The sequence below is a fragment of the Xenopus laevis genome, chromosome 8S (genome assembly GCF_017654675.1).
Source record: "Xenopus laevis strain J_2021 chromosome 8S, Xenopus_laevis_v10.1, whole genome shotgun sequence".
Taxonomy (NCBI): Eukaryota; Metazoa; Chordata; class Amphibia; order Anura; family Pipidae; genus Xenopus; species Xenopus laevis.
In genome coordinates, this window is record NC_054386.1 from 48,120,575 (window position 1) to 48,192,663 (window position 72,089).

At 41.5% G+C, this 72,089-nt stretch overlaps 1 pseudogene; it reads left to right on the top strand.

The window, feature by feature from the left end:
* The first annotated feature begins 8,809 nt into the window (after window positions 1-8,809).
* On the top strand, window positions 8,810-48,542 carry LOC108700054 (annotated as a pseudogene).
* The last annotated feature ends 23,547 nt before the right edge of the window (window positions 48,543-72,089 follow it).

A 72,089-nucleotide genomic window follows, 5' to 3' on the forward strand; every position in this document is an offset into this window, starting at 1 on the left:
TCTAAGAGAGCTTAGTTCAGTTTTAGACCAGCCCTTATTTCTGATTTTCTCAGATTCACTGTCATCTGGTATGGTGCCTATGGATTGGAGAAAAGCTGATGTTATTCCAATATTTAAAAAGGGATTACGATCTCAGCCTGGCAATTATAGGCCAGTAAGCTTGACATCTGTGGTGGGCAAATTATTTGAAGGCTTGTTAAGGGATCACATTCAAAATTTTGTCCTAATGAATGGCATTATGAGCAACAATCAGCATGGCTTTATGAAGGATAGGTCATGTCAGACGAATTTGATTGCATTTTATTATGTGGTAAGTAAGATTCTGGAGAGTGGGGGGCAGTAGATGTGATCTATTTGGATTTTGCCAAAGCGTTTGATACTGTGCCCCACAAACGACTGCTTTCTAAACTAAGGTCTGTTGGGCTTAATGAAGTCGTTTGCAAGTGGATAGGAAACTGGCTACAGGATCGGGTACAGAGGGTGGTTGTTAATGGGACATTCTCTACTTGGAGTAAGGTTCTTAGTGGGGTCCCTCAGGGCTCAGTATTGGGTCCACTTTTATTTAACTTGTTCATTAATGACTTAGGGGAGGGTGTTGTAAGTAATGTATCAGTGTTTGCAGATGACACAAAATTATCCAGCCCAATTAATTCCATCCAGGATGTGGCATCCTTGCAACATGATCTTGACAAACTGGCAATCTGGGCAGCAAATGAGATTCAATGTTGATAAATGTAAAGTCATGCACCTGGGATGTAAAAATATCCAAGCCACTTATACCCTTAATGGGACTGCACTAGGCAAATCCATTATGGAAAAGGACCTTGGAGTCCTTGTAGATGATAAACTTGGCTGTAGCAAGCAATGCCAGTCAGCAGCATCAAGGGCAAATAAGGTCTTGAGCTGTATTAAAAGGGGCATAGAGTCAAGGGAGGAGGGGGTCATTCTTCCACTGTATAGAGCACTTGTAAGGCCCCATCTAGAATATGCCGTACAGTTTTTGTCTCCATCACTCAAACAGGACATTATTGTATTAGAGAGGGTACAGAGAAGGGCAACTAAGCTGGTAAAAGGTATTGAAAATCTTAGCTATGAGGAAAGACTGGCCAAATTGGAGATGTTCACGCTGGAGAAGAGGCGCTTAAGGGGTGATATGATGACTATGTATAAATATATAAGGGGATCATATAATAATCTCTCTAATGCTTTATTTACCAGTATGTCTTTCCAGCTGACACGAGGTCACCCATTCCGATTAGAAGAAAAGAGGTTCCGCCTAAATATTCAGAAGGGGTTTTTTACAGTGAGAGCTGTGAAGATGTGGAATTCTCTCCCTGAATCAGTTGTACAGGCTGATACATTAGATAGCTTTAAGAAGGGGTTGGATGGCTTTTTAGCAAGTAAGGGAATACAGGGTTATGGGAAATAGCTCATAGTCCAAGTTGATCCAGGGACTAGTCCGATTGCCATTTTGGAGTCAGGAAGGAATTTTTCCCCCTCTAAGGCAAATTGGAGAGGCTTCAGATGGGTTTTTTGCCTTCCTCTGGATCAACTGGCAGATAGGTAGTTAATTAAAAAAAAAAAAGGTTGGATGGACATGTGTCTTTTTTCAACCTTACTTACTATGTTACATTTTCCTCTCTCCTCTTACTGTCATTACCCACCTTACATCCTCTGCTCCTCTCACATTTTCTGGTGCTCTCTACTTTGATTCTTCTCTCTACCTGTTTAACTGTATTATTACCTATAATATGGCCTTAGCCCTTTTTTTTATTGTTCCTCTTGCCCCCATTTGTTTTTTTCTATTCTATTCTGACTTGTCAGTGAAAACAGAGAAAATAACAGGTCAGGGTGATTAGAGTGCATAACTGTTTATTCATAAGAGGAAGATTTTAGAGGGAAGGGAGGGGGAGAAAGCCAGACACACAAATTCCTGAGTGATAGGGCAGCCTGCCCCTGTGCCCAGTGATAGAAGATGTCTCTACAGCTGAGATTGTGTGTTCTGTGAAATGCAGGGTTAAACAGTGTGGCTGAATCGGAAAGTTAGAATTTACATCCCCGGCACGGCTCAACCCAGGACACAATCCCAGGTGTGGTGATGTTTGCCATTACTGGGCACCAAGGGCAGGCTGCCGATCGCTCAGGAAAAATGTATTATGAGCCCTGCTTTCCCCACCCCCTCCTCTCAAGTATCTTTGTATCCTGAAGAAAGCTTTACCTTTCCTGGTCCTTGACATGGCAGTGGGTTGACCCCCTCGTCATGTGAAGGAAATTACCTCATCAATAAAGACTACCTTGCCCCTGATACGTCCTCTTAATTTTTTCCTGTCCTCATCGTGTGACTCAACCCCGAAGCCGGTGGATCCTGGGCTCTATCCACTGAAGCTGTGGGACCATGCGTAATGCCTTTGTGGGTCCTTGCAGAGCCCCCACTCCGGGGCCATAGACTTTCGTTGCCTTTTTCCAAACCACCAGAAGACAGGGAAGCTCTTTCCTTCAACATTGACCTTGTAGAACCCCTAATCATAGCCATGAGGGAAACATTAAAGCTGGATACATCAACACAGATGGCTGAAGACAAAGATTTATTGTTTCCTACAGCCTCAAAAAAATCAGTTGTATTCCCAGTTCACAAAGTGATAGATGAAATGATAAAGAAAGAATGGAACGCTCCAGACAAAAATTTTTACCTTAACAAAAGGATAAAGAAAATGTACCCATTCAAAGATGAAGAAGTGAAAGACTGGAACACGGCCCCAAAAGTCGATGCAGCAATAACAAGGGTTGCTAGGAAAACCACTCTCCCGGTAGATGAAGGCGTTTTGCTACGTGACGCAATGGAAAGAAGACAGGATTACAAAAAGAAAGGCTTACTTGGTTGCAGGCGCGTCCTGTAAGCCTTCCATTGCTATTACATCTCTGGCTAGAGCCGATAATATATGGATTTGAGAGATAGAAGAAGCCTTAAAAGATAAAAGCAGCAGAGAAGAAATCTTAAAAATGTTGGACAAAGTCAAAGCAGTAAACAACTTTGTTTCCAAGGCCTCTTTAGATGGAGTTATGCTGGCAGCAAGGGGTATGAGCCTGGCAGTTGCTGCTAGAAGGTTCTTGGGGTTAAGACATTGGATAGCAGACTCACCATCAAAACATCCTTTGCTCTCTCCCCTTTGAAGGAAATCTTTTGTTCGGACAAAAGCTAGACAGCATAATTTCAAAAGCCTCGGCAGGGAAATCCTCTTTCTTACCACAGGATAGAAGAGGACTGGGAGACAAAAGACAATCATCAAGGCCATCAAGAGGGGCATTCAAACAAGCAAGAACATATAGACCAGGAAGAAATTTCTCCGGGCAGAATTACTGGAAAGGGAAAAGTTCCGTTTTTTCAGCGTAAAGAAGGAAAGCAGGAAAAAACTAAGAACTTATGATGGTTTGCGAGCCCTACAGTGCCAGGTTGGCAGAAGACTCCTCAACTTCCATACTGTCTGGGCTCACACAATTTCAGACGAATGGGTAATGCAAATCATTTTGAATGGTTACTGCCTAGAGTTCATAAATATCCCTCCTTCAAAATTCAAAAATTCAAGAGAACCAAAAGATCAAGAGGCAAAAATAGCCATGAAATCGAGCATTCTCCAATTACTGGAAGAAAAGGCAATTGTTCCAGTTCCAAAACAAGAAAAGGGACAAGGCATTTATTCACCAATTTTCCTCACGAAAAAAATATCAGGAGACTTCAGAATCATACTGAATTTAAAAGAACAAATTCCTACAAGTAAAGAAATTCCGCATGGAGACGACTTCTTCAATATCTCAGATGTTAAAACCAAAAGATTGGATTGTAAGGATAGACCTAAAGGATGCTTACTTACACATACCAGTGTTTCCAGCTCATCAGAAATTCCTCAGGTTCTGTATACTGGGAAAACATTACCAATATGCAGCACTCCCATTCGTACTAGCCACCGCGCCAAGGACTTTTACAACAATTCTTGCCCCACTATTGGCACACATCAGAACATTGGGAATAGAGATTTTCGCCTACTTAGACGACATCATGATCAAGGCTTCATGCCCTCAAATTCTAAGTCATCACACAAAAAATCTTAACAAAGATCCTTCAAGATCATGGATGGATCCTGAACACTGGGAAATCCTGCCTAATCCCAATTCAAAAATCTAGGCTTTTATCTAGATACAGTGAGCTTCAAGATTTTTCTTCCTGCAGAGAAAGCAGACCACAGATGCAAGCAAGATGGGATGGGGAGCTCACATAGAACACAAGTCAATCTGGGGAAGATGGAAATATCATCGAATTAGAAAGAGCTTATGGCAGTCCGACTAGCTCTCCAGAAGTTCGAAAAAGAAATCAAAGACAAGGCGGTAATGGTAATTCTGACAACATGACCACAGTAAGGTACCTGATGAAATAGGGAGGCATAAGAAGCAGATCCTTACTTCAAATTGCACAATTGATCTTCCAGTGGGCAGAAGCAAACATAAATGATTTGGCAGCCCTTCATGTACCAGGGAAAATGAATGTATGGGCGGATTGGCTCCGTCGGAATCCTCATCCAGGAGAATGTGAACTAGAGCAAAAAACTTTCACCCAAATAGTGGAGGTCCTGGGTCAGCCGGAAATCGACCTGATGGCCACATCAAAGAACAAAAAGGTAACCCTTTTCTGCTCCAGGTTCAAAGACAATCAAGCCTGGACCCAAGACTGCTTCAGAACCCCATGGAACTTCAAGATGGCTTTTGCATTCCCTCAGATTCCCTTGATTCCCAAGTTTCTCAGGAAAATCAAGGAGAGAAAGCAGAAGTTACCTTGGTGGCCCAGAAGGATCTGGTTCCCACAACTATTCAACATGGCTCAAGCTCCCCCATTCAATATCCCAGTTCATCAGAATTTGTTGAAACAAGGGCCTCTCCTTCATCCCAATCCGGGAAGTTGGAAATTGACGGCATGGCGACTAAAAGGTTAGATATGGAAAACCTAGGTCACATAGGACTATAGCCAGGAAGTCATCCACTTCCTAAAAATACTATAAAATATGGGAAGTATACATAAATTGGTGTGTCAAGAATAACAAATACAGTGAATCTGTATCTCTGAATATATCGTAGAATTCCTGCAAACCGGCTTAGACAAAGTTTGAGCGTCTCCTCACTAAAAGGGCAAATTTCAGCCTTATCAGCCCTATACGGAGAATCTTGGACATCAAAACCACTAGTAGCTCGTTTTTTTCAGGCTCTAAGAAGAATAAAACCCAAATTGAAAGAAAGAGTTCATCCTTATGATTTGTCACTAGTCCTGCAAGCATTAACTTTGGAACCATTTGAACCTTTTGATTCAGTTCAGCTGAAATACATAACATGGAAAATGGCTTTTCTATTAGCGATCACTTCGGCTAGAAGAGTAGGAGAAATTCAGGCTCTGATAGCATCGGACAGCCACCTCAAATTCATGGATGATTGTGTAACCATGAAAACTCCAGAAAATTTTTATCACAAAAGTTGTGTAAGAATTTCACATGAATCAAGACATTGTACTACCAGTATTTTTTCCTTCCCCCTTGACAGAGGAAGAAACTTGATGGCATACATTGGATGTCGTTAGATGCCTGTGACTCGGATTCCCCCATTGAGAGGTTCTGCACGTGCGCGCACATGCGCAAAAACTAATTTTTAATATTATGCTATGGTAAATTAAATAGAGCAAGAGTCTGGGGGCCCACCAACTCTAGGGTCCACAGGTTATTTCCCGGGGCCACGGCAGGCCAGTCCGACACTGAAGCAGTTCTAAATCCACTTTAAAGCACACTTCTGGGTGCTCTGAAAGCATAGGCAAAGAACATAGGGTCCTTCCATTCCATCATTTGAGCATGTGTGATCCACTGGGCCAAAGGGCCAATCACATCACTTATTGTGCAACACCAGAAAATTTTTTATGCTTACGTTACATCTGAATGTGGCTTAAGCTGGCCACAGATGCAAAGATCCAATCTTACGAATCAACGTACAATCGGACTTTCCCATCTCCCGACCTGCCACTAACCATTAAGATCAAAGTCTTACCATTCAGATCAAATAAAGTAGTTAAAGAACAGATCAGCCGATGTTCTGCCCCTGACACCAATCATACGATAGTTATGTAAACCAAGTGACAGTCTACCACTGAAAATCGTACGATCGCCAATACACGCAGACAGTGTCGGACTGGCCCACAGGGATACCAGGAAAAGTCCCAGTGGGCCAAGGTGTCAGTGGGCCCTTATGCTGCTAAACATTTGGCCTATTTCATGGCCATTCCACAAAGTGGAAATGGAATAATAGATTATAGTATGGAAAGAAAAGGAGAATAAATGAGTGACGAAAGAATGAATAATAGTACAAAGAGTGGGCCCCTGGTCTAAGATTAATTGGTGGGCCCCTAGTCAAAGGTTTTTGGATGAGCCCCTAGTGTCCCAGTCCGACACTGCATGCAGAGATATTATCGACAGCCGACAGAAATTTTCTAACCTGTCCGATCGACCAAACGACCTATCCCCACCAGACGAAAAATGTTGTGATTCTCCACACACGGTCTGATCTTTGCGTCTATGGCCAACTTAACAGGTAAAAAAGGTTGGGGGACCCCTGCTTAGAGGGTAGCTTTGCACAACACTTTGTAATTACCAGTCGACATGTGGATCCTGGGCTTTGGTAGATGAAATATAGCATTCATGAGTCAAACTGTGGTTGTTGGACTCCTGCATATTTATTTGCATAAGTGCCCTAGCACAGTAAATACTCTGTACTTTCGGCAATATTAGCTGCACATCAATGAAATTCTTAGAACATTCTAAACTGAAGCACGCAAACCTTGTCTGGAACAAGTGAACAAATGGAAGGTAAACTAAGCTCACAAACAATTTACGTTTCCACTTTCATAAAAGAAAGCAATTATTCTACTATGTTCGCAACTTGCTTGGCTGTGATTCCGAGGCTATCAATAATAGGGGGGGGGGGTGGAGTTGTTGAGGAAACACTGCTTTAGTGGCTCTGTTTAAAAGAACTTCTTCCAGCTACTTTTCTACCATGTGTCAATGCTCAGCTCTGTGAAGGTCATGGAATCAATGGATTTATTAGGTGACAATTTTGGCAAACCAAAAACATCTGTATAGGTTTTATCTATGGACGTCCACATGTGACGCCTGCCTGCTCTGTTACATGGGACATTTGGTTTAGAATGGGTCAGATTAATGTAGTAAATGCAGTATATTAACGGTTATGCTGTTCAGGCAGTAGTACATTTACAGGTAAAAGTCAACTTTCAAAATGGAGCAGAGGTTTGTCCACTGGGCCTACACTGACTACACAGCTCCCACCTCAAATGGGGAGTGGAAGGTTTTGACTTCCAGTTCCCCTAAAGACTACCTCTCTACTTTATGGGGGGTCACATGCACATTCAATTCTGTCCAGCCAAAGTCTCAGCATGGTTTAGAAAGTGTTTACTGTAATATGACCGAACCACTGACTACTTCCTCACCAAGGTTCTTACTGGGCTAACCAGCTGGCTACATGTTGTAGAACAAGCAAGTAACTTTCTGTGTGGCACACACTTACATACAGTTGGCAGGTACGCTCCCTCTATTACATTATTTGAATTAACATTATTTGTAGATGCACACACTAACAGTTCCCTGTTTGCATACATGTTTATTTACATGTGTGCATGTTTGGCCTGCTAGCCATATATACATCTGTTTACTGATCATTTGTTTGTAGTTTTACAGGTTGTTTATGCTCCATCATCTAAGCTTGAATTGCCTTTACTCTCCATTAATAGGCTTTTTTTAATTACCACCCTGTTGATACTGTCATCTCCATTAACAGTTGCTTTTTTTCCAGCCAAATGTTAAATCTCCATTCTATACTTCTTACCATAGGTCTACTTACCATATATAAGATTTAAAATGTATCATTACCGAGATCCTTGTACAAAAAGCAGGGCCTTCACTCAAACAGATCCACAGGACCAGGAAAGATTAGTTAAAAAATAATTTTCTTCCAACTACAGAGATCCTGCATTGTTTAAACCTCAAATTCAGACTGTAATCTCCTGGATTATTCACACATTTAATCCCTCCTGCATTGTTCACATTTGTAACACCTCTATTGTTCACACCCTTAAAGCCCTGTACTGTTCACACCTGAGACCCAGGCTGAAATTGCCCACATTGTTCACCTGTTCACACTCATACAAACTGCTGGAGGGGCACCAGCATTGTGTATTTGTTCTTCACCTCCCCCTGTAGTTCAGGAAGTTGCTGTGGCCCTTAACTCCTCTCCCCTCTTCAACAGTTTCCAGTGTTCAGTTAGCAGCCATTTTAGGTGCTCTTTTACTTACTATCCAACCTTGGTTAAGAAAATATTCTCTGACCTACTGGTCTGATCTATGTTTGGAGATTTTCCAAACATCAGTTTTGGAATAAACTACAGCAAATCTGTCTAATCATGTTAGTCTGGTTGAGTTCAACTGTCTGTGGAGATCTGCTAATAACAGTGAGTTGTGTCCTGTAAAAGTCCTGGCTCAGATCTAAGACAACTATCACTAAGGACACTGGGTTGAAACAGAACAAGTAGTAAACTGCAAAGCTAAGAGCTGTTCATCTTCTATAGTATGATATGCATTACCGTAAGGGCACCCCCACCCAAACAAGGCCAACACGCCACACATTCTTGTAAATAGCAGATCATCAATAATGTACTATAATGTACAGAACTGGGAGATTTCAGGTATACCCTTGTATACTGCACAGAACATTGTTTATTTATATTGTGCTGGCAAGTTACACAGCAGTTATAAAGTAATTGTTGGTATTGTATGCATAATTACTATACTACAGTATAACTATACTGTATTATACAAAATTAGAAATATGCAAAACCTGCAGAGAATCCAGCAACTACACTGCTGAGCATTCAGCTGACAGAATAGTGTTTTAGGTGCAGAGCAAGTTCTCTGTCCTCAGACAGGTATAACTGCCTTATAAATACCTGAAGCAGATCTTACTCTGATTGGTTAGAGATAACCAAATGCCTTACTTTTACTGGTCCTGCACACCTGTCACTAAATCCCCATCCTCCCTCCTAAATCAGCTCCACGCCCTCCAGGTATAGGATAGACTCTACAGGATATATTAATCCTACAATCCCTAGCCAAGGTCCCACTGACTCTATACAGCTTTATTCAGATATCCATCAGAAGGGAGCAGGCAGGGGACAGGGGTCTAGGCATGCCCCTACAAACCAGCCCAAGTGAAAGTGCTGTGAATTCCCAGTTAAAATCAGTAAACATGTCTGTGGAGGGTGTGGAACACAGCGGCGTGTTTGAGGATATCAAACCTGCTATAAGGATCCTGGCCAGTCAGCAGGAGCTCAGCGATAGGGATGTAGCGAACGTCGGAAAAAAAGTTCGCGAACATATTCGCGAACTTGCGCAAAAATGCGAGCGGTTCGCGAACGGTTCGCGAACCCCATAGACTTCAATGGGAAGGCGAACTTTAACATCTAGAAAAGACATTTCTGGCCAGAAAAATGATTTTAAAGTTGTTTAAAGGGTGCAACGACCTGGACAGTGGCATGCCAGAGGGGGATCAAGGGCAAAAATGTATCTGAAAAATCTGCCTGTGTGTGCTTGGAAGAGATAGTGTAGGGGGAGAGCTGTTAGTGATTTCAGGGACAGATGATAGTAAGTTTGCTGGCTAGTAATCTGCTTGATACTGCTCTGTATTGGAGGGACAGAAGTCTGCAGGGATTTGAGGGACATTTTAGCTTAGGTAGCTTTGCTGGCTAGTAATCTACTGTTCTCTTTAAACAACTGCCATACGTTGACCTTGTAGGCATTGTTTGCCCAGTTTTTTTGGACGCAGCCACTGAAGCACAGTTGCCAGAAAAAATATGCCATATAAATGCTGAAAATAGTCATTTTTCGCCATACGTTGACCTTGTAGACATTGTTTGCCCAGTTTTTTTGGTTGCAGCCACTGAAGCACAGTTGCCAGAAAAAATATGCCATATAAATGCTGAAAATAGTCATTTTTTGCCATACGTTGACCTTGTAGGCATTGTTTGCCCTGTTTTTTTGGTCGCAGCCACTGAAGCACAGTTGCCAGAAAAAATATGCCATATAAATGCTGAAAATAGTCATTTTTTGCCATACGTTGACCTTGTAGGCATTGTTTGCCCAGTTTTTTTGGTCGCAGCCACTGAAGCACAGTTGCCAGAAAAAATATGCCATATAAATGCTGAAAATAGTCATTTTTTGCCATATACGTTGAGTCAACGTATGGCAAAAAATGACTATTTTCAGCATTTATATGGCATATTTTTCTGGCCTCTGTGCTTCAGTGGCTGCGGCCAAAAAAACTGGGCAAACAATGCCTACAAGGTCAACGTATACACTACTACAGCGGTGGATACGGATTACGTAAAATATATGAATGCTGCTTGAAAAAAGTGACTCCGGTGTTTTTTCTGGAGACGGTAATATTATGGATATTTAGACAGAATGGGAACAAGGTCACACAGCTCGATGGCGGGTTGAAGAAAACAGTGTGCAAATAATGCCTACAGGGCAAATAATGCCTAAAAGGTCAACTTATACACTACTACAGCGGTAGTAAAATAAAAAAAAGTAAAATAAAAAAAAATGAATATTAAAAAAAAAAATTAAAGTTGGTGCTGCTGAACTACTAGGAGCAGCAGATTAGCACACCAGTCCCACTCCCCAACACTGCTAGACTAATAGCACTGGGCTCTTATAGTAGTAGTAGTAGTAGTAGTAAAACAACAAAAAAATAAATAAAAGCAGTCCTTACAAGGACTACTGTTATTGCAGCAGTCAGCAGATGAGATCAGAAGCAGGACAGCTGCCCACTGCAGCTACATACAGAGCACTGCAGTAGAAGGTAGATTACTAGCCAGCAAAGCTACCTAAGCTAAAATGTCCCTCAAACCCCTGCAGACTTCTGTCCCTCCAATAACAGAGCAGTATCAAAACGATTACTAGCCAGCAAACTTTCAACTGTCCCTGAAATCACTAACAGGCAGCAGCTCTCTCCCTACACTATCTCTTCAGCACACACAGGCAGAGTGAAAAAACGCTGCAGGGCTTCGGTTTTTATAGGGAAGGGGAGTGGTCCAGGGGAGAGCTTCCTGATTGGCTGCCATGTACCTGCTGGTCTGGGGTGAGAGGGCAAAAAAAAGCGCCAACAATGGCGAACCCAAAATGGCGAACGTCGCGCGACGTTCGCGAACTTCCGGCGAGCGCGAACACCCGATGTTCGCGCGAACAAGTTCGCCGGCGAACAGTTCGCGACATCTCTACTCAGCGAGGTAAGAAAAGAATGATTTCCTTTACTTTGCCCACTTCTGCATTCTTCTTTATTCCTATTCATTTCACATAGTAGCACATTGTAGCTTCTTTGTATTGAAAACGTTTTACTTTTGCCATATTAAATAATAGAACAAGTACATAAACTGTGGTGAACTACATGCGAAAGAGACCACTTGTGATATTTGCCTTTAAATTGCGTGCATTCTAACAAAGGTATTTACCAAAAGCCCTAAAAGAAAACATGTAACATGCAATTAATGTGTTAAACACTGAATGGGCGCTATTATATTGTAAATATATGTGTGTGTGTATGTATGTATATATATATATATATATATATATATATATATATATATATATATATATATATATATATATATATATGCATAGAATGGACCAGCACACCGTTTTCTTCAATCAAACGTGTTTATTCAATACACACTGTGCATCCAACGTTTCGGCCCGCATCCGGGCCTTTATCAAGGATAAAGTGACAGTGATAGTGATCAACCTTTTATACCCATAATCCCCCTCGTTAGTCATGTCATGATGACCTCATCACAATGCTCAATTTACACTCCAATTACACATGTGTTAAAAATGTCGCACAGGAAAAACATCTTTTCAAGTTATAATGTGCTTGTAATTACCACCTAACTGTTATATATTTAATAAGTGCCACAATTTCTCAAAAATAAAATCTTTCATTTCTAATTGCAATGCGTCCTCATTATTTGCAATAAACCTCTTTGTGTAAAAGTGAATATAAAACATTAAGTGTACCTTTACATTACTGCCAGTAGATGTCACCATTGTGCTGAAAAATGAATATGTGCTTTGATCCACTGAAGTGAATTAAAATTGTTACAAGTTATTTTCTTTAACTCCAGAAACGGCAAACACACAGATACAGCACCTGCAAATTAAGATAAACGTTATCTCAACCAGTTGAAACATATGTGTATATGAAGGGAACAACTCCTATGTATCCTTCCAATAGAAACAAATCTTTGTTCATTTATTCTGGTCTCTCTTCTAAATCTGATCTCTAGGCACTAATAAAAAAGGGAAATTTACATGCTGCTACGTTAGAAAGCAACCCAATGACTGCTGCCCATTTAATCCCCTTGGCGCTACACAGCCCAGTTCATAAATCCAGTATGCCTCCCTTTTTAAGAGCATATTATCATAGTCCCCTCCTCTTGCTCTCTTGGGGATCTGCTCTATGGGCATGCACCTAAATGCTGCTGGACTATGCCTGGCCTCCGCCCAGTGTTTAGCTACTGGCTGCTGTGAAATGTCTTGTTTTCTGCCTTTTTCTCTTTTGCTTTTCTCAGGATCCAGGGCTGCTCTAATGCTGGACCTGTGCATCGACATTCTCTCCTTGAATGGTCTGATCGTTTTACCACAGTAAATGAGCCCACAGGGACATTTTACAATGTAGACCACCATAGCGGTATCGCAGGTCATTCGTTGCCTGATCTTATACCGCTTCCCTGTGTGTGGATGGGTAAAATATGTGCCCTGTATTAAAGAACTACACAGTATGCAGCCCATGCATTTATATACACCCGGACGTTGTGTAAGAAAATGTTGGGTATTGGATCTTTGGTATTTATTCACAGGGTCAGAGAAAAAGGCAGAAAACAAGACATTTCACAGCAGCCAGTAGCTAAACACTGGGCGGAGGCCAGGCATAGTCCAGCAGCATTTAGGTGCATGCCCATAGAGCAGATCCCCAAGAGAGCAAGAGGAGGGGACTATGATAATATGCTCTTAAAAAGGGAGGCATACTGGATTTATGAACTGGGCTGTGTAGCGCCAAGGGGATTAAATGGGCAGCAGTCATTGGGTTGCTTTCTAACGTAGCAGCATGTAAATTTCCCTTTTTTATTAGTGCCTAGAGATCAGATTTAGAAGAGAGACCAGAATAAATGAACAAAGATTTGTTTCTATTGGAAGGATACATAGGAGTTGTTCCCTTCATATACACATATGTTTCAACTGGTTGAGATAACGTTTATCTTAATTTGCAGGTGCTGTATCTGTGTGTTTGCCGTTTCTGGAGTTAAAGAAAATAACTTGTAACAATTTTAATTCACTTCAGTGGATCAAAGCACATATTCATTTTTCAGCACAATGGTGACATCTACTGGCAGTAATGTAAAGGTACACTTAATGTTTTATATTCACTTTTACACAAAGAGGTTTATTGCAAATAATGAGGACGCATTGCAATTAGAAATGAAAGATTTTATTTTTGAGAAATTGTGGCACTTATTAAATATATAACAGTTAGGTGGTAATTACAAGCACATTATAACTTGAAAAGATGTTTTTCCTGTGCGACATTTTTAACACATGTGTAATTGGAGTGTAAATTGAGCATTGTGATGAGGTCATCATGACATGACTAACGAGGGGGATTATGGGTATAAAAGGTTGATCACTATCACTGTCACTTTATCCTTGATAAAGGCCCGGATGCGGGCCGAAACGTTGGATGCACAGTGTGTATTGAATAAACACGTTTGATTGAAGAAAACGGTGTGCTGGTCCATTCTATGCATATATAAAGACTTTGACCGAGCACCCGGCTTGGAGAAAAAAGAGGACAGAGTGCAGGTGTTTGTACTATATATATATATATATATATGTGTGTGTGTGTGCATAGATATGGAAAGTATATTTATTGGAACGTACAGTACTGTAAGTGGAGAGGTAAAGCTTGTCTGTAATCAGACTAAGGTAGCTGTTGGAACAAGCCAGGAACCCGAGGCACCTTTGATTGTGCCTAAACTTGTCTACTGTGTGCATTTGTGTGTGTTTTAGGATATATCAACATCAATAAGACAATATGTATATAAAACAGAAATATGTATATGAAAAAATCCATTATAGATGGTGATCCTTGGGTATGTACATATTTCTCTAATTGTGCACATATTTATATACTTAATACCTGAATGCAAGGAGGTCTTATAACCTCTTGTACATAATCCAGTAATATTGTTTTTTTTTAATAGCTAGCGTTATATATTCTGCGTCTGCCTATATACCAACACAAATGCACAAGGGCTTGCCATTATGGGACAATAACGATTACATAAAGTACAGGAATCTGGCATTTCTTTTATATTTACTGACCTGTGAATTTGTAGTTTATTTTCTTATGTAGAGTTCAGTTGGAGCATTCAGTGACAAGCAGGGTGCAATAGAAAGGCTTATATCTTTGAGCGTAAGCAGGCTGTTCCATGCATGTATGTGTGTATGTATGCATATTCTTAATTAAGGTGGCCATAGACATTAAGATTTTAAAAGATTGTTTAAATGTACGATTTGTCCATCAACTAAAAAGAACATTTCAAGCTATATCATCTAGTTGAAGCTGTGAAAACTGTGGGTAGCTGCCTACTTGGCCCTGCAAACAAAAAATTGTCCTATGACAATGGATAATTTCACTGTGAACAAAGAAAATTTTGTAACCTGTCCGATCGATTTTCGGACCGATAGATGGAAAATCGCTAGATGCATGATCGTTCAGTGCTCACTAAATTCACAATGATTTGACGGATCCGCTGCATCGCACTAAAATTGGCCGTTAGGGAAAGAAAAATCTTAACGTCTATGGCCTCTTTTAGACAAAAGGGAAATATCATGTCGAAAAAGGGGTGTCATATTCCATTATTCATAAACCTTGGCTTTCCAGCTTTAGTTCCCCAAACTACAACTCCCAGCATCCTAACCATATCCAATGGCTGTTTATGATTACTGGCAATGGGTGGGCATTGCTTCTATAACAATTATACTGTACTGTGTATGTACTGTGTATGTGTATATGTATATATATATATATGTATATATATATAACAAACAAGGGAAAGTTGTGCTCACCACTATTTTTTAAAACCATTAGGCGGGGGTGCAATGAGGCTGTGACCACAAAATACATATAGTCAAATACAAGAGTCCTCTGCACTCAACCCATTATCAATATATTTAAGACAGCGACATTTTGTGCATACTGCTACTGAAAAATGCCTTACCCTTTAAACAAAACAGGGATTGTTTGTCCATATATTGCAATATATTTAAGCTGGCCAACTACGTCAAAGTCATCCCATATCTGGCCAGTCCTATGCTCAATTTTATCTGATTCATTAAGAACTCTATTGCTTCATTATACATTTTACAAAGGGACTAGGTTTTACCTGCAACTTACTTGCTGCTTTCAAAGTAAACCCCCATACTTGGCTGCCCTTTTATTAGACACCAGTGGGATCACCTGACTATAGCTGGGAAGGGTGGGAGCTACAACATGGAGCTGGTCACTGCTCCTGTATAACTATAACAAACAAGGGAAAGTTGTGCTCACCACTATTTTTTAAAACCATTAGGCGGGGGTGCAATGAGGCTGTGACCACAAAATACATATAGTCAAATACAAGGATGCTCTGCACTCAACCCATTATCAATATATTTAAGACAGCGACATTTTGTGCATACTGCTACTGAAAAATGCCTTACCCTTTAAACAAAACAGGGATTGTTTGTCCATATATTGCAATATATTTAAGCTGGCCAACTACGTCAAAGTCATCCCATATCTGGCCAGTCCTATGCTCAATTTTATCTGATTCATTAAGAACTCTATTGCTTCATTATACATTTTACAAAGGGACTAGGTTTTACCTGCAACTTACTTGCTGCTTTCAAAGTAAACCCCCATACTTGGCTGCCCTTTTATTAGACACCAGTGGGATCACCTGACTATAGCTGGGAAGGGTGGGAGCTACAACATGGAGCTGGTCACTGCTCCTGTATAACTATAACAAACAAGGGAAAGTTGTGCTCACCACTATTTTTTAAAACCATTAGGCGGGGGTGCAATGAGGCTGTGACCACAAAATACATATAGTCAAATACAAGGATGCTCTGCACTCAACCCATTATCAATATATTTAAGACAGCGACATTTTGTGCATACTGCTACTGAAAAATGCCTTACCCTTTAAACAAAACAGGGATTGTTTGTCCATATATTGCAATATATTTAAGCTGGCCAACTACGTCAAAGTCATCCCATATCTGGCCAGTCCTATGCTCAATTTTATCTGATTCATTAAGAACTCTATTGCTTCATTATACATTTTACAAAGGGACTAGGTTTTACCTGCAACTTACTTGCTGCTTTCAAAGTAAACCAGCTCCATGTTGTAGCTCCCACCCTTCCCAGCTATAGTCAGGTGATCCCACTGGTGTCTAATAAAAGGGCAGCCAAGTATGGGGGTTTACTTTGAAAGCAGCAAGTAAGTTGCAGGTAAATCCTAGTCCCTTTGTAAAATGTATAATGAAGCAATAGAGTTCTTAATGAATCAGATAAAATTGAGCATAGGACTGGCCAGATATGGGATGACTTTGACGTAGTTGGCCAGCTTAAATATATTGCAATATATGGACAAACAATCCCTGTTTTGTTTAAAGGGTAAGGCATTTTTCAGTAGCAGTATGCACAAAATGTCGCTGTCTTAAATATATTGATAATGGATAATGATAATGAATATCTATATCTATATATATATATATATATATATATATCTATATCTATATCTATATATATATATATATAGGATCAAACGGCACTCACCATTCATTGGGTTTCTTGCCGGGTGCTAACCAATAAATCAATAGAAGTCCAGAGAAAGCACTCAGGGCATTGACCATCAGATATATTTCAAAGTATATTTATTCCTGCATCAACGCATTTCGGCTCACATAGAGCCGACGTCAGGATGAAAACAGGAAGTGAGACAATTCACTAAATAACCCTAGAGTCCAATTCGCATATCAATATGTAAAACACATAAGTGAGTAAAAGGTAACACCCATCCACATGTGTGATGGTGAATAGATCTGCTCACACGCCTTAAGGTGGCCATACACGGACCTATAAAAGATGCCGACAGACCGTGTCGGCAGCTTATTGGCCCGTGTATGGGGCACCCCGACGGGCTTCACCGATCAAGATCTGGCCGAAAGTCGGCCAGATCTCGATCGGATGGGACAAAAAATCCTGTTGGATCGCGGGCGCATCTATTCGTTGATGCGGTCCCGCAATCCGACCGCCCGTTAGGATCCGATCGTTGGGCCCTAGGGCCCACGATCGGATCAGCCCGATATTGCCCACCTCAAGCTGGGCATATCGGAGGGAGATCCGCTCGTTTGGCAACATCGCCAAACGAGCGGATCTCTCCATGTATGGCCACCTTTAGGTGTCTAAAAACTTGTATCATGTGACAATATCTCTGTTTGTAGAAAAAATCATGTGTCATGATTAAAAATTTCTAAAACCTACAAAATGTGTACAGTGTGTTAAAAATTGTAACAACTTGTTATAACAAATGTAACCATTTAAAAGACTAAAACCATTGCGATAGGGAAACAGTGTATCAAAATAACAACAATTATAGGCATCTTCATGTCATACTACGCTATCTCAAAGCTTCAAAGGCTATATATTTCTACTCCGGTAAAGCAATATCAGTCAAAAAAGCAACTAGCTATTATATTCTACTAACTTTAAAGGCAGCTAATGTTACTCAATTCAAGTTACAAATAGCTGGCTAAGGAATACATTTCATTCAGCCCTCTAGGAGCTACTGTGTCCAAGATCCACATCCACTTGGCTTCTCGCTGTAATACACACACGGCAGACACACACACGCACGCAGCAGACTCACTAGAAGATCATTTCTAATGTAAACAGGTATTTGTTAGTGTACAACACAGAATATGCAAACATACATTATATGGTCTCTGCAATCTGCCCCCGAGCAGGGACAAAACAGAGAAGATTCCTCCTGTATAAAAACAGACTCAGGACAAAACATTTAATTAACAGAGGCTAAGGGGTATCTGCACTCAACTAGTTTTGTGCCCCACTGTACTGTACCTGTCCTACTGGATTCTCAACAACTACTCTGATAATAAGGCAGATAACATCCCCCTGCAAATACGACACACAGTCATAGACTACATATACTCTGCTGAGCTATACAGCTACATACTGTTTAGTCACTGAATATACTGTATACAGTATGTACTGTATTATACATGGCTACCTACATTCTTTCCCTCTGCTCTACATGTACTGTATACACTGGTACTGTACTGTGCATACTGCTCGCTACTGTACGTGTGCTTTTTTATACAATGACACCAACAAGTATGTATGCATTGAAATATATATATATATACATACACTGTACACTTACAGAGACCCCGTGACATACATTCATTATACAGCGAAACTATTGCACTGGGTGACACTTGATTACTGTGAGCGCAATTGCCTCAGGCGGCTCCTTCGACAGGATTGGCGCTGTTTCCAACTGTCCCTTTTTCAGAGGGACAATCCCTCTTTTGACAGCTCAACCTGCAGTCCCTCATTTGTACTGGAAAGTTTCTAACTTAATTGGCTTTTGGCAGAGATCCCAGAACAGCTAACAGGTGCAAATAAGATACTTTGTAACAATTTTGAGATCAGAAAATAAGTAATTGTAAACAGTTAAGATAAGGAGAAATATTTTCAAACTTTCATAACCTGCCAAATTTTGTAAAATGAACATGGTAATTAGGCGGTGTGGCCACTAAAAACGGGTGTGGTCCAAAAAATTTGCCTGGCTACACGCGCCAGTTTTTTTTGTCCCTCTTTTACTTCCAAAATGTTGAGAGGTATGTTGTTAACCCTTCAGTATGCTACAGTATATTTACAGTAAAGCACATGAACAAGAGCAGGTAGTAGATGTGGGTATTAGACAATATGTAGTGTAGCAGCTAACAATTTCAAGTGTGCAGGAGGGCACGCACATGGACGAGGCCTGTTAATCATTAACCTCTATTGTATTATCACAAAGTAACCTCATTTCATAAACCTGTATATAGTAGATAAGGACCTTAAAAGTCATGTGTGCATACAGTGTAGGCAGCATATAAACACCAACACACACTGGAAATCATGTCATTGTGCACAGTGTCGGACTGGCCCACTGGGATACCAGGAAATCTACCGGTGGGCCCAGGTGTCTGACATTTGGCCTATTTCATGGCCATTCCCTATTTCTATGTGAGCAAAGAGGCAAAATAGATGGAATAATAGATTACAGTATGTAAAGAAAATACACTAGGAGAATAGAGGTTGTGAGGAGAGGAAGAATAATAGTACTGAGGATGGGCCCCTGGGCTAAGGTTTGGGCCCCTGTTGTCCCAGTCCGACACTGATTGTGCACATCCCTTTGCACATATATATTATGTCAGTTTGTGTTCACCTGTTATTTGGGAAAAAGGTTCCAGGTATTTGGTGAGATGACAAAAACAGAAACAAACACAGTACACTGAGGAATAGACTTCTCTCAATGGCAATAGTAGTAGTGGTTGTGGAACCAGTAAATGTGCATTAGGCCTGTACTGAGTACATATAGGAGCATATTTATAACGCTTGCATTGGTTACACCAGATCTTACATGGTGTAAAATGTAAGTATAAAATCTCAGCATTCCAGGGGTGTAAAAAAAGATTCCTAGCAGTTGCTTTAAGCAATGCTGATGAAAAGTGTAAAATCATGTGAAAGCATTCATACACAGCTTGATTAATATGTTGTTTATGTTTTGCTACCCTGCACTGTATGAGCAAAATCACAATAATAATGCAGAAGAAAAAAATGTGTCAGGAAAGGCACCCTAAATCCAGAACCCAAGCTAAGCTCCTTGATCTCGGCACTCACCTCTGCCTATAACCGCCGCCTTTCACCTCAGGAGGAGCCCTCGGCTAATTGGATGCCGCCAGGTCTTATTTGAGAGAGGAGCAAAGATAGCGGTTCTGGACGAGCAATCGTCTCACCAGGATACTGGAAGGAAGAACACCACTTGGAAACAGGCAGGCCGGGCCAGCACAAGCAGAGAATAGTCAGACAGGCTGAAATCAGGATTGGAGAGTGAAGGATAATCAGTGGACAGGCAAATGATGGATTGGAGAGGTCAGAGTAGTCACAGGCAGGCTAGGATCAAGATTGGAGAGATCAGAGTAGTAACAGGCAGACAAGCGCCTGAAATAACTATCAGGATTCACAAAGACAAGCACCCAGGAACTAAACGAATAGAACCTAACAACGGGCAATTACTAATAGCACTGAATCCCCTTTTATACAGTTTGAATCTTGCGGCATTCCATGATGACGTCATCATGCATGCGCATAAACCCGGAAGTGCGCCGGCGCGCGCGCCATAGGAGAACCGGGCACTGAAGGAGAAGGAAGAAATGCGGCCGGCGTCCACGCCGAAGGAGTAGCGGTGGACCCTACTGCTCACTAGACCACCAGGGTGAGTCCTTACAGTGTCGGACTGGCCCACCGGGATACCAGGAAAACTCCCGGTGGGCCCAGGTGTCAGTGGGCCCTCATGCTGCTAAACACTTGACCTAATTCATGGCTATTCCCTATTTCTATGAGAACAAAGAGGTTAAATACATATAGATGTATAGATTATAGTATGTAAAGAAAAGAGACTGGGAGAATAGAGGTCCAGTGAGGAGAGGAAGAAAATTGTACTGACGGTCAGGGCCTGGTCTAAAGTTTTTTGGTGGGCCCCTTGTCTAAGGTTTTTTGGTGGGCCCTTGGTGTCCCAGTCTGATACTGAGTCCTTACAATATTTATCTTGATAAGATGAAAGCCATGAATATGCCAGAGAGATGGCTTGCCATTTTCTGGAGTCCACTATCAAAATCAAAATTGCAATTACATGGTAAGCCATGAAAACAGGTAGCCACAAGGGGAAATCATTTCCACACCAAGCTGGAAATAGACCAGGTGACATAATGTTCAGAGCCCATGTAATTAGATGCCAGCTTACATTTACAAGAATGAACCACCTGGCAAGCAAATAATAAGCATTTTGGCCTTCACTATGGGGTCAGAAACAATGACAATGTTCTGGAACTCACCCTATGTGCCAAACCCTAGGATTGGCTGACATTTTTGGTGAAGAATATTTTGTATAAAGATGTGTTCTTTGACTCCATATCTAAAGTATACATCATTAGATGTATATTAGATATACAGAATAATTAATCTCCCTCAACAGCTAAAGGGATGTTACAGCTTTGTCATGTTCCACTAAAGGCTATACTCCCTCCCAGCTGGCTGCTTGTAAGAACACTTTAACACTGCACAAGGACATGATAAAAAAAGGCTGTGGCCATCCTGAGACTAATGGAGGCTTAGGAAAGACTATGGGCTAATAAAAAAATGCAAAAATTGGAAGAATGGATCTGTATCTCCTTGTGAGGACTCATCCTGGTGGTCTAGCGGGCCAGCGGGGACACCCACCGTGTTGATCTCTCCCCCCTTCGCTGCCGGTTGCTCTATGGCGCGCGGGCGCACTTCTGGGTTTATGACACGTTGTGAGCATCATGACGTCATCGGTGTGTTGAATTTTGAATATTTAAAGGTGCTTTCTGCTCAAACTCATTACCCGTTGTAGGTTCTACTTGCTAGTTTCCTGGGTGTGATTTTTTTGTGTTTAATTTCTGTTTTTTGATCCCTGCCTTTCTGATTACACTAAACTCTGCCAATTTTGACCCTTGCCTGCCTGACTATTCTGAACTCTGATTATCATGACCCCTGCCTGACTATCCTTAAACGCTGCCTGTACTGACCCCGGCCTGATTGACGTTGCTTGAACTCCACCTGAACCGACCACTGCCTGTCTGACCTTGTTTGAACTCTGCCTGCACCGAACCCGGCCTGTCTAACTACGCTTTGTCTATTCCTAGAACTGTGCCTTCCGTCCAAAGACTTTTATAGTGATCATGCCTCTTTGCTCGTCATGCTTGTGCTATTCCCCACCTCCTTTTACTTCTAAATGTTGCTCACGGGTTATAAAGGTTGGGGCAGTGCCGGGCCACGCTGGGCAGGCGCCCTAGGCAGGCCCGCCAGTCGCGGCACCTGCTTAGTGTGAGCGTGCGCATGCGCAAATTTGCGCTCGCATGCGTGAATAGAAGTTTGTGCGCATATGCAGAAGCGCACAAAGTGTGAAAAATGCATAGTTGGGCAGAGAAGGGAACTGGACTTGGGGTAGGCGACAGAGGAGGTACGTGCCTGGCACCCTCCCAGCTTTGTGCCCTAGGCACGTGCCTAGTCTGCCTACCCCTAGTTCCGGCCCTGGGTTGGGGATCCCTGTGCTAGGAGAAACTATGAACTTTTGCCAGCCTGGTCTAGGTGGTAAATCCAGGGGCCCCAGAGGTTGTTGCATCTATGGATGTCATTGGCTTGTGCCAAACAAATAAGATGAAAATACTAGTATTGACACAGAAGTGTCACAATTGCAATTTATGAAGCAGTGCTCCCCAACTTGACCACAATTCATTTTGTGAAAGTTGCAGCAGGTAGCTACTTTGAAGGCAGTGGCAATTCCATTGGAATTCTGAGGAAACTACTGAATTATGGGTACAAACATGGTAATGACTTGTACTTGCTTTGCAAATGAGTCTTATAATCTTCTGAACTGGGATAAACCAAGCAAAAGGTAATTAAACATTCACCTCTCAATATTTCCATTAGACAAACACAAAGGGAAAATAAAAAAGTAAAACCATAAACAATGTAAAAAATGCTTTCTGAGGAAGCCCTAGTCACCACCTACAAAAATAAATGGAAGAAAAAAAACTGAGGGGCAGTTCATCTTTAAATTAACATTATATTACAAGCTTTACAACACCAATAGTTCCCTATATCAGCCCTCCTATTCTGTTTCTTTCTGGCTTGCAGCTGAAAAATTGTCTTAGAATACTGCTTTCTACACAAGGCAAACCAACCCTTTAAAAACAGCACAGCATAAAGAAATAATAAATACATCCACATTCTCAGCAATAAATGATGAGTATATTTGCAATTGTACTATTTTCTCTTTAACACCATTAAAGAGGAAAAGTACACAACATGGCAGTTTACAGCTACCCTTGAAAGAAGGAAGTCTCATTTCGTGCACGTGTAAAGTGACACAATGTCAGGTAGCTGACTTTACTTGCAAAAATGTGATGTAATGACACATGATTAAAGGTTTAGATTCATTAATTATTGAATTGGTTAATGCAGGTAAAGATGACGGCAATGCTAGGTAGGCACCTGTCTCCTGATGCTAGGAGGAGTGTTATCAGCCACATTACTGGAATTACTAGTGCAGGTGGGGGCACAAGGGTCCGAAATAGTGGAAAGCGGCAGAAGTGGTACCGGGCCTGGCGCCCCTCCAACTGTGCGCCCTAGGCACGTGACTCTTCTTCCTACCCATAGTTCCGGCCCTGATGATAAACTGCAACCCTACATACAATTAATTTAAAAGCAGCATTACAGTCATAAGAAAGTTTGGGAACCCCTTTTAGCCTACATAATAATTTCTCTCCACTTTCAACAAAAAAGAAAACAGTGGTATGTCTTTCATTTCCCAGGAACATTTGAGTACTGGGGTGTTTTCTGAACAAATATTTTTAGTGAAGCTGTATTCAGCTGTGATTAAATCAAATGTGAACAACTGGCTGTGCAAAAAATTGTGTACCCTTGTAATTTTGCTAATTTGAATGCATGTAACTGCTCAATACTGATTACTGGCAACACCAGATTGGTTGGATTAGCTTGTTAGCCTTGAACTTCATAGGCAGGTGTGTCCAATCATGAATAAAAATGTATTTAAGGTGGCAAATGGAATGTGCTTCTGTTTGACTATCCTTTGAATAGTGACAGCATGGGATCCTCAAAGCAACTCTCAAAAGATCTGAAAAAAAAGATTGTTCAGTATCAGGGTTTAGGGGAAGGCTACAAAAATCTGTCAGTTTCAACTGTAAGGAATGCAATCAGGAAATGGAAGGCCCCAGGCGCAGTTGCTGTAAAAGCTAGGCCTAGCAGGTCAAGAAAAATAAAGGAGAGGCATATTGTCACGGTCGGCACCCAAAACCAGAACTAGTTCCAAGCTCCCCGGGCTCAGCTTCACCAGTATTGTGACCGCCTTTGGCTTTGGGAGGAGCCCTCATCGTACTCAGATGCCACCTGGACTTTTCGAGAGGAGCAAGGTGAGGAGTTCTGGCAGGCAAAGGAGTGCGACAGCTGTTAAAGTCAGTTAGGCTGAAGGTCGCGGTACAACAGGATTAGGCAGAATCGTAGTTAGGCAGGCTGGGTCGAGGCAGGCAGATAGCAAGGATCGTCAAACAGGCAAAGGGTCAAAACCGGGTGATCAAACAGAAGAGTTGTCGTAGGTAGGCAAAGGTCAGGACAAAGTTGTGCAGGGGTTGGATATTCCAACAAGGCAATGACCCTAAACACACTTCGAAATCTACCACAGCATTTATGCAGAGGGAAAGTACAATATTCTGGAACAGTCCCTTGACTTGAATATCATCGAAAATCTATGGGATTTGAAGCAGACTGTCCATGCTTGGAAGCCATCAAATTTAACTGAACTGGAGAGATTTGTTATGGACATATGGTCAAAAATACCGCCATCCAGAATGCGACACTCATCAAAGGCTATAGCAGGCATCTAGAGGCTGTTACATTTGCGAAAGGAGTCTCAACTAATTACCGTATATACTCGAGTATAAGCCGACCCGAGTATAAGCCGAGGTACCTAATTTTACCTACGAAAACTGGGAAAACTTATTGACTCTAGTATAAGCCTAGACACAACTACAGCCCTGTCTCCCAGCAGCGCACATTCTGCCAAAGCGACCCCCCCAGCGATCAACCGGACTTCTTTGCAAAGTTGATGGTGACAGAGAATTGCCAAACGGATTACTGTGTGCATTGTCCCACTGTCCCACTACCATGTGCAGAGGGTGCTGTTTGATATTGCCATCACTGTTAATCTTTCGTATAACCAACAGAGGGCGCTGTGTGATATTGCAGTCACTGTTATTCTTTCATATAACCAACAGAGGGCGCTGTGTGATATTGCAGTCACTGTTAATCTTTCATATAACCAACAGAGGGCACTGTCTGATATTGCAGTCACTGTTATTCTTCCATATAACCAACAGATGGCGCTGTGTGATATTGCAGTCACTGTTATTCTTTCATATAACCAACAGATGGCGCTGTGTGATATTGCAGTCACTGTTATTCTTTCATATAACCAACAGAGGGCGCAGTGTTATTCTTTCATATAACCAACAGAGGGCATTGTGGGATATTGCAGTCTCTCCCCAAGTGCACTGTTGGTATAGGAATGATTAAAAGTGACTGCAATCTTAGCTACTCGGGTCGGATACCGCTGACCCGAGTATCAGCCGAGGTAGACTTTTTCAGCACATTTTGGATGCTGAAAAACTCGGCTTATACTCGGGTATATACGGTATTAATGTAATATCTCTGTTGGGGTGCCCACATTTATGCACCTGTCTAATTTTGTTATGATGCATATTTTCTGTTAATTCAATAAACTTTGTCACTGCTGAAATACTTCCGGTTCCATAATGCATGTTATATATTAACCCTTTAAGTGCCAGCAGAATTTCACATTTTGGTTACGAGAAATGCCAGCCGTTTTTGAAACATTTTGTGCTCTCTCACTTTAGGGGCATTTTCTGAGGGGAAACCTACAGTTTACCTAGGAAAACTATACATTGTTTTTTTCGGTAGAAACTGAGCTTTCTAAATCGAGTTTTCATGTATTTCCACCTGTGCAAAAAAAATTATAGTGCTAAATACCAAAAAAAATGAAAAATAACCATTTTTCATCGTATATCAATTTATACCAGAAAAATATTTAATTTTACGGATGAAAATCCAACTGATTTGGAAAGCCTTATGTCTCTCGAACGTGCCAATACCAGATATGTATAGTTTTAGGGAGATTTAGGATTTCTGTACAGCAAAAACTCCCGGCAGTATATTACCGAATTTTGAAAGCACTAAGGCAGAAAACGGCATGCTTTAGATTCCAAGGCAAAAAATCCTGAAACCGTAGGTTTACCCCAGAAAACCATACATTTTTGAAAAGTACACATTCTGCCGATTACAAAATGGGTAACTATGTCTCTCTACTCCCAACTACCAAACATAAAAGCTTGTCTGAACATAGAGGTTTTTCAAAAAAAAATTCAAAATTCTGAAAAATCATTTCAAAGGTTTTATTTTGCTGCTCCGCATATCCCAAACTATATTAGGTACCAGGAAAAAGCACCTGAAATATGATTGCCAGGGGTCCAGTGAACAGTTTGATACCCATTATGCATAGGTTTACCAAAGTATCTGGCATTTAGAGACACCAATATGAAGTTAGCACATCCAAATTGTTCAGGACTTTACTTCAGCTACTGAGAAATCAACACATTGACTGCATTTTTTGTGCGGTAAAAACACAGAAATATATGTTTACCCCCCAAACCCATATATTTTTGGAAAGTACACATTCTACAGAATCTAAAATGGGTACCCATGCCTTTCTGCTCCAAACTACTGAGTCGCAAGGCTTTCCCAAAGTTGTCGGTTTTGGTGAAATATCTGAAAATTGCCTCAAAGCTTCAACTTCCCAGCACCATATCACCCATGTGTCATTACGTACTAAGAAAAAGCACCCTAAATATGATTGCCAGGGTTCCTCTGAACATTTTGGTGGCCATTGTTCATAAGTTTACCAAAGTATCTGGCATTTAGAGACCCCAAAATGAAGTTAGCGCATACAAACAGTCCCGTGGGTAACTTCAGCTAATGAAAAATCAACACATTGACTGCATTTTTGTGGGGTAAAAACACAGAAATATATGTTTACCCCCCAAAACCCATATATTTTTGGAAAGTACACATTCTACAGAATCTAAAATGGGTACCCATGCCTTTCTGCTCCAAACTACTGAGTCGGAAGGCTTTCCCAAAGTTGTCGGTTTTGGTGAAATATCTGAAAATTGCCTCAAAGCTTCAACTTCCCAGCACCATATCACCCATGTGTCATTACGTACTAAGAAAAAGCACCCTAAATATGATTGCCAGGGTTCCTCTGAACATTTTGGTGGCCATTGTTCATAAGTTTACAAAAGTATCTGGCATTTAGAGGCCCCAAAATGAAGTTAGCGCTTACAGAAAGTACACATTCTGACAAATCCAATATGGGTAAATATGTGTTCCTACTGCAAACTGCAAAGCAATGCTGAGCATAACGGTTTTTATCAAATTTCTGAAAATCGTCACAAAGCTTGAATTTTACCCCATTATATGCCCCACATTTCGTAACCTATCAGCATAAAACATCCTAAATATGAACGCCAGGGGTCTACTGAACACGTTGATGCCCAGTATGCATAGATATACCAAACTATGTGGCGCACAGAGACCCCCAAATGACAATAGTGTATATACATTTTCACGGCTGACGCGCTGGCTGCTGCATTATAAGCACCTGGTGTGTGTATTATGCAACATTAGACCCCCCTAACAGTACAGAGACCCCAGAAAACCATATATTTTCAGAAAGTACACATTCTGACGAATCCAATATGGGTAAATAAGTGTTTCTACTGCAAACTGCCAAACTGTAAAGCAATGCTGAACATAACGGTTTTTATCAAATTTCTGAAAATCGTCAGAAAGATTGAATTTTACCCCATTATATGCCCCACATTTCGTAACGTATCAGCATAAAACATCCTAAATATGTATGCCAGGGGTCTACTGAACACTTTGATGCCCAATATGCATAGATATACCAAACTATGTGGCGCACAGAGACCACCAAATGACAATAGTGTATATACATTTTCACAGCTGACGCGCTGGCTGCTGCAATATAAGCACCTGGTGTGTGTATTATGCGACATTAGACCCCCCTAACAGTACAGAGACCCCAGAAAACCATATATTTTCAGAAAGTACACATTCTGACGAATCCAATATGGGTAAATATGTGTTTCTACTGCAAACTGCCAAACTGCAAGGCAATGCTGAACATAACGGTTTTTATCAAATTTCTGAAAATTGTCAGAAAGCTTGAATTTTACCCCATTATATGCCCCACATTTCATAACGTATCAGCATAAAACATCCTAAATATGAACGCCAGGTGTCTACTGAACACTTTGATGCCCAATATGCATAGATATACCAAACTATGTGGCGCACAGAGACCCCCAAATGGATATATAGTAGATAAAATTTACAAGGCAAAACAAAATAAGGCAGTAAAGAGTGAAATGCAAAAAAATCCAATAAAACCACAAAAATCAATGTTTTTTTTCCAGACTAGTGTTATCGGCCGTCAGAATCACAGTTTGAATATTTTAGCTGGGCCAAACAGGTTATACGGCTAGAAACAAGTGAACACAACATATGCAGAGCTGAAAATGCAATAAAATGGCTAAAAATTCAATAAAATGGCTAAAAATGCACCAAAATACCCAAAATTGCAATATAATCACCGAAATAACATACAAAAGGTATTGCACAGTACGGTTAGCGAATACGCTATTCGTAATGGCAATAAAACATTTTTTTCAGCCAAAAAAAGAGACGATGTGATAAGAAAAAAAAAAAAAGCCACAATGCCATGTATGTGCGTGTGCGTGTGTACAAATGGTAAATTACATGTTATGTGCGCGTGTGTGCATGTGCACGTGTGTGTAAGTGCAGTGAGTGTAAGTGACCCCCCCAATCCCCAAAAATGTATGTGTAAGTGTGTGTAAGTGTGAATCTAAGTGTGTATTACTGTAATAAGTGTGTGTTGGTGTGTTTGTGTGTGTAATTGTTGCACTAACCTGAAAAAGTCGCTGGAGACTGTTGCAGACGATCAGGAAGAGCCCCTGTAAGAGATCTGCGACGTGGTTCCTGTCTCTGTGCTGTGGGGGCGGAGATCGACGGCGCAGTGTAGGCTGCAGCAGCAGGACACGTAACACGTGCCTGCTGCTGCTTTTGGACCCCTGGGCGATCGCGCCCCAGGGGCCACTCGATCCCCTGCTCTGCTCATTGCCTAGGGGCAGGGGATCGAAGCGGAACAGAGCGAGCGGCTCTAACAGCCGCTCCTCCGCTCCAGAACCCGGAAGTGCTGCAGAACGTAGAATCTACGTTCGGTGGCATTTCAAGTTACTTTTCCACAGAACGTAGATTCTACTTTCTGTGGCACTTAAAGGGTTAAAAGGAAGTTGCTACTTGCCAATGATAAACAAAACTCCAAAGAATTAAGAGGGGTTCCCAAACTTTTTCATTTATCATGTCAGTTTGAACTTTTGTCCTATTACTTTACAATTGAACGTAATGTTTCATTTTGTATTATTTTGAAATAATTTGCCTGCTCTTCTGATTCTTTCCATCTGACTGAAACAAACAACAATTTTTATATGAGAAGGCAGTTTCACAAAAGTCACTTGCCAACTGGGAGAAATTAGGGCTGTCATGGTTGGGAAGAATTCAAAAATATTAGGTATTACTGGTTAACAAATTCCTGAGGAAACAGAACCCACACATAATACTACTTCAAGAGACGCATCTAGATGGAAGTAAACTAATGACGCTTAAAAACCGTAGGTGGCGGCAGCTTATCATGCACCATATTCCAGCTACTCCAGAGGGGTATCCATTCTTATAGCAAAAACCTGCACGTACACCCTGCACAATGTAATATCTGGGGGACGATTTCTAATACTACATCTCTCTATTATGGGTAAGCAACTGACTATTGCCAATCTGTATATCCCATTTGCTGATACTATACTGTATACAGTCATGAGCAAAATATCTACACACCCCATGGCTCCTATAATAATTATGGGAGACTTTAACAATGTACTTAAAAGATCTAGACAGGTTACCAATTCCCACTAGGTCCGACCAGGCACTGCTGAAATGGGTAGACACGTTCCACTTAACAGATCTATGGAGAGCCCGCAATGAAGGAGTGAAACAGTTTACTTGTTTTAGTTCTACTCATAACACGCTCTCCCGCATTGACCTGGCGTTGGGTTCACCAGAGGTTGCTCGTGCAACTATGGGAATACATATACTAACTAGGAGAATCTCTGACATTTTTCTATCAGTCTAACTATACAGTCTAGCTCTTTATGACTCAAAATTGGTATGTAATTATGAGGATATATTAAGGTTCATGGGGAAAGTTGACATGTCAACACTGGACATACCAGGACGGCTACTGCTAGACACTCCTATAATAGCCCAAGAGATTATTGAAGCCATTGAATCATTTCCGAGAGGCAAAACTCCAGGGGTAGATGGGATCCCCATGGAATGGTACTGGTCTTACAAAAAAGAGTTGACCCCCAGTCTGGTTAAGCTGTTTAATAATGTCAGAGAGGGCACACCACTGCCAGAATTGATGAACAAGGCCCTGATTATAGTCCTCCCAAAGCCAAATAAGGACCCCAAGGGATGTGCCTCCTATAGACCGATATCTTTAATGAATTGCGATGCCAAAATACTAGCGAAGGTTCTGGCCAGGCGCCTCAACACAGTTATTACACAAATTATTGATATAGATCAATCTGGGTTTATTCCACAGAGAACCACAGACATAAATATAAGAAGGCTATTTACAAACCTCATGGTAACCCATGACAACTCCAACTCTAGAGTTATTGCAGCCCTAGATAATGAAAAAGAGTTTGACACAGTGGAGTGGCCCTACTTGTGGGCAGCGATGAAGTGTATGGGCTTCCCTGATAAATTCATGAAATGGGTACAAATGCTGTATAGGGCTCCAGAAGCATCCATTCGCACTAACCATAACTCCTCTCAATCATTCAGGCTCCACAGGGGGACTCGCCAGGGTTGCCCTCTCTTCCCTTTGCTTTTTGCTGTAGCCATGGAACCCCTGGCTTGCATGATAAGACAATCCCCTAGGATAGAAGGGCTCAAAATAGGAGGGGTAACTGAAAAAATATCCATGTTTGCAGATGATACGTTACTTTATCTATCTACCACTAACCAGGACCTGGGGAGCAGCACTGGATATTATTAATGTACACACCACATACTCTGGCCTAAAGGTCAACTGGAGTAAATCCGCACTTTTCCCCATAGACCCTCTACCAACTCCTCTACCAATACTACCTCAAGGCTTGTATTGGACAGACAAATTTAAATATTTGGGCATCACCATACATAAGGACCCAGGTCAATTTCTAGATTTAAATTTAACGCACTTAATTCAGGGATTGGAGCAGAAAATTAAACTTTGGACTCGCCTACCACTATCACTGATTGGGCGCATAAACCTATTCAAAATGATCATGCTCCCCAAATTTACATACATATTTCGGCAATCCCCTGTAAGGATCCTGAATAGCTTCTTCCAGAAAATTAGGAACTTCCTTACACAACTGTATTGGCATCCATCTACGCCAAAAATAGCCATAGTCAAACTCCAACTGCTAACTCACGCTGGGGGACTGGCAGCTCTGAACCTCTTTCTATATTACCTGGCAGCGAGACTGGCCGTAGCAAAGTGGTGGACAACTCCATCACTAGACAACCCTGCCATACGCTTAGAGGCCCAAACTATAGGGTTGTATGAGGAACTTAAGAACCTCCTTTACAGAGGTTGTAAATATACGACAAAGGCAACACCATCCATGAGAGAAATAGTATGGGCATGGAACATTATGGTTGATGGTAAACTGACTGGGGCAAATTCACTAAGATTCGTAGTTTCGCCAGACGCAACTTTGCCGCGCTTCGCTGCACTTCGCCAGGCGTAGTTTCGCCAGTGCTCCGCAAATTCACTAAAATCCGAAGTTGCGCTCCGGGGTAGCGTAAGTTTGCGAAGTTGCGCTAGCGTTGATTCGCTATGTAAAGCGAAGTTACGCTAGCGAAGGCTAATTTGCATACGGCGCGAAATTCAGATTTCAATGGAGGAATACGTATCAGCACTACAAATGCCTAGAAAACCTTCAAATCAGCAAATAAAAATTTTATTTTGCCCTACACATGTGCCCACTGTCTAGGTAAGTTGCCATGAGTCAGGAAATGTAGGGGGAAAGGAGGGGAGCCCCAAAAAATTTTTCGATCTTTTTCAGCCTATCACCCATCATGTAGAAAACACGCCAGCGTTTTTTGGGACTTAGAAAAAAATTTGAATTTTTTTGAAACAATCCCTATCTACTCTATTGCGCTTCGCCAGGTCTGAGGTGGCGAAGGAAGTCTAGCGTAAAAGGTAGCGTTCAGTACACTGCGCAAGTTAGTGAATTTGCTTAGTTATGTCGCTACCAAAAATTCGCCTGGCGTAAGGGTGCGAAGTAACACTAGCGAAACTACGCCAGCGTTCGTTAGTGAATTTGCGCAGTAACGAAAATGCCAAACGCTAGCGAATTAACGCTAGCGTTCGGCGCTTAGTGAATTTGCCCCACGGACTTTCACACCCTTAAATACGACTTGCCCAACAAAATGTTCTTTAGATATATCCAACTCCGACATGCCACGCAATCCCAATTTAAAGGGGGGCCAGTGATATCTACCCCCTCCCCAATAGAAGTGAAGGCTTTGGCTGATAAACATACTAAAAGCCTATCAGGTTTTTATGCCATTCTCATAACTGCGGGGAAATCACAATTGGGTAAATTACTAGAGAAATGGCAATATGATATACCTGAATTAGATACTGAAGCATGGAAGGAAATCCTCGACTCAATATTTGACCATATAATAGCATCCAGAGACAAAATTATACAATTCAAATTCCTGCACAGAGCATATCTCACTCCAAGTGTATTGGCTAAAATGTCCCCGATTAAGGTTGATGAATGTCCACGGTGTCATCACTCCCCATCGAATTTCATACACATGGTTTGGTCATGCAACAGGATACAAAGGTTCTGGAGGGCTGTAGCACAATACATTTCTGATATGATGGAAATTCCAATTAGGGTAGAACCCCTTGGAGTGTTACTGAACCAGGTAACTGATTTAGCACCAACTATAGCGGAGAAAGCGTTAATCTCCATAATGTTTGCCTATGCCCATAAATCCATAACCCTGAAATGGAAGGCACAAATAGCCCCAACTGTTAGATTTTGGGAATCCCAGATCATACATGCAGTACCTCTGTATAAACTTCTCTATACGAGAAGAGGTTGCCCGGCTAAATTTGAAAAAATATGGTCCCCATGGTTAGACATTCATGTCGACCATAATTGAACACAAGACATCAACCCTAATGATTCCTAGAAACGTGGAAGGATAAGAAACCTCCCTCCTTTACTACCCTAAGTTTTATGAGTAGACCTTGGTACACGCACAAAGAAGTAATGCATAAGTTAGGTTAGGTTTGTAGAAGTTCTTTATTAAAATGGTAATAAAGTAATTACATAATATGAATATCAGTACATGCATGGAGTAAAAATGGAAAATGTAATATGTCTGATGTCAGCTGCAGCTACCAAATGCAACAATGACTGTGATTTAAGGAACGCTGTATAAACCTGCTTAATGACCATGTTAATGTACTTTACTGGAATAAAGATTTTGTTAAAAAAAAATATTAGGTATTATAGTTCCGAAGTTCCTCTATTCCAAGTCCTCCCAATAATGGCCCCAATAACTTTTTTTTGTTTCAGTAAAATCTTTGATCTCTAGATTTATTTGGAAGGGGAAAACACCAAGATTAAAATACGATCTACTAGTCCTTTCTAAAGACAAAGAGGGATTAGGTCTTCCAAACATTTATCGTTATCATGTTGCTGTTCACGTACATGTACTAGATTGGTATTCTAGAGACAAAGAAAAAGATTGGATCATTCTCGAGCAGATTTTATTTAAATATCCTTTGGTAAATACTTTGTGGATAGAGAGGATTTCATTACTAAGGGAGACTTCTGATCACCCTTTAACAAAGGCGACATTAAAAATTTGGCATGAAAAAACTAAATTTCACTTGTCCTCCTCGCCACAAATATTACAACCCCTAATGAATAATCCAGAATTTATCCCTAGTATGGAACCAGTATCGTTCAACAGGTGGAACCTATGGGAAAAGAGACCAACTAGAATTAAGGATTTTATAACTGGCAATAAGATAATATCTCTCTCTGAAATCCAAAAAAATCCAGCACCCGAGGGATCTATGGGGTTATAGGCAATTGTATAATATCCAAAGTTGCGTCCAGGGCACCGAATGCTGGCGAAGTTGCGCTAGCGTTACTGTGCCAATCGAATCGAAGTTGTGCTAGCATTGCCTAATTTGCATATGGCGGGAAGTTAATGTTGAATGGCCGCATATGTTGCAGCAAATACATTATACTACACAAGCCCGGGAAACCTTAATAAAATAAAATAAGGTTGTTATTTTGCCCTACACATGAGCCCAGTGTATAGTTTATGTGCCATATGTTAGGAAATGTATGGAGGAAGCGGGATACCCCAAAACAAATGTACGCTCTTTTGCAGCCTATCACCCTGAAAAAAGGAAAAGATGCTGGTGTTTTTTGGGACTTAGAAAAATTTTCAACTATTTTTTGAGGAAGTCCTATCTACTCTATTGAATTTCGCCTGGTCTGAGGTGGCAAAGGCAAGTCTGGGCGCAAGAGGTTATGTTCAGTAAAATCCGCATCTTAGTTACATCCATCCGCCAGAGTGCAAATTCTCCAGGCGTTAGGGAGTGAAGTACTTTATCTCCTTCAGTAGCAAAGGAAATTTTTGCCCCCATTAGTCACTTTTCCCTTTAGTAAATTTGCCCCCAAGGGTCTACTGAACAGTTTGATGCCCAATATGCCTAGATATACCAAAGCAGGTGGCATGTATGGGCCCCAAATAAAAATAGTGCATATGAATTTTCTCTGCTGCCGATTCGCCTTCTGTGAACATAGACCCTTGACTTCATATTATGTGCCACAAGACCCTCCTAACAGCATAAACACCTCCCAAAACCATATATTTTTTTTTTTACAACATTTCTGAAAATCACCTCAAAATGTTGTAGTTCGCCGCATTTATCTCACACCATGTTTAGTACAAAAAAAAATCATCCTTCAGAGGTCTACTGAATAGTTTGTTGCCCAATATGCATAGATTTATCTAAGTATGTGGTATGTACTGACCCCAAATGAAAAATGTGCATAGAAATTTTCAATTCAAATCTGCTTTTATTGTAAAATATAAGCAAAAATAAACAAACAGAAAGGAAAATAAAATAAAAGGTAAGTACAAGGTATTTGGTGCAAGAACATGTGATAGTAATAACATGTAGAATGCTACAAGACATTATCAAAGCAAATACACAATCTCCTATGCAGATTCCCTCACTGGGTGGACATGGAGATCTGATGGATAGTCCAGGGTTCCCAAATTTTAACAAATCTATCTTTCCTGTCAGTGTCCGATTCAGACATTATCTCCATTGTCCTCCTTGTGTTGAGCTGAGTATACAACTGATGTGTCGTGGGAGTCACAGGTTGTTTCCAGGTAGTAGCTATTAGGGTGATTGCCGCGTTAAAGATTTGGAACAAAAGGCATCTGTCCACTTTGGAAATTTTGGTTGGATAGATTTGGAGCAGAGCGACCTGTGGCAGCTGCGGAATATCCAGATGGAGTACCTCTTTGATTACCCTGAAGACGTCATTCCAAAATGGTACCACTTTCGTACATTCCCACCACATATGAAGCGCTGTACCCTGAAGACCACACTGTCTCCAACACACATTGGGATAGGCTGGAGAAAAAGTCGCAATTCTACTTGGTGTGAGGTACCATCTACTTAAAAGCTTTGTGTGGGTCTCAATATGGTTGGTACAGTGTGTAGCACCTTTGGAACTATTTATGCTGCGATTCCATTGCACAGGTGTGAATGACAATCCCAATTCGTAGTAAGACTTTAAATTGGGTATACCCAACCCTCCCGAGGATTTAGAATATTGTGATATAGCAAACGATAACCGCGGGGGCTTTTGTTGCCAAATAAACCTATTAACCTCCTTCTGGAGTTTAGCAAAAAATTTGAAGGGAAGGGCTATCTGTAACATTCTGAACACGTATAGTATTCTAGGCAGAAGATTCATTTTTATGGATATTATGCGACCATACCAGGAGATTGACTCTTTATGCCATCTGTGACATTCAGATTCGGCCAGTTTGAGTAAGGGCAAGTAGTTTAATTTATAGATCACCTCAGGATTTTTAGGTAGTTTTATGCCCAGGTACAATATATGGGAATCCCTCCATTCAAACGAATGATGTTGCATGACCCCTGTTATAGCCTGTTTCGAAATGTTAATGGGGAGAGCTTGTGTTTTCTTAGTGTTAATTTTGTACCATGAGATTGACTGAAACTGCTCTAATTCCTGCATCAAGTTTGGCAAAGAAACAACAGGCTCGGTGATAACCAATAGGATATCATCCGCAAAAAGCCCTATCTTTTGTTGTCCTACAGACGTAGCTACACCCTTTATAAGCTGATTGTCTCTTATTGTCTGGGCTAACGGCTCGACCATTAAAGCAAAAATTAGGGGCGATAGCGGGCATCCCTGCCTAGTCCCATTGGTGAGCCGGAAGGCGCCCGACAGGGTCCCTGCTGTATAGACTTTAGCTGTTGGACTGGAATAAAGCAGCTGAATGGCTTTTAGGAATGAGTCTCCCAAACGGAATTTTGTGAGCGTAGCTCTCATATAGTCCCAGTTCACCCTGTCAAACGCCTTCTCAGCGTCCAAAGATAACAGCAGAGCAGGTGTGTTAGCTTGTTTTAACATGTGTAGGATATTATGAAACCGACTGGTACTATCTGCACCCTGTCTGTTTAAGACAAATTCCACTTGGTCATTATTGATAAGGGAAGGAAGAACTAGATTAAGCCTTAGCGCTAAAAGTTTTGAGTATATTTTAAGATCGGTGTTAAGTAGAGTGATGGGTCTATAATTTTGGCATTGGTCTTGGGTTTTGCCCGGCTTGGGAATGGTGACTACATGTGCCTGTAAATATTCTGCATGAATGTGGCCAGTATCCATTATATTCTGAAATACCTTAAGGAGGTGTGGGGATAGAATCGTTGCATATGTTTTGTAGTACTGGTTAGTATACCCGTCTGGGCCTGGGGCTTTGTCAGGTTTAAGGCCTTTAATCACTGCTTGAATCTCTATCAAGGTGATGGGCTGACTGAGTGATTCAAGTTGTTGTGCCGAGGGTATAGGGAGCTGAAGTTTATCCAAATAATCTGTGATAAGATCCATAGAAGGGATCGGGTCATTAGTGGCAGGGCCCAAATTATAAAGAGACTCATAATATTGTGCAAACCCATTTGCTATTCGTTTAGGGTCAGTTACCTTTACCTGACCATCCATTAAGTATTGAACTCTGTTCTGAGCTTGTTTTTGCCTCAATAAGGTAGCTAGTAATCTGTCCGCTTTATTCCCTTTGGTATAAAATAGATGTTTCAACCGCTGCAAACGGTACGATGTTTTAGCTGCCAATATAGCATTCAATTTATCCCTTGTCTCGTGTATTTGTTGAACAGTGGATATATTATAATGCTGGATAAGTTTTTTTTCTAGCTCCGACAATCGGGTTTCTAGTTGTGATTGTTCTAGTTCTCATTGTGTTCTCACTAGCTTAGCTTGGGAAATTAATTCGCCCCTTATAACTGCTTTATGTGCCAACCAAGTATTCTGCAAGTTAGTATCTTCCGGTACATTATCACTAAAGTACTGTGTGAGTTTTTGCTCTATATACTGCCTACATTCAACTTTCTGCAACAAGGCACTATTCGTGCATAGAAATTTTCATGCTGGCCAACTCAGCTGCTGAAAAGAGATCCCCAACTGTGCGTAATGTGCCGTAACTGAAAAAAGACCACCAGAAAACCATATATTTTTGGAAAGTATATATTCTGGCGGATCAAACTAAGTAAAATATATCTTTCTATACCAAAACACCAAACAGCAAAACTATACTAAAGATACATAAGGAACAATAATGCATGGATAAAATTGCAACAAAACCACAAAAATTGTGTAAATCAATGAAATAACAAAATAACTGATCCGATCGATTATCCAATAGTCACGCTGCCAAAATAAACCAAAAGATAACAGTACAATGAATAAGTAAAAAAAAAGACCTGTCCTTGAGTTTTTGTGTATACATGTTTGTGCACTTCTAAAAGTAAATATATGTAAAAAAGTATGCAAAAGGGAGCAAGTGTGTAAAATAAAAAAATACCAATCTTTACTAAAATTTTTGTATAAGTGTATAAATGTACTGTAAGTGTATGTAAGTGCATGTAAGTATGTAAAAAACAAGCACTTACTGTTTCTTGGAGCAGGGGGATTGCTACCATCGCTGGAGGGGCCCTGAAGATCGATCATGCAGAACTGTTGCGCAGCAGGAAGTGAGTGGGTGGCTGTGCAGGGAGGAGGAGGTAAGGGAAGTAGCAGAAGCCATGCATGGCATGTCTGCAACTTTGAAGTCGGACCTGCGACGATCACGTCACAGATCCGACGTGACAGCCCCCCAGCCTCGTTGCCCAAGGGGCTATGATCCCTCTTGACATTCTGAGGAGGCGGCAAAAGCCGCCGATGCAGAGAGAAGGGCTCGGCTGCAGAGAATGTCTGTGCTTGGCAGTCTGAGCCCTGAACTGCCAGCACGTACGCCGTAGGTGCTTGTCGGTTAAAGGGTTAAAGGGACAGTAACACCAAAAACTTGTGCTTTTAAAGGAATGACCATATAATGTTCTCTGCTCTTTTAAAACTGGGAGTTTGATTCACACAATTATTGTTTATATAAACAAGCTAATGTGTAGCCATGGGGGGTGCATTCAAGCAAAGTATTCACAGTAGATAACAGATAAGTTCTGAAGAATCCCATTGTATACTGTAGTTTATCTGCTGTGTAACCTCTGCCTCTTCACCTTTTTCAGCTTTGAATGGTTGCCCCCATGGCCACACAGCAGCTTGTTTATCTAAACTATTATCTAAACTGAGTTTCTGAAACAAACACATCAGTTTTACCAGTGCACCACAGCAGTACATTATATTTTCTTGACTTTAAAACACCTTCAGTTTTTGGTATTTGTCCCTTTAATGCTACTTTGTATTGTTTATATTCCTATTCAGTCCTTCTCCTATTTATATTCTAGTTCCTTATTCACACAATTCTCTAATTACTAGTGTAATGTGGACCCTAGCAACTATATAGTTGCTGAAATTCCAAACTGGAGAGTCATTTAAAGGTAATTTTTCTCTTTATGATTAATGTTATAATAATTATAAATGGTCAGGACATTGCTGGGATCCCACTACTTTAAAAAAAAAATTTTTTATTGACATATAATTATAAAGTAACTCCCTACTTTTTAACTAACATGATTAAATATATGGTCATATCATACATCTGTTCCTCCTACGTTTGCGCATAAAAACGCCGGTCAAAGCAGGAAGAAGACCGCTTGGGAGAAGATGGCGCCTGTGAACTCCATGGACAGGACCTGCGCAGAGGGGTGAGTAACAAGTTAGGGGCATTTGCCCGGCGGGACAGGTAGGAAGAATTTCACTGGCACACAGGAGTTGCGTTAGCAGGGCAAGCCCTTGCAATTTTATTATGCAGCTGTGCAACGTTTTGGGGACACGCCCCTTTATCAAGCATCGGGAGGGGGGCAACACAGGGGAGGGTTTTTGCGCCCAGGGAATTTCTTTCTCCTTTAACAGCCCTTGGCGGGGAGGGGAGGTGGCTCTAGTACAGAACTTTGTTTTCTTTCTTCCTACCCTACTTGTTATTTTCTATTATCATTTGTTAGAGTGTTGCAAACAAAAGATTCCCTGATAAAAAAAAGTATCCTTGATCTTGCCATATGGCTTGTTATACATAAGTAATAATACAATATGACTGCACAGATGTGGAAGTGTCTATAACTAAATGCCTGTACCTGTCTAAGTCTTGGTTCTTTGTGCTTTTTAGCCCAAGCACTAAAGCACTTTCTGAACCTTGGCCAATTTTGGGGCTCATTCACCTCTGTCTGTAAAATACATAGTGTTAGGAAGGATGCTTTTACCTTTTAAAAATGTAGGTATTAAATGGCAAAGTCACTTGAACACATGTAAACTGCACTGGAGACATATAGAAAGAACATGGGTCCTGGAGAAACACTAAGTATAGTCCAAGTTCTAACTATATAATTAATGATGTCAAAGTAAGTCAGGTCTCAATCATGGGAACAAATAGAATTTGCTAATACACAATTCAACATGAAATCTCACTCATGTTGCTTACAACTGGCCAGGAATCTCGGGAAAGAGATTGTTATACAATAAAAAGCTAATCTGCTGTAATTTAGCTCAAGTGATATACAATATGCTGATAACCAGAGCAGGTTTATGGCATAGACCCACTATAAATTCTGTGTTTAGCAGGTGACACGCTCAAAGTTCACCCAGGTACTTGTAAAGCGGATGCCAGAGAATAAACCTAGATGATGTTTATTAGAGCAGCTAAGCCAGTAACAAAAATATAGCATTTGATAGCATATAGCAATTTCCTATGTATTTTCAAATCTATTTCCAGGATAGAGCTGTTTTTATTCTCCCACATATTAAAGGGGCACTATAGCCCTTTGTAAAAAATGAGTGCAATGAATAGGGATTGTGCTGAACATACTTTTGCCAATTATTTTCATCACAAAAATCTAAATAGGATACTCTATGACAGTGCTGTCAAACTTCTGTGGTACTGAGGGCCGGAAGTTTTCTGGCCTACATGGTGGAGGGCCGATAATGGGAGCCAGTGTTCACCACTCCTTATTTTTAAACCACACCCATGTTACCACAAGACCAAATGGTAGGTGCTCACTGCAGGGGTGATCCTGGCCCCTCCGCCGCCTGAGGCAAAAGTAGTTGCTGCTGCCCCCCCTCCCCCAGAAATTTGCTCTTAAAGTACCAGGAGCAGCATTTTTGCTGCCCCTGGTACCTAGCAGGGCGCTGCCGCCTGAGGCGACTGCCTCAACTCGCCTCATTGACAAAGCACCCCTGGCTCACTGCAGGGATAACACTCATATGTGAAAAATTCAAGTTATATTAAGACATAACCTAAAATCCATATGCCTCCTCCTCCTCTGTGGATAACACAGCACTAGCACTAATAATAATTTTCAAATGCTAACAAACCCCCAAAACAAAAACAAGGCTTTTGTTCCACAGACAGAGCAGGGCACACACAGGCAGAGTATGGCACACAGGGCAGGCAGAATAGAGCAGGAGACAGGGAAACCTATCAGGACCACTCTAAAATGTACCCCTTCAGCAGTTTGTATGAAGTATGAACAGTTGAACAATGTGGGCAGTTTCAGTCTGGGATTGAGGTGTGAACAGTACAGGGTTTTATGGGTGTGAACAATAGATGTGTTACAGGTGTTAACAATGTGGGGGGATTATAGGTGCGAACAATGCAGGGGGATTACACGTGTGAAAAATGCAGGGGATTACAGTCTGAATTTGAGGTTTAAACAATGCAGGTGTCAGTTAATCTCTGTAGTGAAAACATTTATTTTACACATGGTAAGCAGACAAAGAAGGGGGGGGGGCACCAGTTGGACAGCCCATTTCAGTCCACAGTGCAGGCCCAAGAATCTTTAACTGAGTCAAAAGGTAGTTGAAGTATTGTATCATACAGATTTAGTGCTTGTGGGAACCAACATCAAAAATCTGATTCACAGATCAGATGTCAATCTACTGATTTTCAGACAAGCTACAATGTTTATGGTGTTCATGGTCTTTTAGTCCAGAATGATTTCATTGGTAACAAGCAAATAGTTCTTTGGGCAAACTATCAACTGAAAGCTTTCCATGGGAGAATCCTTGGAAAACATATATGAACATATGGCAGTGGACCATCATTATTCTCCACCTATGAAGCGTGTTTACACTTCAGAAAAGTAACAAATATCAAGAGAGAGACCAGATACAACCATTACAATATGTTAATGTTGCTTTTATCCCAACTAATTCTAAAATGCTGAAAATGCAGTTCAATCCATGGTGTTACCAAATTAGTTATTTCAGTGATTTTATTATGTTGTTGCTCATGGTTCTGTGTTTCCTTCTCAGCACGAAAGAGAAGAAATGGACAAGTATCTTCTGAGTCACGTTCCTTCTCTGCAAATCCTTTCTGACAAGAAGTATCAGAGGGAAAGTGCCTCTGTCGTGGATGAATTATTTGAAGCAGAGAAGCCACAAGCCCCATACAGTGTTAAACATTAATGTTATCCTGCCTGATACAGCTCATCTTCGTATGGGTCTCTATCAGCCATCCAAGACTTTCACTGTTCTTCCTCAAGTGAAAACAGAGCCAGGCAACAACTTTCCGCCACCCTGCTCTGCTACCTTGACCCAGTCTCTCCCAGATTTCACCAGTGTGTTCAATATTCCCCACTCTGTTCCAGTTAATGACATTTTCATCAAACAGGAGGCTCCTTCAGAAGTCCCTCTTTCAGCTTCTGCATCTATCCAACCTCAAGTCTATCCTATGTCCATAGCCAATGAAACATTGAGCTTGGTCCAGTCTAATAGAACAACATCTGTGGTAAATTCCATCAGCGGAGTAACTATGGCAACAGACAATGGTGGCCCCTCTCCTTTGCCCCAGCCAACAAGGGCTCAGCAAGTCAAACAATACCAATCCCTGGGGCATGATGTTGTTCAGGTTCCTGGGCAGTTTTACCACGCTCCAGGTGTCTCACTTCCACCTTCACCCCCCAATTCCCAACCAGGGAGCCCAGAAAATCAGACAGATTTGATGAACACAATTTCTCCCCCTCCACCATATGAGGCCACATTTGGACTGAAGCTAGTGCAACCTCAACATATTCCCACTGTGCCTAGCTCAATGGAGTCTGTGCTTTCACAAGGGCAGTTGATAATGACAGTACCCGAATACAACAGACGGAATAATCTTGAACTTGAAAAGAGAAGAATCCACCACTGTGATTTCCCGGGTAAGCATAATTCAATACAGAAGCAACAATGCCAGTTTCATTTACTGCAAGGCTGGAAAAGACTTGAGCACTAGATTTACAGTGTGTGCTAAATTGCTGGTGTAATATGGCAGGGTGCATGCTTTGGGCATGCTTACCCCTAGTAAGGAAGCACCTATAACAATATTAGTGTGTAACTTTGTAACTAACCATTATCCTAATTAAGTAAAATAGGTTTTATTTGCCTCTGTATAAGACATTTCTGTCATTTGTTTATTGAATATATCTAGAATGCATTTTTGAGTGTTACAGCAAGAATGTAGCAAGAAACTTTTCTGCACAGTGGAACAGTGGAAATAACATTAATCAGAGGAGAAATATTCTTGCTTAGGATGGATGGATTCATGTTAAGGCGATGTAACACCAATCTATGACCATGAAAAGAAGAGCAGCAACAAAACACAGGGAACAATAGTTGTCCTTTTTATAATGTAGAACTTACTTTTTTTAAAAAAAAATTATATTAAAGCTTGTACAGGATATAGTACATTTCAGATTTAGCTTCAGTAAATTGCAAATAGCACAAACAGATTGGCTTCTTAGCACATTATTTGTCATGCTTAATGCCTTTAAGAATGGCTTGGATGATTTTTTGGACATGGACAGACATAATATCAAAGGCTATTATGATACTAAGATCTATAGTTAGTATAGGTATGGGTATATAGAATTTAATTAAAAGTAGGGAGGGGTGTATGTATGGATGCTGGGTTTTCATTTGGAGGGGTTGAACTTGATGGACTTTGTCTTTTTTCAACCCAATTTAACTATGTAACTATGCTTCATTTTACATTTTCTTTGTAATTCCATCTCAGGTTGCACAAAAGTTTACACCAAGAGTTCACACCTCAAGGCACATCAACGGACACATACAGGTAATGGAAAACTTGAACCCTTAACAAGAAAGAAAATTGTTTTCTCTTTGAAACGCTCTAAGGAAATGGCATTGAATAGCAAAGAATGTTTCATAATCCAGATATAGATCTTTATGCCAGATGTCTGCCGCCTTTCCATGTCTGAATCAGTCAGTGTGCACATGGTAGCATCTATGTATCACTTCACTTGAGAATTTGTTTTAGACATGGCTTAAAACTGCAAACTGCCCCACATAGAAAGAGGGGAGATAATAATGTCAGTTTTCTTTGAGGGGGTAGACTAACATTGGCGCTGCCCCATTGTTTGGGGTAGTCCTTCTGTGGCATTCTGAGCCCTGTGCCAACCTCACACAATGGGGCTGTCCCTCCCCTGATTCAATGCCCATTGTTCTGGGTCTGGGTTTGACCTCCATACATGCTGGCAGACAATGCTTTGGCTGATCCCTCTCTATTTCTGTAGATGCCAGAGGGGAGATGAGCATTCCATAAATTAACCCTTAAGGGGATGCAGGTTCAGCAAAACAGTGCTACTGTTTCTCCAGGACTAAATTTATTGGTCTGCATTGATTAGATGTGCTGCGTTGTTGCTAGCTGTCTCTCTGAGGTTTAGCTGTATGTCTAGTAGTAAGTACTAATAGTAGTAGTATTAAATGCTTTTGCCTTAAAGACATGAGGAATATTTTTATCAATATGTATATACACAAACATTTAAACAGATAACACTAAAACAGTATTATACAGGTGAGATTTAAAGCATTAAGAATATAGTTAAATGTACAGTGCAGAACTCTCTAATTTTGGTGGTTGATTTATGGCCCTCAGCCTGCCCGTAATGATTTAATGCAAAGAAGTCTATTGTGCCATAAAGTCCAGGCCAATGGAAAAAACACATATAGAGCAAGATTTATAAATGAATTAAAGCAACCTCTGGCTAAATCCCTACATTAGGGCTCACTTGTAACTCTGGAGTCCAACAGGCACATTAACTTATAGAGAAAGTTGTACAGATTGCAGCCATCAGATCCTGCTTCAGTATGCAGGCCCTTCCTGGACTGCAAGAGTCTTCCCCTTAGAGCTCATGTATGGAGCACTTCTGTTTTTGGGAATTGCATATGGACTATACCTGTACTTTGAACACTGCATTCCATATATAAATGAACCCTTTATTTCTCAGAAGCAGGACACAAAAGGCACATCATGTTACCCATACAACCTTTTGGGATCCTAACCCTAGCAAGTTAATGTTACATTTCTATATCTTGATAAACTATGATAATGATATTGTATATTTTAAGCTATATGTCTTTACATGTATGGTTTGATCTTTAAAGGAGAACTATGTTGCCAGCCTCAGCATGTTCCTAAAGTGAGTGCCGACACGTTAGCTTTTGGCGCATGCACAGTTGGAGCCGGAAAGCTCCGTAAATTACAGAAAAGAAAGATCCAGAAGATACCAAAGGTATCAAACTTGGCTCCCGTGTGTTCCACTGCACTGTTCTGTATATACAGGTCAGTGTCACCAGAAGGGAGACCTATTCTAATCATAGTCAGGGCCAGATTTGTGGCTGCCATTTCAATGCTTGAAGTGGACACTTTTTCAAACACATGTCCAATGAGCCATAATGAGTAGGAGATCCTCTAATGGCTAGATATGACCCCACCCTTAAACAAATGTGGCATGCCCCTCAAATTAGTTTTAAAAGATTACTCACAATTGTTTGGACTTTTGAAGGCAATCCCGCTTTAAAAATAGAAAATTCACCAGCGTTTTTTACAACTTTATTGCATTTTTGGCATACCGGATATGATGTCACTGACTGAAGATTGATGAAAATGTACTGTAGGTTCGTTTTATCAGTTCGCCTGGTCTGAGGTGGCGAAGTAAACTGCCGTTTTTCAATTTCCGCCATTGCTACTCAGCAGCTTGTTTATATGAACTATAGTAGTGTTTCTGAAGCAAACAGATCAGTTTTACCAATGCAGGGCAACACCACATGATATTTTCATTACTTTAAAACACTTTCAGTTTTTGGTGTTACTGTTCCTTTAAATTGTCATGTTTGTGTTAGCTCATATATTAACAATACTATATTGGTGGGAAGAGGGTCATTTCAGGCAATGCTTGCATTCACAAATATTTGCCTTTATTGAGATCAGTAGTGCAAGTAAATTCATAGATTCTTATGTATGGTTGAATATTGGCTACATTTATAAACCATCAAATTCCCAACTACTTTCACTAAAATGTCTAAACATGCCACTTTGGATTAAAGTTATTATTTCTACTCTGTTGGTCTTTATTGTCTTCATTTGTAAAGGGCTTATGATGTAGGTATCATGTGGGAGCAGCATGTTCATAGAAATGTGTAATTAAGAAGGACAAAGTTAAGGAGAAAAGAATAGTGAACAGAGAAAGCAGGGAAGTGGTAAAATAGAGAGAGTAGAAAACACTCAAGCAAGATGGAAAGGAGACAATAAGGGGTCTGCAAGAATGATCAATGAGAATTAAACATGCAAAAAAACTTTGAAGAAATGAAAAGCCTAATGGCATGCATCTTTTTGAACCCATTCCAGAGCCTTATTATTGTTGCAGTAATTACAGTAATTGTATTAATTGTCAACATCTTATTATTTTGGCAGGAGAGAAGCCATATAAATGTGCTTGGGAGGGCTGTGACTGGCGCTTTGCCCGTTCAGACGAGTTGACAAGGCACTACCGTAAGCATACAGGTGCCAAACCCTACAAATGCGTTGCCTGTGGGCGCTGCTTTTCTCGCTCCGACCACCTTGCTTTGCACATGAAGAGGCATCAAAACTAGACACAGTGTCTGCTGCTCAGTCAACAAGGCAGCTGTACCAAAGAACAGTGATTTAAGAAACAGACATGCTATCTGCATTGAAATGGTGACAGCAGTGTGTGTTTGTGTGTTTGTGTGTGGTGTCTGCTAAAGTATATAAAGTGCTTCATATTGCTCAAGAGACAGTAATACTCAGTGTCTTACAGTAATGGAGAATCACAATGGACACAAGCAAACAGTTGTTTTTTTTACAACGTGGAAGACTTTTCTAATGAGTCCAATTCCTGGTGAGTGGAAGAAGCCAAACAGCTGGGTTAGGCCATTGTCCTCTTTGTGTAGTTCACCTACAAATTCCAATCAACCTCCTTGCCAATAAAGAACATTTCGTTGCATTTGTTTCCTTCCAATGTCATCAGACACTTTCCTGTTGTTTCAATGTCTTCCACAGAGTAATGCTTCCATCTGAGATCTTAATAAGATCCTATGACAAGTGGATTCACACAAAAGAACCATTTAAACTGCTAGCACTCGCTGTACAGCCCATTCTTCACCATTCCATGTTGTTCTGCAACTTGAAAATACTTTTCTGTGTAAAAAAAGTGTCACCTCAGCGTGACTTCTTAACAGCACTTCCAGTTCCGACATGGCTCTGTGTCAATGGATGCAAGCATCGGCAACACAAACAAAATGTTTTTTCCTAGCAGGGGACTGGAAGAAGATTTTAAAAAGCTGCAAATGGGAGTATTGATTGTCTGGAACATTGCTGGCCAAAACATATAATGCAGGATGCTGTGCCATACAGACTGTGTGCTTATATGTGGTGCATGGTGTAAGGACAAAACAAGTATCAGGTGATCAGTCATCCACATTTTAATATTCATATTTGTTTTTTGTACATCCAACATTGACTTGCGAAATGTGCACCTCTTATGGTTTAGATCCGACCTCCATTTATTGTCAATGCAGTGTAGAGACCAAATAATCTATTTAGATTTGCACTGGTTTTAAAAAGGATTTTTATGCAAACAATAAGATACTATTCAAATATTTGGTTTATGCTGATGGCTACACCATTAATCGCACCCTTTAAATATATTGATATGGACTTTTATTAAGACCACCAAATACATCTGCCTTCCTTTATATGATACATTCTATACAATAAACAACTCCAATGCACTCTATTTAGGCCACCTTACTTGCAATTCTTTTTATTTAAAACAAATCTTGTGGGCATCATTTTTTTAAATTCCCTTAAAATGCAAGCCCATAGCTCTATGCACTAAAAATTGATTTAGGACCTTCCATTCTTTTCAACTTCTACCTACTAGACTGATCCTAGTTGTTCCATTGCATTACAATTGCAATTGGCTTTATTCGCAATATATTCTCTTGCTCTACCAATGATCTGTGTTTACTGATGCTCAATGACGTTCAACTTCCATTGTTTGTATTTATATTTTTTTTACAGATTGAAATAAAAAATGGAAAATTTTTAATACTAGGAATAAATATGTAAATAACTTTGTTTCTGTACAACTTCTTAGATAGACAGCACCTCCAATATACAATATTGTTTGGTAACAATATCGATTGGGGCACATTCATGTACTGTAGAGCAAGAATGAGCACAAGTATGTGCTGCAGAATGAATAGGAGAAATAGTCTTTGTTAGAAAGATGGGGTTTGTACTGGGTTTGGTATAGGGCAGGGGTCAGCAACCTTTACTATCAAAAGAGCCATTTTGCCCGCTCTTCCACTAAAGAAAAATAATCTGGAGCCGCAAAACATAACACAGCTTATAAACTTTTAAAGGTTTTAACCTTTTTTTAATTTCAACTGTTACAACAACAGAATACAACAAACAGAAGTGCAGTGAGTATGCGTAGGCCTACTTTGAAATAAATTAAACACTGAATAGCCCTAATAAATGCTAGTGTTCTCATCTGTTTAATGTGACTTCTGTTTCTGAAGCTCCATGCTGATCTTCCCTATGTCGGGGCTGTAAGATGTGACTTTGATCTTCACACAGGACTGTAGGCTCTCATTTCTTAAGTGGGAGTGATATTTGGATTTTATGAAGTTCATATTCAAGAAAACTTGCTCGCATAAGTATGTTGAGCCAAAGATAGGGACAGGACTCCAAATGCAGACTTTTTCATGTTCATATACATGTTCATATACATGTCGGGAATGGCACTCCATGTTTCAAAAACAAGTTTGTCGGGTTTGGGGAGGTATTTGATATCATTCCACTTGTGCTCTTTAGCGAGAGTTCCCTTCTGTTGAGTGATTTCTTCAAGATCCGCTGTCAGGCTTTTGAACTTGGACACCCATAACCATAAGTCTTTATCCGCTATGTCGGCCAGTTCCATTTCAAGATTGGGCTGACTTATCCTTGTGAATGCGGATATGTTCAGCAGGGATGGGTCAATGTTATGTCTTGAGTAAGCGACCCCCTGTCACTCCTGCGATGACTATACATCCCTCGCACTTGCTGGCGGCTTCCTGTGTGTGCTACCATGGTAAGCTAACCATTAGCTTACAGCGGTCGCACACTCAAGAAGCCACTAGCAGGTGCGAGGGCTTCATAGACGACAAAGCCACAAGACGGCAAAGCCACAAGACTGAGCCGCAACAAGGTGGATAAAGAGCCGCATGAGGCTCCGGAGCCGCGGGTTGCAGACCCCTGGTATAGGGGTTGGTTCTGTAAAAACCAGTGGATATATGATCACTGTCATGCCAGGGTAGCGTTGCTCTGGCAAAATAACAGTTAACATGGGAAACATTTGGTCTCAGGCTCACAGAGACCCTTGATTGCATATCTCACCAGGGGGGCTGTGGAAAGGTGACATCCATATCTACCTTCTGAGACATTTTGGAGTCACACTATTTGGACAAGAAAGGTGGGCCAGTCCATTCTTTGATCAGTTGATCAAAGAACAGAGCTGTGGACCTAGTGCAGCAGGGGGGGGGATAGTTAGTAGAAAAATATGGATTACAGGAAAGGATCCATATCTCCTGTGTCATAGGATTCACATCCTCATAACTTACATATTGGTTATGAGGAGGTCACATGCTTCCTAATAATACCAAACGGGGCCAGCCTATACCCACCAGTTCGGAGGGATGGTTCCTGGGGGACTGGAAAATGGGACCCCATTAGTGTTTGGTACCGTTCTGATTGCCCACACATAGATCACAGCCTGCCCATGTTTTTATTATAATATGGGGTACTGGCAAGTACCAATATTATATTAGGAAATCTTGCCTGAAAATAACAACTCCCTTCAGGGGGTCGTAAATGACACGTTACTGGGCACTCCTACCTCATGCATAAGGTAATCAGGCGAATGTCCCAGCAGGCAATAAAAAGGTGATAGACCCAGTACCCAATGTCGTACAAGGAGGCTTCATACCCGTGGATTGGGTGCCCATTGTTTCCTAACTCTTGCCTCAGAGGACACAACAGGAAATTCTAAACTTGGTAAAGTAGGGCTTTCTTTGTGTTTTACTCCCTTTTGCTTTATTTACTGTATTTGCAATTGTATGTCTTCTTTGTAATATATTCTTTTATATACATGCACTGTTACTTTTAATATTAAGTATAATACATTTTAATACGTTTTGTCCATGTGCTCTAACGAACTCATAGCCCAGAGTGTATTAACTCTGTGTATGTGTGGAAAGGGAAAGTTGCCTATTTATATGTTTAATAACTAGTACAGCTAGCAGAAAAGTGTTTGAATATAAATTAACCCTTTGGCTGCTGGAGTGCTTGTTGAACTAGTAGGATCTTACCCTGACTAACTACCACAGGAGAGAGTGTTTGATGCATTTCTGTAGTGTGAGTTATTACCTGTTATAGAGGGCAGGGGAGTAGTCACATTAGGTTTCTATCGCCTGTTAATGATAGATGGTGGCAGCAAATTCATTTGGTGGGTGTTGGTGTGTTTTGGGGTGTCTGATGTTAGTCTAACCTGGGTGTAAGGTGATTGAGAGACTGAGTGCAACCCCATATAGCCAAACCCAAGAGTTATGTGTGGTTGAGAGTCCCCTTTTCATGACAAATTGGTTGGCAGCGGTGAGCGGTGGCATAATTTAATTTTTTTATTAGAGCATTAGTGCTTGGATTAAGTGTTTAACCCTTGCACTAAAGGACTGTAGATCACCACAAGAAATTCAGGAGTCTATAGCGTGGGAATGTTACTCAATTCATACAAAGTCAATTCAGGGGATACAGGTATATATGGCACTGGCCTAGCCACTCGCCAGTAGTAAATCCAAGTAAAGAAGAATGTCAATACCTGTACTTGCAGCAAACGGGGTGATCCCAAATTTATTCAATGGTGCTACACTACACTTTGCAAACGTTTCGGGACCGCATGGCCCTTCCTCAGTGATACCCAACCATAGAGATTGTGCATATTTATAGACACTTAAACAGTGACCTCTTGTGGCGGTCATTAATACAAAATATTTAAAACAGATGTGCAACAATGTTCTATTCATAACAATGTGTCAATGTCCATTTCGCAACATATTTAACAATGTTACTCTCCTCCTGCATACTATAAATATTAATACAATTACATTACCACACATTTAGTGTACACATTTTTTTCTGTTTCTTGTGATTTTATAATTATTGTTACTAGTGGCTAATATAACCCATTATTATATAACCTGAGTAAATCTCTTAATACATAATACAATTTTTTTTACATGTTAAGACAATATAATATCGAAAAAATACTGTTACTTGTTACTCACTGACTACAGTACAGTTAGAAGAAGGATGTCTATATCTCACTTCATATTGTAGAGGTTTATGTTTCTCATTCTATGGCTGTAAGGAAAACATAAGCATTAATCATATAGTAGATGGCGCCGAGGACCGCGCACTCCGATGACGTTAGCCAGCACCAGAGACCAGCGCATGCCATCTTCCACAGCCTCTTCTGGCACCTCGAGGAGCGGCAAAGTTTTTTTAGCTACAAGCACACCGCAGAGCGATCGGGATCTCACAAGAAAGGAAGAGGGCAGAAGGAGCAGAATGAACAACGAGGAATCAGCACAAGCTGGGGAGAAAGGAGGCACGCGCAGCACTTACAAGGTGCAGAGGGCAGTAACACTGGACAACACACGGCAGACCCCAGTGACCCGGAGGAAGCACAAGCAGTAGGTGAGAACTTGATACATAATATCTCCTCAAGGGAACTGTCTCCTGTAGAACAATGTGTTCTTAACAGAGGACTATCTTTTGTACCCACACACAGTGTTGGTCTATTTGACTTTCAAATTGACTTTTTCAAATTTATGCGTAATTTACGGTTAAAGTTATGGTTTCAAGATAAGGGTAATGCTATTCAGCAATCTACCAAAATTGTTACCCCTATAAAATTGTACAAAAAGGGGGCGGTTCCAAGATGGCGACCTGAGCAGAAGCAACAGATAGCTGCTCCGTACCGTTCTACTCAGATCCTGTTATATATTCTTGGCTGAACACTTTTACCTCTTGAAAAGGCTTGCTACGTCATCGCAGTCCACCATGGGCAAGTCTGGTCCCAAGGCCAACGCGTCCCGCATGGATAAATATCTTTGCGATTCCCAGCCAGCATCGGACCGCGACACAGGCCACGAGGAGGCTGATAGCGTGCCGCCCAATGATGCAGGCGAGGGTGCAGCTCCTCCGGCTCCGGGCCCTTCCAATGCTGACCTTTTGCAGGCGATAAAAGAAACGCACGCAAGTACCTCTAATCAATTAGACACTATTAAGATTGAAATATCGCACATTCGGCAAGATGTACAGACCCTACGTGAGCGCACTACGGAGGCTGAAAATCGCATTTCCATCCTTGAAGACACGGTGCGGCCTATCCCTGTTGAGCTGTCCCGCATGGCCAAGCAGTTGGCGGAGGCCACAGCAAAATCCGACGACCTAGAAAACCGGCTCCGCCGGAATAACCTGAGGCTTATCGGTTTGCCAGAACGCTCTGAAGGCCAGTTGCCGGAACAATTTGTGGAAAATTGGCTGAGGGAAGCACTAGGGGCAGATGTTTTTTCCCCACTGCTGGTAATCTTAACTACAGGGATCGAGACGCGGTGCTTGCCACCGCACGGAAAAAGGGCCAGCTGACATTCAACGGAGCGCCGATATCCCTGTTCCCGGACTACTCCTCCATTGTGCAGAAACATCGCGCGTCTTTCGGCGGGGTGAAAAGACGCCTACGCACGCTTGGATACAGTTACTCTATCCTATTCCTGGCAAAGCTTCCAGATGGCTGGATGGTCGTCAGGGGCGGAATCCCCCTCCTGACAATCCGCCTGAGTAGCAACTTGCGGGATGGAGTCATCTGGTGAGTGCTGGTTGAAGTGGGGGGGATAATTGAAAAGGGCTTTACTACTTGAACTTTTAATGCTATCAGTTACCCTGTCCCCCGCTGGGCCGCACTTTGGCCAGTCACCCCCACACGGTTTATCTACCCAGCAAGTTGTGCCACTGGTGAGGGGGACCGGCAATTTTTGTTTCAACCACCGCTTATTGCCCCCACAAGAAGCAAGCATGGTGCCCTTCTGCTGTTAATGGTGCACACAGTACGAGGCATGTGGTATGCCAACGCTGCTCTGTCCATATTACACTCCAGTCCACAAGCGGCGACTCCTTTATGTTCACGTAGTATCACTGGAACTTTACAAATTATCGGAGCAATAGCTCATCTATAGATTGCCGTGGAAATGTTCAGCTCATCACAGGCGGAACGGCTGGGACTATGGATCAGGGGCGCTACTTGGGACATTGCGAGGTGACTCTGCACCGTGGCCGCAACTATTGTTTTCTACCACTATAAGTGTTTGGAGCCTACCAATATAGGTACGGAAGGCTAAGTTCGAGACTTATTGTTCAAGCGGTCTCCGCTGATAGTTCTCCCCAGAGGAAGTTCCTACAGTTCGGGGTCAAGGCTCGCCTATGTTTGGAGGTTGGGCAGGGTGGGTAATGGGGCTCTTGGGGAAATGTATAACTGTTTACTGTCTTTTTTCTTGCCTTTTCTTTTCCTTTCTTTCTTTTTCTAACACTACAAATGTGCACGTGTATTTCAATGCCATTAATCCTGAAATGGGTGGTTGCCACTGTAACTGTATAGTACTGCTACCCTGTGGAAATGCTCAGATAATATCTTGCCTATATACAAAATGCAATGCAGAAACATAATGTCCTGGAATGTCAGGGGCCTGAACAGTAAATTTAAGCGAGCTCTCCTTTTCGACTACATTAAACGATACCATCCAGATATTCTTATGCTTCAAGAAACTCATTTGACTGGCCAGAAGCTTCTTTCTCTCAAAAAGCAATGGGTTGCTCATGCTTACCATGCACCTTTCTCGACTCATGCCGGGGGGTCTCCCTACTGGTCCGCAAGGGAGTGTTATTTGAATTCATGGATATTCGCACTGATTTTTATGGTCGTTACATAGTGCTACATTGCAAACTCGATAACAGGCCTTTAACCTTAGTAAACTTATACTGCCCACCTCCCTTTTCGTTAAATCTGCTGGAACATATTTATAATTTACTTGCTGTACTACCACCAGCTCCTTTCTGTATACTCGGGGATTTCAACACTACTCTCGATCCTCTACAGGATAGGTTGCGACAAACTCCCGGTTGCCATTCAGGACTGAGCAGATGGATTGCCCTATTGGAACTATGGAGATGGAAGCACCCAACAGAACGCCAGTATTCCTGTTATTCAGCCAGTTATGGATCGCTCTCATGCTTAGATATGGCTCTAGCGTCAGCAGACTTTGCCCAACTAACAGTCTCGGCCGAATACCTACCGAGAGCCTTCTCGGACCACACTCCACTAATGGTGTCATTAAGGCCCACCAACAATAGTGAGCGCTCTAGCTGGAGACTGAGTCCATTGTGGCTAGCACATCCCCTTGTCAGGCAACGTGCGCAAGAAGAGTACATTAACTATTGGACAACCAACTGTGGCACGGCGTCCCAGGGCACCTTATGGGAGGCATCCAAGGCAGTTGCTAGGGGAGTCCTAATTAGCGGAATTGCCTCAGCCAGGAAAGAAAACAAGCTGGAAATAGACGTCGCCCAAAAAGCCCTTGAGGAGGCGGAATACAATTACAAATCCAACCAAACGAGCTCCACGGGCTCATTACCTCCTTCATTCCACAACGCAATCATTATTCTGATACACAAAGGGGATAAAGACCCAGAGCTGTGCGACTCTTACAGGCCTATATCGCTTATCAATACCGACGCCAAAATATTTGCAAAAATTTTAGCAACCCGACTGATGAAAGTCATCTCATCTATTATCCACCCCAACCAATCTGGTTTTATGCCCGAAAAGTCCACGGCTACCAATCTCAGAAGAGTTTTCACCAACGTGCAAACCACCCATGACAACAGTGGATCTAGAATTATGGTCTCTCTGGACGCGGCCAAAGCGTTTGATTCAGTTGAGTGGTCATACCTCTGGGCAACGCTCAAAAAATTCGGCTTTGGCTCGCAATTCATCCGTATGACTCAACTTCTCTATCAGGCACCTTCGGCCCAAATCAAAATTGGCAATATGCTCTCTCCCCCCTTTCCCCTAACTCGAGGTACTAGGCAGGGCTGTCCCCTCTCACCACTTCTCTTCGCCTTGGCTATCGAACCCCTGGCATTACGACTACGACAAAACGAGAACATTTCTGGATATAAATATGGTCCATTGGAGGACAAATTGGACCTTTATGCGGATGACCTCCTGTTATTTTTAGCAGATCATCAAAACTCGCTTACTGAAGCACTGTCTGTACTTCACATATTCGGAACTTACTCCGGTCTGTTGATTAATAAAGAGAAGTCGGTAATACTGCCTGTAGACCTGACCCCTAACCAACCCATGGCCACCCAAGGCCTCTGTTGGGTGACAGAATTTAAATATCTTGGGATCCTCCTGAAATCTGACCCACTCGCCTACATAGATGATAATATTACCCTGGTAATAAACCAGTTCAAAAACACTACAGGAATATGGGCTAATCTGCCTTTAACATTATGGGGGAAAGTCAACTTATTTAAAATGATATATCTGCCCAAATTTCTCTACAAACTCCACAATTCCCCGATTTGGATTCCTAAAACAGTTTTTCAAAAAATCAACTCTATCCTTATCCCCTTTCGATGGGCGAACAAGATACCTCGTTTTTCTTTGAAACTACTTACTGCTCCAATATCCAAGGGAGGCTTGGTGCTCCCCACCTACATCTCTACTTCCTCGCTAGCCAAATTCATTATATACACAGCTGGCTACATATGGACGAAACTGACACGGGCACTATCATCCTAGCTTTGTGTGTGGATTCATGGGAAGCCCTCAGGAACTTACCATACAGAAAACTCGGCGACTATACATCATACCCCTCAACTATCTCAACACCGCATAGGGCCTGGACTCTAGCTTGTCAAATTACAGGTCATCCACCCCCGATTCTCTCTCCCTTCCTGGCACTCTGGAGAAATTCCCATCTCCCTCATCTAAAGAACCTACAAGATGTTCAATACTGGCCCCAAATGGGGATAAAAGTCCTAGGTGATCTGTTAATAGAGGAAACATTCCCTACTCTGACACAACTACAAGCCAAAACTGGAGGGAAAGAAGTCCAATTCTACCGATTCTTACAACTACGACATGCCTTCCAGGCACAATTCAATACGCTTAGTGTGGACTACTCCTCTCCCCCAATGGAAGCAGTTCTCTGTAACCCACAAACTACTAAACTTATATCACGCCTCTATAGCTCTCTAATAGACTCTACTCCTGCACCCTTTCTTCAGGCAAGACACAAATGGGTCCAAATTATCCCCAATTTAACCGACGACCAATGGGATGAAGCCATGGACTCGTTATATCGCGATCTAATATCCATTAAGGACAGGACGATCCAGTTTAAATTGATACATCAACTATATAGTACTCCAGTGAAATTAAAGAGAATGGGTCTTAGACCTGATGCGTCCTGCCCCAAATGCCAAACACCGGATGCCTCCTTTTTGCATATTCTTTGGGACTGTCCCCCAATTCAACAATACTGGGTAGAGGTACTTGACTATATGGTGGGCAACCTAGAGTTCCCAAATGTACGTAACCCGGAGGTATGTTTATTGAGTCTTGTAGATGATCTCCTCCCACTGAATAAATCTAGATCTCTGGCCAGGACTTTGCTCTTTTATGCCAAAAGCATTTCCTTATGTACTATGATAAACACTGTGCATTTTTCTTCCTTTATACCTCCTTTTTTCCTTCTCTTCCTTACTTTCCTTGTTTATATATACAAAATGAAAATAAAAACTTTAAAAAAAAAAAAAAAAATTGTACAAAAAAAGTACCTATCATCCACCTGTAGATAATAAGGCACTTAACATGTTTCAAAGTTTGGTTACAACTGAATGTTAGAAATTTTGGAAAAAATAGAACCTTGCCCAGTACCCACCGTAACTTCTCCAAATCTGAACAAATGGCTTTAACAGCCCTTGGTAAGGATCAAAATATTATTATAAAAAGGGCAGATAAAGGAGGGGCTACGGTGGTTATGGATAAAACAATGTATGTACAGGAAGCAAACAATCAGTTAAATAATGAAGAACATTACCAGTTATTAACAGAGGATCCAACTTGTAAATACAAGAAAGAAATAGATAGTCTTTTGTATGAGGCAGAATTGGAAGGGATTGTAACTTCAGAAATTAAGACAGCCTTAACCATAACACATCCAAGGGTTCCCATTTTCTACCTACTGCCTAAAATTCATAAGCATCCATCTAAGCCCCCAGGGAGACCCATTGTCTCAGGAAATGACTCATTATTGCAACCGTTAGCAGTCTTCATAGACAGCTACTTGAGCCCCATTGTGCAGGAACTACCTATGTGCCTCAGAGACACCACTGATTTCTTAAATAAAATAGCTCATATCAAATTGAGATTTACTGAGGTTATATAATAATGGGTTATATTAGCCACTAGTAAAAATAATTATAAAATCACAAGAAACAGAAAAATTTGACGAGTGTACACTAAATGTGTGGTAATGTAATTTTATTGATATTTAAAGTATGCAGGAGGAGAGTAACATTGTTAAATATGTTGCGAAATGGACATTGACACATTGTTATGAATAGAACATTGTTGTACATTTGTTTTAAATATTTTTGTATTAATGACCGCCACAAGAGGTCGCTGTTTAAGTGTCTATAAATATGCACAATCTCTATGGTTGGGTATCATTGAGGAAGGGCCATGCGGTCCCGAAACGTTTGATCGTTTCGAAAGTGTTGTGTAGCACCATTGAATAAATTTGGGATCACCCCGTTTGCTGCAAGTACAGGTATTGGCATTCTTCTTTACTTGTCTATAGCGTGGGGCCAATGACAGCTACACTGCTGTGGTTGGGAGACTGAGAATCACCTTCCATCAGTGAGTGCAGGGGTGCAGTGTCTCTACGTTTACAGAATTAGAGGACCTGATGATACTGGACCAATTCCTGTGTATCTGTCCAGTGGAAGTCCAGTAATTTGTCCTGGACTGGGAGCCCAAAACTGCAGGTCAAGCAGCGCAGATGCATATACTGCCAACAGGATGCCATCTTACAGGAAGGGCCCAACCCTACAGAGATCACCAAGCAGGAAGAAGCATCATACAAGGGGATCAGCGCAGCACACCAAGTCTGGTGACAGTACTTTTTTTGGGGGGTCTAATGCCAACATGGATCATGGAGCTACCTGCAGATGTTTTTCCTGTGACCAGGATGCCTGCCCGGAACTGAAGGGACCAACTCCACCTGTACAGCCATTAGTAATGTTTGTGTCTGGTAAGGCAGAGAATTTATCTCACCATGTGCAATCTGTGATTGTGGGTAACAAAGTGACTCAGGGACTAATTTTTCTCTGGTGCGTCCAAAGATTATCAACACTGGGGACCTTATTCCTGGGAAGACTTTGTCTGTAAAGGGAGTGGGTGGGAGCCACCCAAAGGTGCCTGTGGCTAAGGTTCACTTAGATTGGGGTGTGGGGAGAGGTCTAAGGAAAGTGGGATTGTCCAATTAAATTCCGGTTGATGTATTGCTGGGGAATGATTTGGGGAATATGCTCTCTGCTTTTGTACCCAATGACCAGGTCTCACTAGGTCCAGCCACGCTGGAGTGTGGCCCCTCACTTCCATCAGTAACTGCCACCAGTAAGGTAAAGCAAAGTAGCTGGGAGGGAGGATTGCGAGACAGACAAGAGTGTCAACTAGTGCCTGAACCAGTAGTGCCCCAAGGTGGGGATAGGAGGGGAGAGTGGGAGGAGAGGTTTCCCCTAGGTGTCTCCCTAGTGCAGCCAGGTAGTGTAGTGTAGTGAGGGATTTCCAGAGTGGGATCCCTGATCCTGTACCCAAACTGCCTGAGGTCTAGAGTGGGGGTCAGAGGACAGGCCAGACTCAGGAGTCAGTGCAGGAGTGTCGGGGACAGGTGGTTAGGATTCAGAGTAAGGTCCTGATAGATAGTAGCACTCAAATTGGGGACAGTGATGGTAGCTGGGAGCTAGGTCTAGCTCCAGTACCAGAACCAGTACTGGGAGGGGGCAGGTAGTCAGAGTCAAGGAAGGACTGCTGACAATAACAGTGCCAGTTGTTGCCCCCCAACAACAAAACAGTTTGCCCAGAGGTGCAGGACATGTGGGTAGAGCCCAATACTTTATGCCAGTCTGGAGCTGAGCAAGTCAATGGAGGCCAAGGGGGCATAAAGCGGGTGGAAGGCTGTCAATCAGTGTCCAAGTCTAGGCCCCTGGGTATTGGGGGACTAGGGACAGGCAGGAGGATCCCATAGGCAATGGGGAAACAGTAGAGACAGAAGAGAACCAAGTGGGAGAAAAGGGCCTGGGGCCAAAGGTGGGCAGTAACAGTTTGTGGCCTAGTGTCCAAACCAGCACCCAACTAGTGACCATAGTAACAATGGGGGGGGGGGAGTGTACCCCAGTTTTACCACAACAGTCTCTTGGATTATGTGGATAATGATCCAAGAGAAAGAGATTTTAGGCCTGCAAGGTAAAATAATTGCTGTTCAGTAGTGATGACTTTTTGGTATTGACCTGGATTTGTGTAACAGATTAATGTATACTGCTAGTGCGAAGGTTGTTTTTGGTTTGTGGGCCTTGAAACCTTGCGCATTCTTGAAGGGGGAGGTGTCATGCCAGGGCAGCGGTGCTCTGGCATAATAACAATTAACATGGGAAACATTTGGTCTCAGGCTCACAGAAACCCTTGATTACATATCTCACCAGGGGGCTGTGGAAAGGTGACATCCATACCTGCCTTCTGTGACAGTTTGGAGTCACACCATTTAGACAAGAAAGCTGGGCCAGTCCATTCTTTGATCGGTTGATCAAAGAACAGAGCTGTGGACCGAGAGCAGCAGGGGGGGGATAGGTAGTATAAAAATATGGATTATAGGAAAGGATCCATATCTCCTGTGTCATAGGATTCACATCCTCATAACTTACATATTGGTTATGAGGAGGTCACATGCTTCCTAATAATACCAAACAGGGCCAGCCTATATCCAGGATTCGGTTTGGGATTCGGCCAGGATTCTGCCTTTTTCAGCAGGATTCGGATTCGGTCAAATCTTCTGCCAGGCCTACCGAATCTGAATCCTAATTTGAATATGCAAATATGGGGCGGGGAAGTATTTGTGTGACTTATTGTCACAAAACAAGGAAGTAAAAAGTGTTTTCCCCTTGCCACCCCTAATTTGCATATGCAAATTCAGATTCAGTTCGGTATTCGGCCAAATCTTTCTCCAAGAATTCGGGGGTTCTGCTCATGGGGCCTGCTCATGTTTTTATTATAATATGGGGTACTGGCAAGTAAGGTAACTTATAATATCCTTACATTTTACAAGAGGGGGTACTTTATTCACTATATAGCCAAACCCAAGAGTTATGTGTGGTTGAGAGTCCCGTTTTTCATGACAATCACTATAATATAACTTTGGGTAACACAGACATGCTTTGAGATGAAAGAAAATGGTAAGGACAATATAGAGCTTGGAGCTGTTGACAAGGTTGTTCAGTATGTTCAAGCTATGTCTGGACATCTTTCTAGCACATAAGTGTCTCTGAGTCTCTTTCTCTGTGTTATTTCTGTGCAGAGGGGGGGGGGAGCTGATAAGAAGGAAGGCCTGCAGAGGAAGTGCTGAATCACTGAAAGAGAAGCAGCAGAGTGAGAGAAAAGTTCTGTAAGGTCCCAGTCAGTAGGGAACTTTTCATGTGTGAAAAGTCAGTAGGGAACTCCAGTGGCAGAAAAAAAAATTTGCGGCAGGCGCAAATTGGTGGCATATTCAAGCGATTTGCCAGCGAATTTGCACCGGCATAAAAAATGAGACGCCGGCGGCGTTTCGTGGATTTTTCACGGTTTTTCGTGAAACGCCCCAAATTTGCCCCTCACTAGTCCTGATCTTGGGTAAAGACACACCAAATTATAGTGTACCTGCTCTCCCATATAGTGGAGACACAGGACTGCTGTAGCTCCAAAATGAAGAAAATCAAGGCAGAATTTCAGTACCAGTACAGGGCTACATACGATTATATAGGGTTACGTACACAAGTCTTATCACTGAATATATTTTGATCCAGGGTGAAGTTGCGTTAGCAGTTTTCTACAATTAAATTAATTATATTCTTTAAAATAAGACAGGTCTTAAGCGGAGGTTTTTACTTGCCTTCCATTTGATCAACTGTGGGATGTAATAGGAGAATATGGAAGTGCTAACATTGCTCTTTTCTTTACATATAAAGCATCTAAATCAGGACTCAAATAGGCCCTGCCATTCCTACTACATAGAGGCCCAAACAGCCCCCACCAACCCACTTAATAGTCACTTTCTATGACATCTTACAGCAGCCCCTCTGGCATTTGCCAGAACCCACAGATTGCCAGTCTGGGCCTGGTCTAAATATTTTGTAGTGCTTTACAGAGATTAACAGTCCCTGCTCCAGTGAAGCATGTGTGTCTGGAAGGAAACCAGAGTACCACTACACAAGTATGGGGAGACCATAAACACTCTAGCCTGGCTAGAATTGATCCAAGTACCCAGACCATCAATCCAACAGTGGCTACGATTATGCCACTGTACTACACAACTAGGTCAGTGTTTGCCATCTCTGCAGCTCTACAGTGCATTATAATAATTTCAGAATGCCTGTTATAACAAGGGATCTGCCAAAAGAGGAAACAATTGAGTACATATGGGTGCAAGGTATACTGAGAGCAAATATCATCCGTACAGCATCTATTACTGGGTGTGTTTAAATTCCAGGCTTTATCTAATATACTGAGCAACAGCTTGGAATTCACACACACAAGCCATAAGGCTTAAAGGGCACCTATCACAGCCAAAATCAAACAAATATTAACAATCTGACCAGTACAAGCTAAACACATTTAATCAAACTACATAAATAGTTTTTTGAAAAAACTGCAGGTTTTAAAAAAATCCCTTACTTTGTCAAATGGGTTCTTTCACTGAGGGAGGCCATACTGTGACTACAACAGAGACTCTAATATGCAAATTTCAGGAGCATGCTCAGATTGTAACACTGCTTTGAGTATTCTACCCAGAATGCCTTGTTTAAGTAAACTCCTCCACTAGAAGTATCAGGAGATTTCCCTATCTTGTCCCCTGCAGGTAAAGTCATTATGCAAATGAAGGGAACACACTAACTTCCAGCAGGTGGCAGCACTACTGTACAGCAGCTAACACAGAGGTTTGGCTGATTTGAAAATAGCTTAGAAGGATGGATAAGCAACAAGGAATTTCAACTGAGCATGTGCTAGATTTCAGAGCTCCAGTTGGCTGGGAAGATATAGGTAGGTGGAGCCAGTGAAATCCAAGATGCCTACCTCAGCTAGAACTGCAGGGGAGATAGGGGAGATCTTGCAGAAGGTATAGTGAGCTGATCATTTACATTATACAAACAATTCTAACTGTTTTAAAAATTGGATTTCTTGAACTTTCACATAGTGTATTTACTTAGTAAATGATTTTGGTCATGATTGGTGCCCTTTAAGGAAGTGACCCTCATGAGGCAGGTCAATGTTGGAACATGACTGACAGAATCTACAATGATAAAGAAAGTAAATGACATGAGGAAATTACAAGTGGAAAATCCTCATTTAATAAGACCCATCCTTCACACTGTTCTTAGCAGACAAGTACATCAGCAGTGAAGTATTCTGGCAACACTTTTGGTATACAAATGGTTGTGTATAGGTTTGGGATGACTCACGCACTTATAGGGCAATGTAATTACCAATAAACAAAAAGTTAACCTTCATTCCCTGATGACATATTTCTACCCTGATAAAAACAGAATGATCCTAGGGACTAGTGTTTTCCACTATCAATAACAGTCAGAATACATTTATAATACACAAAAGCCATGAATATCTTGTAAATTATATCCTTATAAACGGTGAGTAGTGATGTCATCAGTTATAAACGGTGAGTAGTGATGTTATTTCTGTCACATGACTCACTAAAATTTGTGTATTATAATAAATAAAGTACCCCCAGTTGTAAAATATGAGGATATTAGAAGTTACCTCGGAGTTCCATGACCTGTATAAAAACACTCGGCCTTCGGCCTCGTGTTTTTATATGGTCATGAAACTCCTCGGTAACTTATAATATCCTTATATTTTACAAGAGGGGGTACTTTATTCACTATATTATCTACTGTAAATTTCACACCAATCATCACAAAGGGCCACTGTTCTGAAACCTGAGATAAAACAGATGCTTTAAAGCACCTAGAGAATTGGCACCATTTTGAGAATCGACACCATTTCCAGTTGTATTCTAGTTGTGAGCTCCAAAAAGCAAACATCTGATGAATATCTGAAAATACTTTTATTTGTCTAGCTAGGTAAATTGCATTCTTGCACAGGAAGTAAGATTGCTTTGCCCAGGTATACTAAAACAGAATACAACTGAATTTTAATTCAGTATGGCAGCATTATATCAATTTTCATTATTTAATTATTGGTGGGATTGAGTTGTATTCAATAAATAATATAATTTTCAATTTCACCCAAGAGTTCCATATGGACAAGTCCAATGGGAATTAATCAGCCTAGAAGAACCAGTGAATTTGAGGGAAGAAGAAGGGTTTGAAGGGACAATATTCCATTCTTTCTAAGATAGGTTGCGGGCAGATGTTCTATGTATTCTGGGAGAGAGCCATGCCATTACCATTCCTTCACAGGAAATGGTCACATCACTGACTGACAGGCTGAAATCTGCTTCAACTCGGAGAACCCCTCCCCTCCCACTGCCTGAGTCTGTTCCCAGCTACACATAGCTGTCTTTGCTGCTGCCTGATCTAGTTGTAACAGAAAACAATACTCAGTTGTGCTGAAATATGTGGATGCAGGAAATTGTTAGTAAAAAATGTGGAATTCCACTACTTGATACCATAGGCAAATTAAGTGGTAGTGGTGTATAGATATGCTATCCTGAGCATTATTGTGGCAGAACTACCAATATACATTTTTTTTATTGCGGCATATCATTTCTATTGCCTTCTTCAAGTATATCTTCCGACCTCTCTGACTCCCCTCTCACTCCCCTTCTCTTACCGGTTCCTCTCACTTAGCAGCTTTCTCCCTCACAGGCTCTCACTGCCCATCTCACTCATTCTACGGCTTCCTCCTCCTCCTTACAGCACAGATAACAGAAATGCTTGTCAGGTCTTGATTTGTGTGTGTGTGTAAGGGGGAGAGAGCCTTTTGAAGCAGGCAGGCAACAAAATTAAAGACCTGTCAATCGTTTCTGTTATCTATCTATTTCTGCATCGGCTAGTTCCTCTACTTTAGCCGAGCTCTACAGAAACGCTGCAAGCGTTACCATGGCAACTTCAGATCGGAACTATCTATAGATAGAGATCTTGAGAGTCTGGTGGAGCATGTGGCCCCAGGGCCCTTCAGGACTCACTGGCAGCAAGCTGTAAAACGCGCCGTGGCCATGGAGAATCGAGCAATCAAATGCTTTATTAAGTCTCTGCAAAGTTGCGGCCCCCATCTGCTAATTCCACTACTACTACTCAAAGTGCTAAAGCCGAGCTCTACAGAAGAGCTGTGAGCGCCGGCACTTCATTGACAGAGAGCATTGAGTTCAATGTGGGAGCGTTGCAGCATTCCACTTCTAGTTCTTGCCGGCTGCCTGTGAGATCTGCATTGCCGTGGTAACGCTCCCTGTCACGAAGCGCCGGCACTCGCAGCTCTTCTGTAAAGCTCGGCTTTAAGTAGTAGTGGAACTAGCAGATGGGACACAACTTTGCAGAGACGTAATACAGCATTTGATTGCCCGATTCTCCATGGCCATGGTGAGCTGCCAGTGAGTCCTGAAGGGCCCCAGGGCCACATGCTCCGCCGGACTCTCGATAAATATATGGTTTCAGCTTGTCAATATATGGTTTCGCTGGACACACTGGACACACTAGTCCCAACTTGTAACAACTAAAGCAGGATGATGAACGAGTGCAGCAAACCTTCTCGCTGGCTTGATTCATTGCGGTCTGCTAGTGCACAGGAGAAGGTGGGCGGGGACGAGCACAAGCAGCCCTGAGAAGGACCTCGGCATGATTGATGTGGCACCAAGAGTACAGCGATAGCCAGCGCCTCCCCCTATGCACGCCCAGTCCTTCTCAGTGGCTGCTGCTAGCAGAAAAAAGACAGGGAAGAAAGAGACGGCCAGCGGCTGTGCAGATACCAGCACAGGAAATAAAGAGAAAGGGAGGAGCGAGATAAGAAATACAAAGATAACAGAGAAAGTGCACCCAAAAGGTATGAGACACAACATTTTATTCAATTTTATTACAAAAGGAATTGATTAAGTCTAAGTTCAAAAGTATGGTATATGTCCCCTTTAAAGGTATAAGTGGTTTGCATATTTTTACATCACAGGTGCATGGCCTTACATTTATGAACATTGAATCTCATCTGCCTCTCAGATGGCCAGTTTGTCAAGATCCTGATGCAACAATCTTGACATGGTCAGTATAGTTTTGCAACATCTGCAAGCTCTGATACATTACTCAGGATGCCATTATTGGACACGTCATATAAAAGTAGACCCAATATAGAGCCCTGTGGGAGCCCATTACTTCAAGTAGAAAAAGAACCATTTACAACCACCCTTTGTATACGACTCCTAAGCCAGTTTCCTATTCATGTACAAACAAAAGTATCAAGAACAGCAGACAGTAGGTTGTCGTTTGTGGGGCACTGTGTAAAGGATTTGGTAGGGGGCGCTGTGAAGGCAGATGAGGAAAGGGTGAGTCCTTGAGACAGGAACTGTATGTGCCTAAGGGAGCATGGCAAGGGAAGAGCAGGACCGGCGTGACGAGGGCATAGTCTGTCAGAGTGGAACAGGTGCAGAGTGGAACAGGTCGGTGCGGGCGAAGATCAGGACAGGACGGAGAGAGGGTGAAGATCAGGACTGGACAGGATGAAGAGGGCGACGAGTCAGACTGGATAGGGAGATAAGGACGAGGAGCAAGGACAGGAGCAGACTGGGTAGTCGCGGGAAGGAGCAGGTGTAGATCAGGAACAGACTGGATGAGACAGGACGGTGCGGACATAGATCAGATCTGGGGATATGCTAAGAGCAGCTGCAAATAACAGTTCCTGTTTATCTCCAAAGTTAGGGGCAGATTCACTAATGGGTGAACTTTCACCAGCATCAGCATCGCACCCATTGCACCACTTTGCCAGGCGCAAATACGCTAGGAATACGCTAATTCACTAAAATCTAAAGTTTTGTCCCGGGCGTCGAATGCTGGCAATGCTAGCATTACTTCAGCTGTGCAAGCATTTCATAGTGAAGATGCGCTAGCTTATAGAGTAACAGTGTAATAAAACAATGTTTCAGTGCACCTGCAGGTTAAATATCTATAAATGTGTCAAACACACATGACAATTGAGGAGTTACAAGGTAGGATACATTGTAGCTGTTGTATCCACCCTGCTGTCCTCCAGTTAACTAGTTCAGGTGCTATAGGTCATTCAATTACTAAAACATAACTTTTATTTCTATTAAGTTAAAAAGCACACGCTGCAAAGTATACACAACCCATCACTGAAGATTAACCCCAGTGGTGCTGGACAATGTCCATTAAAGTTAAAAGCACATAGGAAGGAACCGTGGAGAGTCTTATGAGGTGGCAATCCTGGTGTGTGGGTTTGTTGCACCCTTTATATTTCTCCAAGTTCTTATACACCCTCTTATTTTCATACCAAGGGACTACAAACTGACGGCAGTATTGGGTGTAACCACCTCCCCCAGAAATGCAGTTTAGACACCAAGAGCAATGTGAGCAAGAGATCTGAGTGATCTGGCTAAATTACTGTACACTTTGCTAAATAGCATTAACCTCCGAACCACCCTTCTGTTTGTCCCCCAGATTTTTCTACCTACGCAGGGTCCCCCACCTATGCTGCCCAACACGTTTCACAGAGTGACTGGCTTCTTCAGGGGCATAAGTGAGTTGCGCGTGTCTCTGTCAGGTTTAAATAAGGAGCTTTTCGTCAACGGTAATTTTACTTCCGCATACATCACTTCAGTTTTGTGATGCTGCGCTTCGAAGATCGCCATGGCTCATTGTCGTTTTGGGTCATATGTGCGCATGCGCTGACCTGCGTGTGTGCTCACCAGCCCTTAACTTTATGGGAAAAAAAATCCTTCCTGACTCCAAAATCGGACTAGTCCCTGGATCAACTTGTACTATGAGCTATATTCCATAAACCTGTATTCCCTCACTTGTTAAAAAGCCATCCAATCCCTTCTTAAAGCTAACTAATGTATCAGCCTGTACAACTGATTCAGGTAGAGAATTCCACATCTTCACTGTAAAAAAAACCACTTCCGAATATTTTAGCGGAACCTCTTTTCTTCTAATCGGAATGGGTGACCTTGTGTCAGCTGGAAAGACCTACAGGTACAGGTAGAGAGATTATTATATGATCCCCTTATATATTTATACATAGTTATCACATGACCCTTTAAGAGGCGAACATCCCCAATTTGGCCAGTCTTTCCTCATAGCTAAGATTTTCCATACCTTTCACCAGCTTAGTTGCCCTCTCTGATACAATAATGTCCTGTTTGAGTTATGGAGACCAAAACTGTACGGCAATATTCTAGATGGGGCCTTACAAGTGCTCTATACAGTGGAAGAATGACCCCCTCCTCCCATGACTCTATGCCCCTTTTAATACAGCTCAAGACCATATTTTCCCTTGATGCTGCTGACTGGCATTGCTTGCTACAGCCAAGTTTAACATCTACAAGGACTCCAAGGTCCTTTTCCATAATGGATTTGCCTACCATTAAGGGAATAAGTGTCTTGGATATTTTTACATCCCAGGTGCATGACTTATTATACATTTATCAACATTGAATTTCATTTGCCCCTTAGCTGCCCAGATTGCCAGTTTGTCAATATCGTGTTGCAAGGATGCCACATCCTGGATGGAATTAATTGGGCTGGATAGTTTTGTGTCATCTGCAAAAACTGATACATTACTTACAACACCCTCCCCTAAGTCATTAATGAACAAGTTAAATAAAAGTGGACCTAATACCGAGCCCTGGGGGACTCCACTAAGAACCTTACTCCAAGAAAGTGTCCCATTAACAACCACCCTCAGTACCCGATCCTGTAGCCAGTTTCCTATCCACGTGCAAACGACTTCATTAAGCCCAACAGACCTTAGTTTAGAAAGCAGTCATTTGTGGGGCACAGTATCAAACGCTTTGGCAAAATCCAAATAGATCACATCTACTGCCCCCCCCCCACTGTTCAGAATCTTACTTACCACATCATAAAATGCAATCAAATTCGTCTGACATGACCTATCCTTCATAAAGCCATGCTGATTGTTGCTCATAATGCCATTCATTAGGACAAAATTTTGAATGTGATCCCTTAACAAGCCTTCAAATAATTTGCCCACCACAGATGTCAAGTTTACTGGCTTATAATTGCCAGGCTGAGATCGTAATCCCTTTTTAAATATTGGAATAACATCATCTTTTCTCCAATCCATAGGTGCCATACCAGATGTAAGTGAATCTGAGAAAATCAGAAATAGGGGCTGGTCTAAAACTGAACTAAGCTCTCTTAGAACCCTGGGGTGTATGAAATCAGGCCCTGGACCCTTGTTTACATTAGTTTTTATAAAAGCTTTATGAATCATATCCTTAATGCCACTGACTAGATTGAGCTGAGCCATTAGTGCAACTATAAAGTGAGCCTGGGAACTCAGACTCCTCTATTGTATACACTGAAGAAAAGAACTGATTTAGCACATTTGCCTTTTCTGTATCTGTTACAACCATACTGGCAGAAACGCTCCAGCCATGAGGCAAGGTGAGAATCTTGCCTCAGACGGCCAGTTACCAAAAAGCCGCTTCTGGTAACTTTAAGAGACGAATTTCCATTTTTTAGAATGGAAATTCGGGTCTTCTAGTGCAGCGAGTGCAATAGTGCTCACTGCACTAGCGATACGGCCCCTCCTCCACCTGCTCTGACGCTGGAAGGGCAGCATTGGGGCTGCTGCCTCAGGTGGTATACAGGTAAAATCAATACAAAAGAATACACAATTGTAAATATCTACTCCCTTAATCAACATCAGGCAAAATTCCTGAATAAAAAACTGAAAAAAATTACAAACATCTCCAAAGGTCACCTCTTCATTGTAGGTGATTTAAATGCGGTAGTAGATCCAAACCTTGACTGTACAACCATACGCAAAAAAACCCCAGCTAATATCCAATCTTTCTTAATCTCTTCAGAATTGTATGATGTATGGAGATGTTTCCACCCCAAAGAAAAACAATACACTTTTTACTCCTCCATGTACCGTTCCTTTACCAGAATAGATCACATCCTAGTGGATAAAGTTGCACTTCCACTCATCTCTGACATCTCAATTGGTACTAGGACGTGGTCAGATCACTCCCCGATAACAGTTAAAGTTAGGATACAAGGCTCTCCACCAAGTGCTACCATCTGGAGAATGAATAAAATCACACTCCACTCAGAACAATCCTCCCATATGATTAAAAAACACCTAGAGGAGTACTTTACAATAAATAACAGAGCAGGAACCAGTAAGACAACCTTATGGAATGCCCATAAGGCATACATGAGGGGCATTTTTATTCAACAAAGTGCAATCCTTAAAAAAAGAAGAAGAGAGAGAACAGACTCATTATTGAAAGAAATTAAATTATTGGAAAAGGCAGTGTACACAAAAAAGTTGAATTAATTCCCAAATTGGAAGCGATACGCCAGGAATTAACAGATGTATTATACCAACAATATGACAAATGGCAGACTATTATGAAAGAAAATTGGTACACAGACAGAAATAAGGCAGGCGAGGCCATGGCTCATAAGATAAAAGGCCGTAGAGTGGCTCAAAGAATACTAAAAATTAAATATCCAAAATCGAATATCATGACTTACCACCCCAATGATATTGTTGATGCTTTAGCATCATTTTATGAGTCACTCTATAATCTGGGCCAGGATCCTGAAACACACAACCCCACCCAATTAGAGATTAATGAATATCTAGATAGTGTTCAACTACCCTCAATCTCAGAGTTTGAGCAAAAACAACTAAATCTCCCCTTTAGCCAACAAGAGGTTGAGATAGCAATCAGATCTTTGAAGCATGATAAGGATAAGGAATTGATGGTTTTATTAATGACTATTTCAAAAAATTTAGTAATATCCTATCCAAACGATTAACCAATATGTATAATGAAGTGGCATCAACAGGCATATTTCCTAAAGAATCTTTAACTGCGGTTATTTCCACAATTCCCAAAGAAGGCAAGGACCCTAGTGATCCTAGCAGTTATAAGCCTATCTCACTGCTAAACACAGACTTTAAAATTTACGCCCAAATAATTGCAAACAGGCTCGCTCCCTTGATTCCACAATTAGTACACCCAGACCAGGTTGGGTTTGTAAAAGGTAGAGTCACCAATGATGGTACCAGGAAAGTTCTTGCACTTTTGCACAAAATCGGGCTCTGTCGGACGCCTACTCTCTTCGGCTCCTTAGACGCTGAGAAGGCGTTTGACAGTTAATTGGAAATATCTGTCCAGTATACTAACCAAATTTGGATGTGTAGGTTACTTACAAAAAGCTATTCTAGCCTTATATTCACAACCAACAGCTATGGTATCATCTTCAGGTTCCTTGTCTGCCCCTTTTAGTATCACCAATGGTACCCGACAGGGATGCCCACTTTCACCAACAATATTTATTTTGTCACTGGAACCTCTAGCACAAAAAATTAGAGAAAACAAAACTATTCATGGAGTCAGAGTTTATGACTCTGAAATAAAACTAGGACTTTATGCAGACGACATAACATTGTACCTACAAAAACCATCTGTATCTTTGCCAAACCTAAGAAAAGAGCTTAAAAAATTTCTCAAATATCTCTTATTATAAATTGAATGAACAAAAAAACAGTAATTTTACCCTGCAATATCAAAAAAGATACACTCCAATCACTTAAATGTACTTGCCCTTTTTCATGGTCCACCAAATCAATTAAATACCTTGGAATTTATATTACCCCATCTCTACCCTTACTATATAAAGAAAATTACGAGCCCTGGATTACCAAGCTAAAAACAAAATAAGAAGCACTTTGCAAATTAGAATTCTCATGGTTCTTCCACAGTTGCTATATTTATTTAGGAATATCCCAATTAGAATCCCCCAAAAATTCTTTACCTCATTACAGAGAATGATAAATAAATTTGTATTTATAAATAAATCTTCTAGGTTTTCAAATAAAATTTTAACCTTACATTCCTCAGAACTAGGTTTTGGTGTCCCAGACATAGAAAAATACTATAAGGCAACTATATTAGAACAATCTAGAGTGATTTGGACAAATGACTTGTCCAAGCAATGGATACA